General features: G+C 37.4%; 2 long non-coding RNA genes and 2 pseudogenes across 17 annotated transcripts in view; 2 read left to right on the top strand and 2 right to left on the bottom strand.

Annotated features, from left to right (window-relative positions):
• Positions 1-812, bottom strand: part of LOC147504078 (uncharacterized) — a 4,913-nt pseudogene extending 4,101 nt beyond the window's left edge. The window contains exons 1-2 of the transcript XR_015220986.1: positions 673-812; positions 476-557 (exon numbers count right to left, since the gene is read on the bottom strand). The product of XR_015220986.1 is annotated as an uncharacterized LOC147504078 (transcript). The remainder of the gene's footprint in view (positions 1-475; positions 558-672) is intronic.
• Positions 813-7,116: 6,304 nt separating this feature from the next.
• On the top strand, positions 7,117-8,266 carry LOC147504077 (small ribosomal subunit protein uS9m pseudogene; annotated as a pseudogene).
• Positions 8,267-24,917: 16,651 nt separating this feature from the next.
• LOC147504076 (uncharacterized) lies at positions 24,918-34,811 on the bottom strand. Of its 15 annotated transcripts, none has more exons than XR_015192921.1 (10): positions 34,674-34,811; positions 33,706-33,799; positions 32,431-32,515; positions 29,980-30,050; positions 29,457-29,520; positions 28,349-28,471; positions 28,189-28,244; positions 27,405-27,464; positions 26,026-26,500; positions 24,918-25,315 (listed from the first exon to the last, which is right to left on the bottom strand). It is a non-coding gene; the product is annotated as an uncharacterized LOC147504076 (long non-coding RNA). The 15 variants fall into 15 exon arrangements; XR_015192924.1 differs by having other exon boundaries at positions 26,026-26,373; XR_015192917.1 differs by lacking the exon at positions 28,349-28,471 and having other exon boundaries at positions 25,417-26,218; positions 26,309-26,500; positions 28,189-28,295.
• LOC147504075 (uncharacterized) lies at positions 34,791-35,679 on the top strand. The gene is made up of 2 exons (XR_015192928.1): positions 34,791-34,926; positions 34,997-35,679. It is a non-coding gene; the product is annotated as an uncharacterized LOC147504075 (long non-coding RNA).
• The last annotated feature ends 36,410 nt before the right edge of the window (positions 35,680-72,089 follow it).

Here is a 72,089-nt window from a genome sequence, read left to right as displayed (position 1 = left end):
GTAGTTATTTACATGAAACATTCATTAAATTGTAAATTTATTAAGTTGAAGCATCGTAAAAAGTCAGAAATGATTTTAAAACAACGAAAATGAAGATGGTCTACAAGATACAATTAAGGATAGATTTTATTATGCTTGTATATAAATAAGTAACTAACAAAAGTTCAAACTTTCAAATTTGTTAACCCTTTCGATATCAAGCGGGAATATCTAATTTTTTTAAAAAATAAAATTACCAAAAATTTATTCTCACACATTAACTTACTTAAAACACTTAATTCCACACTAGTCACTAGTTCAAATTAATCAAAATTGTTAAAAAATTTGAAACAAAAACAAAAAATAATACGCTAGTGAGACAAATTGTTAAACAAAAAATATTTTAAAAAATATTCAAACTTTTAAAACAAAAACAAAAAATAAGAAATTGAAGAAACAAATAATGACATGAAATTTAAACAGAAAGAAAAAATACCTAGTGAGAGCATCAAGAACGACAACAGCCATTTACATGTCATGTACATTGGTGCTCTTCGTTGGATGTTTGTTACTAAAAACTTGACAGTTAATAATGAGCAAACGGATGCCGTAAGTAGTGACAATACCTTTCAGGAACACAATTAAAAAAATAACTTCTTCAGGAAGATGGATTAATGAGAATTAGTTAAATACCTTTATTTGATTGCGGCTGTTTTGTTATTAAACTGCATCAGCTGCGTTGCACAACGGAGAATGAAGTTTTGCATATTTTTGTTTGTGCGAGAGAAGAGAGAGAGAGAGACGAGAATAAAAAGCTTCAAATGGCTGGTGGCAGTTGAACGGTGGTAACAATGGAAATGGAAAGGAAAGAGATGAAGAGGGCGTTGGTTTTTCTTTAATCTAAATTAAAATCTACGTTTTAAATTACGTTTTCACCTTTTTAATTAAATATCATTAAATTTACTTAGCCGGTTATCAAAAAAATATTTTAAAAAAAATACTTGGACCAGAAACCTGCGTACTCTAGAACCTCTATTTTTAAATAACAGGATATGTAATTTTTTGGTAGGGATGAAATTACATGGTGTAATACTAATAAAGTTACAGCCATAGGCTTAAGTATGTATTGTCACTATAAAATTATAGATTAATGAGTAACAACATGCAATGTGTTCTCATTAGAATTAAACATGGCAAGGTGCAAGATGGCCTCAGCTTCCTTCCGATAGCTCTCTATCCCTTTTAAAAGAGTGTTAAAGTCGATAAAGTATTTGAAAGTAGGCTGTTCTAAAGTCAAAGTCAACATATTTCAAACTATCATAATAGAGTAAAATAGAATGAGAATGTTGACTTTAGCCTTTATTTATTGACTTTAAAATTTCTAAAGGTGTTTTAAATTTTACTTTATTGAAAGATTCTTTTAACACTACTTTTAAAGGGATAGAGCTTGACTCAAAATTTTAAAGATAAGTTTATTTGATGTTCTTCAAAGATGCAAACCATTGTAAGAAAAGGTGTATCCTTGCGTTGCGTAAAGGTGTGGTTTGAAAGATTCACCATGTGCTGAGACTAAGTTCACGAGCCTCCAATAAGTATGTTCCTAGGAACTTGAATTCCAAGATGAGCTGTTTATTCAGTGAAGAATTCTTTATAATATAAGTTAGTGACTTAATATAGATAAATGTCAATATGTCATCACATGTTTGCTACTGTATATAGCAGGATGCATATGTTTCTGACCTGGTTTTATATATAGCAGGATATATATGTTGGGGATTATATCAATACCAATCGATTCCCCCACTACACAGATAACTTGTATGAACACACTTCAACTCCAGATAAATCTCAAATATCAACTACAACCTATACTAACATGCCCAACTCACTAAACAACTATTAACAAATGATAATAATGTAAAGCGATAAAAGCAAAACCACAACACAAAGATTTACCGAGTGGTTGCCAATGATGCCTACTTCCACAAGAGCCATTCTTAATAAAATGGGAAGGAAGATTACAATCTCTCCTTACAAATCTCACCTTACTAGATCACTCTTATCTCTTTTCTGTGGTTGTATCTCTCAAAGGTACTCTCTTTGTTTTAGTCCGATTCCAATCCTTCCGACTTGTTTGGTTAGGTTTTCCAAAACCTTGATTTTGGTTTTATCTCCAAAACCAAATTTCGAAATTAGCAAGGGCCCACGAAAATAGAACTGGCCGGGCGCACTCAAGCTGGCGTCGTAGCTTAAAGACTGGAAAGATGGCTGGCGCTTCTTTTGAGCTGGTCGCCTTCTTTGGAACTCGATTATGAGTCGCCTATCTGGCCCGGTATCGACTTCCGCGATGTCGAGTTTGCCCGTTTACGTCGGCTCGGTTTCTCTCCTCATGTGAGGGATAACTCAATGCCCCACCTCGAAACCTCCATGCAATTGCCAAATCAAGAGAGGGAGTCTTTTGCCATTCCGTGATAGCACAACAAACATCAAACTTACCTTTCGGTAAGACTTTGTCATCATATCCCGACCCGTTCTTGACGGTATGGATCTTCTCGATACACAAATGCTTGTCTTCGAAAGTACTTCTCTAATCCAATGATAACGCACGTGTATGTGCTTGGATCTAGAATGAAAACTCGGATTCTTGCTCAAGTGGATGGCGCCTCGATATCACATAGAACTACAAACCGCTGTTTTACGCTTTAGCCCTATTTCGTCGAAGAACCTCTTCATCCATAGCAACTCTTTTGCAACACTTTCGGTGGCAATATACTTTTAAATGAAGTGGAGAGGGCAACACACTTTTGCAACTTAGATTGCCAAGAAACCGCTCCCCCGCAAAAGTAACCGGATAACCGAGGTGGACTTCATCGAGTCAACATCACCGCCATGTCCGCATCGATTGCCTTCAAGTAAGGGCTTACTTCCACCAAAACACAAACACGATTTGGAAGTGCCTTTGAGATATCTCAATATCCACTTAACACCTTCCCAATGCTCTTTACCCGGATTTGGATTGAATCGCTTACCACCCCAACGGCAAAGCAATATCCGTCTAGTACACACCATGGCATACATCAAAGCGCCCATCATGGGATGCATAAGGAATCTTTTCCATCCGACTCGCTCATGCTCACCCCCAGGACACATCTCTTTGGTCATGCGGAACTCGCCACCAAGCGATTAACCGATCGGCGCATTGATCCATGTTGAATCTCTTCAACACCTTTCACCGATGTAGCTTTCTTGAGAAAGCCACAACTTTCCACTCTTTACATCACGAAAGTGATCCGCATCCCAAGTATCTGTTTTGCTTGACCCAAATCCTTCATCTCAAAGGACTTACTCAAGTCTTTCTTCACTTGGATATCTTGTTGATGTTTGGGCCAACTATCAACATATCATCCACATACAAAGAATAAGACAATGAAAAATCCCCATCCGGAAATCTCTCAACAAACACACAATGATCTAAGCGGACTTCTTGTATCCTTGCTTCGCCATAAAGGAATCAAACTTTATGTACCACCGTCTCGGTGCTTGCTTTCAATCCATACAAGCTCTTTATCGGCTTGCATACTAGGTGCTCCTTGCCTTTGACCTCAAACCCTTCCATGTAGACATCTTCTTCAAGGTCTCCATGAAGAAAAGCATCTTAACATCTAGTCAACCTCTAGGTTCATACTTGCGGCCATACCTAATACCACCCGGATAGAAGTCATCTTCACTCTGAGAGAAAAATCTCATCAAAGTCAATCCCTTTCCTTTGACCGAATCCCTTCACAACAAGGCGAAGCTTTGTGCCTTGGGTGAGGATTGTTCTCCTATGCTTGACTTTGTATATCCACTTATTCTTGAGAACTTTTCTCCCCGTGGGTTTCTCAACTAACTTCATAAGTGTGATTCTTATGCAAAGAATCCATCTCGCCATGCATGGCCTTCAACCATTTTTCTTTGTCTGCAAAGGCCTCTTGATAGTATATAGTTTCTCCACCATCCGATAGTAGCACGCACGCATGTGGTGGATACCGGTTGAAGCTATTCTCCCTTCCTCGGACCTCCTTGCCCCATCTGGCCGGTGCCTCGGAGGATACACTTCGCTTGCTCGGTGGTGGTTCATGCATCTCATCTGCATCTTCTATACCAATAGGTTCTATCCCATCATGAGCAATAGGATTCTCATCATGAGCTTCAAACTCATGGTTCTCTGCATTCTCAATGCCTTACGCGACGTTCCACAAGAGGAACTTCGGTTCGAATCAACAAGATCATTGGTGAAAGGCGTAGCTTCTCACCCTCCTCAAAGTCTGCTATGGTTTGGTCTTCTAAGAACACAACATCTCGACTTCAGATTACCTTCTTGTTGATCGGATCATAGAGTTTGTAACCAAACTTTTCATCTCCATAACCCGGAAAAATGCACCGCTTGGCTTTGTCATCAAGCTTGGATCTCTCATCCTTCGAATATGCACAAATGCCCTCGCACCCAAATACCCTCAAGTATCCATAATCAAAATCTCTGCTGACCATACTCTCTCTCGGATAATCACTATTCGAGGAGGCTTTCTTTGGTGACAGTTGATCACATGCACTGGTATGCAGACGATTGCTTCTACCCAAGAGCTTCTAGGTAGCTTAGAGTGAGATAGCATACATCTTATCCTCTCTACAATGGTACGGTTCATTCTCTCTGCTATTCCATTACATTTGCGGTGTCTTGGGAACGGTCCGCTCATGACGAATCCCATGACTCGGCAAATACTCTTCAAATGGCCCAATGTACTCACCCCCATTATCCGGCGAATACACTTCAACAACTTCCCAAATTCTCTTTCCACCATGTTTGTGGAATTTCTCAAACACGCCAAGTACTTCATCCTTGGTCTTGACTATAGGCCCATATCTTTCTTGGACGATCATCAATGAATGTCAAAAGTCTGAAAACTCCCCGGTGGGACTTCACTCTCATAGGACCACATAAGTCCGTATGCACTAGCTTCGAGGGCGGTGTCCTTTTGTGAGATTCGGAATCTTTGGAAAGACACCTGTGTTGCTTTCCTACCAAACAATGAGTACATGTATTTAAATGTGTACCTTTAATGTCCGGCATGGCCTTTTGCTTAGCAAGAACTTCCATCCCTTTTTATGCCCATGTGACACGATCTCTTGTGCCACGATTCGGATGAAGCTTCTTTTCTTTGATTCGCTTCGCTTTACACAAACTAGCCCGTGTTTTGTAAAGAGAGCAAGTTTTTTCTTTCCTCCGCTCGCTACAATGGAACCTGCGGTGGGTTCCATACCCCGTTACCAAAACGAGTTTACAAAGCCATCATCATCTAATTTCCGGCCGAAATTAGGCTTTAGCCGTATGTCGGGGACATGTCTTACATCCTTGAGTGTCAAGGTGTAGCCGACATTGGTTTCTACATGAACATCTCCAATGCCTATAATCTTGAGACTCCATCATTACCCATCCTTACTTCACCATATTCACCACGGTACCGTAGGTAGTGAAGAATCCCCAATGTCGCGGTGTGGCGTGATAGGATGCTCCTCAGATCTATCACCCACTCAGTATCGACATGAGGTACTAAGACAAAGACGCACCACATCGACAAGAACTAGTGCGGTAGTATCTCCGCTTTGTGTTTCCGTTCCTCCGCACCATGTCTTCATGTACCAGTTATTCTTCTCATCCCTCTTGATTCTTACGACTTTCATATCCGAAGTGGCCTTTGGTGGCACAATAGTAACATTGCCTCTGCCTTAGGAGTTCTAGCTTCACCCCTAGATTTACTACATCATCACCTCTAGAACGAGATGGTTTTCGCCGACCTCTCCCCGTTTCTCTGTGAAAAGGACCTCCGAGTTAGAAGAGCATTCTTGCACTCCTTCTAGTCTCCTCATTCAACAAAGGCGTGGTAGCCATCTCCATGGTAACAATTCCATCCTTGGTCGCTCCATGTAGAGAAACCGCTAATGTCTCGGTAGAGAGCCTAATAGAAACAAAGCCTCAACTTCGTCTCCCAAATTGATCTTCATCAAATGCATCCGATTGATGATATTCTGTACTTCATTAAGATGCTCGGACATTGAAGAACCTTCTTGGTACTTCTCGTGGTTCGCAAACTTCTTAACGACTAGCACTTTGTTTCCACCTCGACTTTCTCTCATAAAGGTCTTCGAAGTTTCTTCCATAGGCTCAAGGTTTAATCTTGGGCCACATGGTGAAAGACAATTCGTCAATCCATCGTCGAATGTATCCAATCGGCTTTACGTCAAGCTTTTTCCACTTTCGGCCTCGGGCCTTTTTTCGGTTTTACTCCCTCATTCTCAATGGGAAGTGCCAAGTCCTTTCAAAATAGCAAGTCTTCCATCTTGGCTTTCCGGATGGTGTAGTTCTTCCTATTCGGACTCATCATCACGAAGTGTTCACGGAATGGTCTATCTCTACAAGTTATTTAACCTCAAATCTTCTCTCGAATTTTAACAAACACCTTCCCGACCAAGATTCGGATAACACCCTAGGCTATTCTAACCAAGGCTCTGATACCACTTGTTGGGGATTATATCAATACCAATCGATTCCCCCACTACACAGATAACTTGTATGAACACACTTCAACTACAGATAAATCTCAAATATCAACTACAACCTATACTAACATGCCCAACTCACTAAACAACTATTAACAACAGATAATAATGTAAAGCAGTAAAAGCAAACCACAACACAAAGATTTACCGTGGTTCGGCCAATGATGCCTACTTCCACAAGAGCCAGTTCTTAATAAAATGGGAAGGAAGATTACAATCTCTCCTTCTGATCTCTCACCTTACTAGATCACTCTTATCTCTTTACAGGGTTGTATCTCTGTAAAGGTACTCTCTCTTTGTTTTAGTCTGGATTCCAATCCTTCTGACTTGTTTGGTTAGGTTTTCCAAAACCTTGATTTTGGGTTTATCTCCAAAAACCAAATTTCAGCAATCGTAGTAGGGCCCACGAAAATAGACTGAAAGCGCTGGCTCACACTCTGGCCGGTCGGCTAAAGACTGAAGCCGAAAGGGTCGCCTCTATGTTCTTGGAACTCGAGCCGAAGTCACTTTCTCTCGGCCTTGGTAAAGCGACTTCTAGCGATGTCGAGTTTGCCCGTTTCTGTCCAGCTCCAGTTTCTCTCCTCATGTGAGGGATAACTCCAACAATATACACATGGATATACGACTAAGAAAGTTATAGCCATAGTCTTCAGCATTTGATGCCAGACAGAGTATAGGATAATGAGTACAATTCGATGTTTTCTCTTTGAAATTAAACATGGTGATGGGTGAGGTGTTAGATGGCATTAGCTTCCCTTAATGATAAGTTTCTTTGATGTTCTTCAAAGATGCAAACCATTGCGGGAAAAGGGCATATCCTTGCTTCCGTGATATGGTTTCTAGGAACTTGAACTCTATTATGAGTTGGTTTTTGGTGAAGAATTTCTTATGCAAGTCGTGACTTCATGGAAATAAGTTTTAACTCATTTTAAATGAAAAGAAGCAAAAGTGCAGAGCTAAAATTGTACTGGTCAATATCTTCTTGATGGATAGATATTGCCTAATTATCCAAAACTAATATGAAGAGTTTTGTTCTCAGATAAAACTTTTTCCTACATATTGTGAGATTTTTGTTCTAAAGTTGAGACATTCATGCACTTAAGCTGTGTCGTAGCTTAACAAGGCAATTTTAATTTTCATTATGGCTTTTCCTATATGAACTGCACCCCTATACTTGGCTTGGAGAGAAAATTTGGAAAATGTAATAGAATTATATTTTTTCTAAGTGCGAGTCATTAATTTAACTGTTCCATTTGAACAACTGGCAGGTCCGAACCGTGCTTTTGGAGACCTGATTGCAGCAGCCGGAATAACAGATGCCATGCTAGACAGTTTGATCGCTCTGAAGGATTTAGAAGGAGTGGAGGGATTGTCCCCTCTAAGTGAAATTGAAGACACTATTTCTGAGAAAAGTCAGAAGAGTTATACAAGAGCTGAAATAGAACGCCGGAAGCAGGAGGAAATTGACAAATCACGAGTGAGGCGAGTCGATGAGAAAGGAAGAGCTTATGGAACTGGAAGAAGGAAGTGCAGTGTAGCTCGTGTTTGGATTGAACCTGATGAGGGAAAATTTCTTGCGAACGATAAGCAATTTGATGTTTACTTTCCGATTACGATCATCGTGCGAGACAAAAACTTTGGGTCTTTGGGATATCAAGTGTACTGTGAAAGGAGGTGGTATCTCAGGTGAGGTTTATTTATTTATTGCTTTTACAAATTGTCATACATATAGAGGTTAAATTCACAAAATTCTGCATATGCGGCTTTTTGGAAGGTTCATGGGGTGTTTTGTTTTGATCGATGGCCAGATATCAAATTGACATAAGGAGAGTTATATCAACACCTATAGAATTAGCCAATAGCTAATAGGGCTGAAATGCCATGATCCTAAACCCCACATACATGCAATGATGCAAAACTCGATACTCACAAGTCCAACAAACCACCATGGTCATCATTGCCAACCTTCAGACCAAAAAGTACAAACAAAAGTGTGTAGAAAATGAAGCATTAAAAACAAGCAAACTGGACCACCAAAGCAACACCAGTACCGCAGTTGCCATCAGACCTCTCCACCAGAAACTGCGAACGATCCACCCAAGCACATGATCCTGATCTATCCCAACCATCAATTGTACCTGTCCCACTCCTCTTCCAACCGTTCTCCAGAGTACTGCAAGTCGGGCTTTTCTATGTTCTAGAAATGTATGGTCTCTAAGATGTAATGTTGTTCCAGAGATTAAAACTGTATTTTCTTTGTTTTTAGTAGGCGTATAGTTTAGTCCACTAATTGGACGAGTAGCCCCTTGCTACATGGACCAAAAACATTGTAATCATTACTATTACTATTATAAATACAAAGTGAATTTTACAGATAAAAAAAAAATTTAGTCCACTACTTGTGGCGTGGATTCTCGCAAGTGTAGGAAATTTGGAATTTCAAATGTTTCGAACTGATTTTTGATTGAGAGTAGCTCAAGATTCATGTTTGTTGGTCTGTGGAACCGTCGAGCGAATGAAGCTCTGGTATCTCACCAGCAAGCTTGAACGACATGTGGGCATCGTGTGGGAAGAGAGCCAAACGACTTGGTGAAGTCGTTTGGGAAAAGCACTGAGCGGTCTACATGCACCGTTTGGAAGTAATGTTGTTGGTTTTACCTCCCAACGACCTGATGGTGTCGTTTGAAGTTAAAGTTCTGAAACTTTCCGGAATTTCGACAGTTTAATGAAATTTCGGCCCAAAGCCTATTTTCTCACCTTTTTCTATGTACACCTATATAAAGAAAATAAATTAGGGTTTTGAGACAACTTTGAAAGATTCATTTCTTGGGTATTGTGGGAGCTCTATTGAGCTAGGGTTTGAGTGAGACCTCTTGTTCTTGATTCTTAATATCTCTTATAAACTCTCCAATCTTTGCTATAACGGAAACTCGGCTCTTGTGTGGATGTAGGTAACATTTACCAAACCACCTAAATCTTTGTGTCTCTTCAAATATTTATTTTCTTATTTATTGTTTGCTTGTTATGAGTAATGATAAATTAGTGGTTTTGCTTGTTTGAGTTTGTTATGATAACTACCAAAGTCTTGAGTGGGTGATTTTCTTGGTGTGAGCTCCAAGTTGAAATCATTTGGGATAGAAAGTAGCTAGATTGAGGTGTGACTTTCTAGTGAAATCTCCCAACAAGTGGTATCAGAGCACGGTTTTGAATCATTGAAACAAGGTGAGTGAGGAAAGACTTCACATTTAGCATTGAGAGCTAGGTATTTGAAGAAACTCCTCTGAGAGGTTCTCCACCGTTGTTTTGGTTCAGTGGAAGTCATGACAACCGAAAAGGAAAGCTACAAGATAAAGAAGTTTGACTGAACAAACTTCGGCTATTGGAAGATGCAAATCGAGGACGTACTCTATCAAAATGATTTGATGGAAACATTGATAAGTGAGAAGCTCGATGAGATTCCACAAGACAAATGGGATTTGCAAGATAGAAAGGCATTGGCCACAATCCGATTGAGTCTCTCGAAGTCGGTAGTCTTCAATATTAAAACCGAGAAGACGGCGAAGTCTCTCATGGAGGCACTTACTAAGATGTATGAACAACCCTCGGCCGCGAACAAAGTCTATTTGATCACCAAGCTATTTAGTATGAGAATGTCGGAGGGGACCTCCTTCAAGGATCACCTAAATGAATTCAACCAAACTAAGGACCAATTGGAGTCGGTTGAGATTACATTTAGTGATGAGGTGCTAGCTTTGGCGATACTTGGACAATTGCCTCCAAGTTGGAAGGCGACTATGGCGGCTATTAGTGGCTCTGCGGGAATTACCAAGTTGAAGTTTGAGCACGTTGTTAGTATGATACTAACCGAGGAAACCGGAGACAAGATTGTCCTTCATCTTCTCAGGGTCGGTATTGAACATTGAAAGTAGGGGAATAAATTCAAACAGGAGTCGTAGTAAGAAAAAGTGGAGGGGGAGATCGAAATCTCAATCCCCTCAATTGCAAAGCGTTTGAACACAATCCTCGAGACATAAGTGAAGTTGTATGTTACAATTGTGGTAAGCATGACCACTATAGTAACAATTGCCCAACACCAAGAAACAACAACAACATTAATAAGAACAAGAAAAAGAATCAAGAAGCTAATATTATTGAGATGGTAGATGATGCTTTGATATGTTCGATGGAGTACAAGAAGGAGTCTTGGGTACTTGATTCCGGCGCATCTTTCTATGCTACCTCACATCGAGAGTTCCTTGAGAACTACACCGAAGGTGACCTTGGAACGGTCCCCTCGGTGATGACCAACCTTGTGATATTGTCGGCAAGGGTGACGTGCATGTCAAGATGAATGGCTCATCATGGTTATTGAGGGACATCAAACACGTTCCGGATTTGAGAAAGAATTTGATTTCTGTGGGGCAATTGGCAAGTGAAGGATTTGTTACAGTCTTCACCGGTGATACTTGGAAAGTCTCGAAGGGTTCAATGGTTGTTGCAAATGGTAAGAAAGATGGTACTCTCCACATGACTACACATGGGTGTGAGTCGATTGTTGTGGTACATGGCAAAGAGGATCTGAATGTTTGGCACCGCAAACTTGGTCACATGAGTGAGAAAGGAATGAAAATCCTTCAGTCTTCTAGTAAACTCCCAAAGTTACAGGCGACTGAAATTGACTTCTGTGAGAACTGTGTATTTGGAAAGCAGAAGCGGGTGAGTTTTCAAAGAATGGGTCAGACTCCGAAAGCTAGAAAGCTTGAGTTGATTCATATAGATGTCTGGGGGCCAGCTAATGTCTCTTCACTTGGTGAAAAGTTATATTTTATGACTTTCATTGATGACCATACTAGGAAGGTGTGGGTTTATTTCTTGAGACACAAGTCAGAAGTATTTGAAGTGTTCAAGACTTGGAAGGCCATGGCTGAGAATGAGACAAGCTTGAAAGTAAAGAAGCTGAGATCCGACAACGGTGGAGAGTATGAGGATTCAGGTTTTAAGAAGTACTGTGCTGACAATGGCATCAAGATGGAAAAGACTTTGTCAGGGACACCTCATCAGAATGGGGTTGCAGAGCGGATGAATAGAACACTGACAAAGAGAGCTAGGTGTATGCGTACACTAGTAGGCTTGCCCAAGCAGTTCTGGACAGAAAGTGTTAGCACAGCAGCTTACCTGATCAATGACCATCAATACTTTTGGACTTTAAGATTCTAGAGGAAGTGTGGAAGCGGGAAAGATGTGAACCTTTCCTATTTGAAGGTGTTTGGTTGTGTGTCCTATGTCCACATTAGTGACCAAGCTAGAAGCAAGCTTGATGCTAAGTCACTAAAGTGCACCTTCATCAGCTATGGCGATAATGATTTTGGGTATCGCTTTTGGGATGATCAAAATCGGAAAATCATTCGTAGTAGAGATGTTGTGTTTAATGAGAAGGTGATGTACAATGACATAGATGAAGCACAAACCAAGAAATCGGGTACAGAGAGCGGCACAGAGTATGTTGAGTTAGAAGACTTCGATGTAAGTCGTGGTATAGTGGGAGCCCCATAGTCAGAGGATGACAGTAGTAGTGACTCAGAGAATAATGAGGATACTACACCACCGAGTCCATCTCCACCTCGTGCCCCAAGGAAGACATCCAGGCCACATGTACCGAGTACGAGATATCCGGCCCTCCACCTATGTGAATTACTTGCTACTTACTGATGGTGACGAGCCTTAATGCTATGATGAAGCATTGGAGGCGAGTGATGCAAGCAAGTGGGAGCTTGCTATGCAAGATGAGATGAAGTCCCTCATCTCTAATGACACGTGGGAGTTAGCCAAACTACCCATAGGCAAGAAGACTCTACAGAACAAATGGGTGTTTAGAGTCAAAGAGGAACATGATGGTTCCCAGAGATACAAAGCAAGGCTAGTAGTCAAGGGTTTTCAGCAGAAAGCAGGCGTTGACTTCATAGAGATATTCTCCCCAGTGGTGAAACTGAATACTATTCGGTCAGTGTTGAGTATTGTTGCAGCGGAAGATTTGTATCTTGAGCAGTTGGATGTTAAAATTGCCTTCCTCCATGGTGACCTAGTTGAGGAAATTTACATGCAACAACCGGAGGGTTTCATCAAGAAGAGTAAAGAGAATATGGTATGTAGGCTCAGAAAGAGTTTGTATAGTTTGAAACAAGCCCCTAGGCAGTGGTACAGGAAGTTTGATAACTTCATGCAAGGAAATGGCTACTATAAGTGCAACGCTGACCATTGTTGCTACTTCAAGAGGTTCGACTCCAGCTACATCATCCTATTACTATATGTTGATGATATGTTAGTAGCGAGTTCTGATATGTTAGAAATTGGGAGATTGAAAGGGAAGTTGGCAAGTGATCAGTTCTTTATGAAGGACTTGGGTGCAGCGAAACAGATTCTAGGGATGAGGATCAGAAGAGATAAAGCGAAAGGTATTCCAAGTTGTCTCGGATGATATGTTAAGAAGGTATTGAAGAGGTTCAACATGGGTACTGTGAAACCAGTTTGCACACCTTTGGCAGTCCACTTCAAGTTGTCCAAAGAACACTCTCCCAAAACTGTTGAGGAAAGAAACTTCATGGCTAAGGTACCATACGCCTCTGCCATTGGAAGTCTTATGTATGCCATGGTTTGCACGCGTCCGAATATAGCCCAAACAGTGGGAGCTGTCAGTCGATTTATGTCTAATCCTGGCAAGCAACATTGGGAAGCTGTGAAGTGGATATTGAGATATCTAAGATGTACCACAGAGAAATATGCCTATGTTATGGAAGGGGTGTTGTGAACCTGCAAGGGTATGTGGATGCCGATTTTGCAGGTGAGGTAGATCGCAGAAAAAGCACTACTGGTTATGTCTTTACAGTAGGTGCTACTACAGTGAGTTGGATTTCTCAGTTATAGAAGATTGTTGCTTTGTCTACCACAAAAGCAGAGTATGTGGCCGTTACAGAGGCAAGCAAGGAGATGATCTGGTTACAGGGATTGATGGAAGAGCTTGGGATGAAGCAAGAGAGGAGTGTGTTACACAGTGACAGTCAGAGTGCTATACATCTTGCTAAGAATTCCACCTTTCATTCTATGACCAAGCATATTGGTCTTCGGTATCATTTTATCCGATCTCTGTTGGAGGATGAGGTTTTGGCACTTGAGAAGATCCAAGGGAGTGATAATTCGGCGGATATGTTGACCAAGACCAGGTTTCATCGAGAAGTTGAAGTTGTGTTCAACCGGTGGGGTCTTCTTGATTGAAGACCATGATGGATGAGCCGAGTGTGTCTTTAGTAAAATTGGAATTGGATGGAGTTGTTACAATTGAGATGTGATGTGCATGTAGAATCTCGAAGGTTCCAAGTGGGAGATTGTTGGTCCAAACCGCCGAAATAATGAAGCTCACGGTATCTCACCAAAGAGCTTGAATGACATGTGGGCATCGTGTGGGAAGAGAGCCAAACGACTTGGTGAAGTCGTTTGGGAAAAGCACCGAAATCAGCGTGCACCGCTTGGAAGTAATGTTGTTGGTTTTACCTCCCAACGACTGATGGTGTCGTTTTGAAGTTAAAGTTCAAACTTTCCGAATTTTGACAGCTTTAATGAAATTTCGCCCAAAGCCCATTTTCACCTTTTTCTCGTTAAAGGAAATAGATTAGGGTTTTGAGACAACTTTGAGAGATTCATTTCTTGGGTATTGTGGGAGCTCTATTGAGCAAGGGTTTGAGTGAGGCCTCTTGTTCTTGATTCTTGATATCTCTTGTAAACTCTCCAATCTTTGCTATAACGGAAACTCGGCTCTTGTGTGGATGTAGGTAACATTTACCGAACCACCTAAATATTTGTGTCTCTTTGCATATTTACTTTCTTATTTATTGTTTGCTTGTTATGGGTGATGATAAATTAGTGACTTTGCTTGTTTGAGTTTGTTGTGATAACTACCAAAGTCTTGGGTGGGTGATTTCCTTGGTGTGAGCTCCAAGTTGAAATCATTTGGGATAGAAAGTAGCTAAATTGAGGTGTGACTTTCTAGTGAAATCTCCCAACAATGTTGTGCATTAGGAAAGTGAGAATTGGAATCATTTAATCATTTAATCATTTAACCACCTTTAGCTAATTGGATTAATGTATTTTTGTTATATTGAGTGGATTACATGCAAGCAAGGTCTAAGAAAATGCACTGAGGCTTAAGCCTCAAGGTGCGCCTTAAGCCTCACAGGTTTTCACACTAATACTTTTTTTCCTCCATTTTTCTTTTCTGTTTTTTGACACTTAACCCCCTCATAACTTCTTTACAAATTAAGCAATCCCTATTAGGCTATGTTTTGAGCATCAAAACACCTTATTCTATTAGAAATCCCAAACTATCGCCATCAAATCCCAATTTTTCTTTATTCTATTTTATTGAGGCTTAAGCCTCAAGTGACTCGGAGGCTTGCCGTAAGCCTCACAGAGGCAATGAGCCTCAAGGCTTTGATGTGTTTCTTAAAACACTGCATGCAAGGTATGAACATGAACATATTAAGAGGCATAACTCCCATGATCCGACCTTTGGATGAGGATTCAACACTACACCATATCTGTTGAAAAAAGACACTTTTGGGTGTCATTTTTAAAAAAAAAAGACACTTTTGGGTTTCGTATGGTGACCCGTTTTTTTGCGCTTTTTTTCTACAACACTTGACAAGTGTCGGTTTTGTTTTTCATTTTTAAAAAAAATGCGAATCGAGGGCAAAAAATGCCCCTACAGTTCAGAAGCATTAATAGCATCAGTAATAAACAGATACTTGTGCCTTTTGAAGTGTGTAGTAATAGACAAAGCCCAGTCCTCATCCATCATCAAATGGCTAATAGTAACAATTTTATAGCCTACTCAAAGATCTCAAACTAATAACAACAGTTAAAGGTTCCCATCAAGAAGTTACTCACTAACAAACCATTGCAGCTTTTTTAGTACTTTTACAACCCACTAACAATACCACAGGCATGCGTGTAATTAAGATCTGCAAGTACATTGCATCGAGAATCTACTAATCTGCATTTCTATTAAAGCTAACCAATCAATCAATGAGCTTCTCACAACAGATTGATTCTAAGACCAATTCAACAACCAAAGTAGTATAACGTCCTAAGTATAAGCAAAGATTCGAGAAACAAAACAAATTAATGTAAAGTAAATTGAATGTTATGTCCATATCGATGTGGCAAAGGAAAAATCGGGGGACTACGTAGGCGGGGAGAATATTGTGAAGGAGTAGATTCCACAAGCAACCACACCGCAAAATACTATGGTGAACACCCATCCAAATAAGAATTTGATGAAGAGCTTCGGTTCACGCTACTGCCAAAAATAAAACCATAGAATGCTTAAGAAAATAATGTATTAGAGGTCTTTAAGAGCAGTCCCGTTCGTGTAATTATATTTGTAAAACTCACCCAAGGATCGAATGCCTATGCCTATCAAGGAACCAACGAAAACATGGCAACTTGACACCGAAGTTTCAACGTAGTCATCATGATCATAGTTGCCACAAGATTACACAATTGTGAGGCCAATCCTCTAGAATTGCTCATATAAGTAAGCTTCCGCCCTAGGCGCGAAGTTAGTTTCCATCCCCATACATAAAATCCTATTGAAGCTGCAAAACTCCGCCAATGCCTCTAATCAACCAAGTGACTTTGATAGGACCCTAAGAATATCTTAAACGTTGGCATAGTTAGTGAATGCAAAACCCAATTACATGCAAGTACAATGAATTTGGATAAGAGTTTTTGCTATTTACGGGCAACATTGTAATGGAAGTTTGAAATGTTGTATATCTAAGTGATCATGAGCCCCGAAAGAATAAATCGACTCACCGCATCTTGTCCGTCTCCTGAAAATTTAGCCCTATGATAAAATATTTCAAAAATGGCTCCATAGGGGCTCGCAATAGCTGCAATCTCAATAGAGGATTGAATAAACCTGTAACTCGATTTAAATGAAGGTTTCAGGAAAAACAAAAAGGATAATAAAGAAGTAATAACCAATTTATCTATATAGGTAAAACCTACGCAAGAAGGCATGACACTAGGAGTTGTGGAAAACCAAAGAAGTTTTCAATCTCGTCAAATATTGATTTGTCCTTACCTTCTCATAAGGTTCCCCATGGCAAAATTCGATAGTATTGAAACTGGAATCACATTTTCACTTACTACTCACCATCTGATACGAAATAGAAAGGAGAAAAAAAAAAATCAAAATCAATGCATTTTGGTACTTTTCACTTATCAAGTTCTCCTCACTTTGAGGAACAAGAATTACAAGACCGAAGAATAAACTAATAAGTTGTTGAAGCTCACCAGAGGAAGTCTCTTTAGATTTAGAAAGAATGAATCAATGTAATATTTTTGATGTCCCAAAACCGACATTCTCTCATGAACCTTGAGTTTAAGGCTAGAATGATTCCCAAAAGCTTTCTCCAACCATTTGGCTCCTAACCTTATGATTCGATCTTCCGAATCTACAAGCACCATAAGCTTAGGCCCGCTTAGACAAATTTCTCCGATAATGGAGCATTTGTTGAAGTGGCGCGATTACATACCCTCTTGAGTAGTCGGTACATATATCCACCGTGGAATTCTACCGTTCCTTCATCACTGACCTACACTATATAGTCTTTGTAGTAACACCTACAACTGCTACTATACTTCCATTGGGAGAGTCCTTGATAGGCAATGCCGGAATAATGATGGCGAATCAGAAATTTGCTTACTTTCACATGCCAAGAAGCCGCACCATCTGGTACCGATATTCCTACAATGTTGATTAGATCATCTGGTGGGATTGGTTTGGGATTTCCTCTAGTCTCACCGGTTATAGGATCAAGTGATTCCATGATACCAAACTGCAGAGTTATGATGTTGTCTTTGCCCCAACCTTGATCGATAATATCAAGAGTTTACAAGTTCGTGAGTAGATGTAGAGCGATATAGTTACTCCCACGGTCTCTATGGAAAGCTTGGACAACACCATTTTTGTATCTAATGGTTATAGCATTGAGAGCCCTTCGACTTGCAAAGAGGGCCCATGTCACATTCCTCATCACTTCATAACACCCAAAATGTGAACATACCACAATTCTCTTCAATAAATGAATGCTAGGAATACATGATTTAGAAAGGTGTTCATGAGACTCTAGCCAAAAACAGAATAAAATAATTAATGAAACGAACAAACAAGCGAGCGAAAGAAAGAAAGAAGTTGGTAAAATGTATCATGGATCAAGATCCACCTCAAGATGTCTTTGCTTGCATCACTTATCATAATGTCGATAACAAATTCAGAAAGCTTGACTGAGCACGTGTTATTTCCACGGTTTTCAATATATTCCACATCCTCAATATGGGATCCCATTTGTAGAAGTTAAATGTAACGAAGGCCATACGCTAAGGTGTTTATTGATTTCGTTGTATAGGATTTGGTGAAGTGCCAACTGCGGTTAGCATCCCAATTAAAATCGCAAAGCATGACCTGCATTAAAATTTAGAGAGGAATAATGGGTTTCTCATCAATAGACTTGTAGAATCACAAATATCACGTGCTCTCGTTATTAAAATTAGAAGCGGAATATTCTCTCTTAACAACAAAACATCCGCATCTCGAACTACTAGTAGGCGGACGAGTGCAATTTATTTAAGACTTATATGAATTGGTAAACCTTTCGAGAACCGTTCATTGAGAGGAATGAAAGAGCTTAACTTGGTTAAAAATACATAACAAGCGGCGGTGCAACCGATGACCACATTGTTTGATAAAATTTCTAAACGTGCATAAAACCAACAAAGAAATCCAACTTACCATTATAGCAAGACGAAAGCAACAAATACAACATGTAAACGAAAGACAATTTGTATTTGCATATGAAAATTCCTCTTCTTTCACCTCCTTGTGGAACATTCTTCGTCGTCCCCTTGGAATTGTATTCTCATTCATAGAGAGAGAAACAACATAATCTATCGAACACCTTCTTCTCTGGACCCCATCTTAGCCACGGGAGATTGGAAACTCAATCAAGAAGATTTCTCGACTATTTCCGCCATACAAGTATTAGTATAGTAGTAGTACACTAGTACTACAAGAGAAGTCTCGCAATAATAGTAGTACTAAAAGAGAATAAAGATATGAAAAGATTGTTTATACTAAATGTTGTGTCACTTTGCCCATCTCCTCTTTTAAGTTTAAGACAAAGTTTTCAATTTTCAAAAGTGAAGATTTAAGGATCCTTCTCATCCACAATACCATATCTTCCCTCCCTTTTTTCAAGATTACTTGTGCATGCATATTTGGACCGTTGGAGTGGAATATCGATTTTTTAAAAGTGACGAATGATATGAACAAAGTCAGGATGCTAAGAGTGGACTGAGGAACTTGTGCAGCAGGTAAGAACCTAGCTTGAAGAGCCCTAATTATATTGGAATCAATATTGATTCCAATATAATTAGGAAAAATCAGCTCATTTCAAGATTCTAGCCTTGTCGAATGTGGTTTTACAAAACTGAAATAATATAGACCATTACAAAAAGTAAACACAACTTTTGGAGATTACACAAAATGAAATGAGCTGTGCACCTGCAGTCTAAGGTAAGAAAAGATTGGAGTCTCAAGCAAGCGGATCAACTTGTCCAGCTGGACCAAGAACTTAACATTAATATCTTCCTCCACCAAGGATCCACGGAACTTGCGTCTTTAATTAAACCCGTCAAGAAAGACAAGTACAATCCGTAAAAGCTTCACAAGGGGTTTAAATGTTTAATTGCCTGCCTACGATGCACATGACAAGTTACCCACCTGAAGTTAATAAGCAAAGACTTATTGTTGCTGTTGGTGAATGGCACATATGTCAAATCCATGGCATATTTTTATTAGAAACAACACAAATTTTATTACTTTCTTAGAAACATCAACTTTAAACCATACCTATTCAAGGTTTGATGTCTTAGCTATTTTCTTCATTACATTCTCTCTTTGTCTTCCTACAAAATATCTTTGTTGGTACTAGTGTGTTATCGACTAGATGGGCGCCTTTGACCCCACAATCTTGACTTTTGTGAACAACTATCATATGCCAAATCAGCGAGACAACACATATGTCAAAAATTGTAATAAATTCTTCATCAATACTCTCTATCAAACCTAGCTTGGAAGAAGAACTGTTTTACCAGGCTACAAGCTTTCTCTCGCCATCATAATCGATCTTCTCTTGTGAGCTTCAACTTAGTATGTGTATTAATTCTTCTAGGTCTTATATAAAAACTTGAAAATTTGATTTCATTGAGTTCCATTCAATCACAAAATTTGATTTGCAATTCTGAAAATGAGACAAATAAATTTAATCCAAACTAAAGGTTATAATTAGGATATATTATGCGATTCTTAGTTCTAAATAATATTTTAACTAACATTACTTGAACAAATACCAATATACCATGGAAATTGATTGAAATTGATTGAAAGAAAACAACCATGGAAAGAAGAACACTTACCAGAATCGTTGTTCATGTTTCCGTTAACCAAAGAAAACAACTGCATGATTGGGAGTTTGGGAGAGAAGATGAAGAATTGAGTAGAGGAAAAATAAGTGAATCAAAACCCTGGGTTTTAAGCCATTTAAATCTCGGAGAAACTTGGAAAATGAAAATGAGGAGGAAGAAACCGTATTTCCTATTTTGACTACTTTTGAGTAAATTCCTAGATGATCCGACCTTATTTGTGTTGGAACCGCCGATAGATGACAAATGTCGTTTGGGTTAAAAAGATTTTGTCGTATTTTAACAGTTCTGGTGTAGTGCAAAAGAATGGCAATCAATGAATTCTGGACAGTATTGTCTTGACAATATGGCACACTTAAGGCACAAAGGCTGCTATACCATCCGCTGCATGGCAAAAAAAGTCACACAGCCTAAGCTAGGTAGGGAGAAAATTCGCTACAAAATTTCCATATCATGTGTTTCGACTAGTACTTCTTTGGTAATAAGGTGTTCTAATAAAACATACCAACCTTCTTGCTAAAGTAAGTTGAAGTTCTGTTTTCTTCATCAGCTAACTATTGTTACACAACAAATGAATATACATACTAAGACTTCACTTGGGTATAAACTATAAAGCAAATGATTGACTAATTATTGTGTATATTAGGTCATGAGGGGATCAGGCTGTGGTCACGTTTTGTTATAAACCTCACTGCACTCTTGGCATGAATGTGCTCAGCTACTGGTTAAAACTTGGGGGTTGGGCCCTAGGTCTCATATTAGATTCCCAACTTCACTGGGAAAAGGGATTTAAGGGGATCAGGGATTATATATCACCAATAAAACCATAGTCTTGGCATGAAGGACAGATTTGACCAGTTTTCTAGTGATCCTAATTGGCGGCAACAAGTGGGTTTAAGCCATCTTGGTAGTTAAGATGGTAGTAGAACCACCTGTTGAGGCATAACCAAAACCCTTAGAACTTATCTCTTAAACTTATATTTGTCCAGCTTTTAGTTAAAATTCCTCATGTGCAAAGCATAGCATAAATGAAATCATTGTTAATTTTGGAGAGTTGTAACCACAAATGTGTATTCCAAATTAACTGCACCTTTACCCACTTACGCAAATTAGCAGTCTTGTGAGCTTCTATACCTTTCCTGTTCTCCATTTTTGTTAAAAATTTGACTTATATTACTGTTGTGATATGAAGTTGAAATCATTTTCCTGTTGGTGTTGTGACTGTGGAATTTTGAGGTCCAATTCCTAATTTATCCATGATGGTTCAGTGGTTCCTCAGCTGTCTGAGATGTGTTGTCGCGAGCTTGATTGGCTTTCATTTTTTTATTTCATCACATGTACTTTCGGTCGGGTTTGACTATTGACTATGGTTTCTGTTGGCAATTAATTAGTATCCATATTGATTAGAAAAAACAACTAAAAAAGGTATCAAACTTTACACGTTTTGACAATATGGGGATCAAACTGTTTGATTTTTGCAATGTAGGAACTTCTGTCAAATTTCTTTAACACCATTTATAATTTGTATTAATTTTCATTTTATAAATTAATACAAATGAAAATTAATTTGTAATGTTAAAAAAAAATTAATATAAATTAATTTGTAATGTTGAAAAAAATTAATATAAATTTTATAATTTGCAATGTTGAAAAAAAAAAAACAAATTAATATAAATTAGAAACGGTGTTAGAGAAATTTAACGGAAGTTCCTACATTGTAAAAATCAAACAGTTTGGTCCTTGACACGCTTCTTTTTGTGTATGTAGATGGTGTATGGTCGTTGAACAAAATAGAAGCGTATCAAAACCTAATTATCCCTTAATAAGTAAATGATGAGTAGGATATCGTTCCACTTTTAAGTGTATGTTATGTGAAGGACAAGACTGGAAAGGGGGTTTAAGGGATTAAAAACTATGATTGTAGAGATTTTAGATTCTAATGCTAAACTAAACTAAATTGCTAAACTATTGAGAATTTATAAGAGAGGGAATTCAAGAGATTAAAATGCACCAATACTTTTAATCTATGACCTTTTGCTTTATGGTTGTTCTTACAAGTAGACTACAATTAGGCAATCGAGCGAGTGTCGATGCCCTCTTGGACGAAACATCGTTAACAATTAACTCTACTTAAGGTTGTTCCTATGTTTATGCTATTAATATATTCTTTCCTTTTATGTAAGCTCGGGAAGCCATTCAATGTATTACCGAGAGCAACATCAAGGAGTACTTCCTAATAGGGCGGCCATTCAATGAATTACCACTTAAGGCAAACAAACACAAAGAATACTTCCCTAAAGCGGCCCACCCGAGCTACCCTTCTAAGGCAACACAAAGAATACTTCCCTAACTCTAAAGAACTATACTGCTAGAAGAAAAGTAAAGAACACTAGCATGATATTAATATTGCAAAACATAAACCCTATTATATACTTCCATCCCCTAGTGTGGGCAATGGAACTAATAGCTAAAAATATAAAGAACTAACCTGATTGAAGAACACCATGAACCAAAAGAATCATTAAACCTTAAGCACTGGCTTCATCTCCTCCCTTGAAGGAGAAGATTAGCTTTCCATATAGAAGGAAGAACACGAAGAACGAGAAGAAGAAGAGTCGAAGAACATAAGACTAGAAAGACTAATTTATTAAGACTCAACTAGTTAAAACCGATCTTTTATTATTAATCTCTCTTTGCCTCAAGTTCTGGAGACAAGAGTATAAGTGAATTGGCAAATTACATGAGGCACTTAGGTCCTCTATTTATAGAGGTTACAATGAGCTCTAGAAGCATTCCAAACTATCATTTGTTTCCTAATACAAATAGACTTCTTTCAGAGTCAAACTTCGTCTCCAAAACTGAGAAGAAATTGGCTACAATTAATTCGATCCATGCGTCCGGGCCGCACTATTCATCGTCTCTCGACGCGATCAATCGTCTGGGCGCTCGATCCATCAGTCCCCGCACGCGTAAGCCTATTTTGTCTCTTATGCTCTATCATTCTATCCTCTTTTGCGGGCTTTGGTCCAAGCAACAAATCCTTTGGCCTTGGGCTTCCAAATAGGCTTTAAAATAGGTCCAAGTCGCATCTTTAATAGCTCCAATTCTTTGGCCTTCTCCATGATTGTCCACGGGCTTCCCATGTGATCCTTAATGCTCCGAATTGCTCCGTTTTACCCCTTTTTCTCTAATATTCCACAAAACTCTCACTTTCACCTGTAGAATCATAAAACATAACTTATAAACACTATTAGTCCATTAAGATGGCTAAACAAGAGGCATAATTGAGGGTTAAATAGCACTTTTTGAGCACTTATCAGTTCCTAAACTGTCGGGAAAAAAAGTTTAGTCCCCATATTATCAAAAGGTGTAAAGTTTGATACCCTTTTTAGTCGTTTTTCGTATTGATTACTAATACCTATTAAATCCACCTTATGTCAGTATGGTAACTCCCTATTAAATTCTGCTTACCATTTTTTTTTCATTTTTTTTTATTATGTATCAAAATTTTTACTTCTAAACTATATTGAAACTCATAAAGTAAATTAATTGATCAAAGTTTCCAGCCCTAATAATTTGTTAGACTAAAAGATTTTTCTTTTGTATCAATGGGCCTTATAGTGTATTAAGATATCGAAATTTTGGGTTGTCTTTTAATTTTCATTTTTTTAATGGGTTTTATGATAAATGTTGGCTTAATTCTTAGCCCATTAGTATCCTTAACACGTGGTCTCACTTTCACCACTTGTATCTCTAATTTCGACATGTGTATTTTCACTTTCATTTTTTTTTAAAAGCAAATGGGTTAACCTATCTCTCGAGTATCTATCTTCAATTGACTTTAGCAAAGAAGTAAATTCAGTCCCTCTTAAAAGGTACTTTTATTTTTCCCAATATCCCTTGAACTCGCTCTCGTTTTTTATAGTTTCCTAATTTTCTATCGTTAGTTCATTGCCAAGTTCATGATAACCTTACTGATGTACATATAATGTGTAAAGTAAGGTTTTTCATTTGGCACGGTAAAGAAATTCAATGCTAAAATTTATAGGTTGTTGGTGAGTAAATTTATAGGCTTTTAATCTCTTGATTGATTTCTAAAGCATTTGCGCTGGGAGTGGCTGCGCGAAGAGTTAAATTTGTCAAAGTATTGACGTATTCTTAGGGGTTTACGGCTGGTTTATTTGCTGGTGTCCTTGAGTGGTTGTTTATTTTTATACTATTCATTAATGATGTGTTTTCATACTTGGACGGGTGCCGTTAAATGAATATATTTTTTTTTTGTTAAAAGACTTGCAACTATTTGTAATTAAATGAATAACATTAGTTCTTTGTAGATGTCTGGAAATTGTTGTGTCAATTCTTTATGCGTGTTCCAAGTGATGTGTTATTGTGTCAAATTGTAGCAGCTCTAAAAACGATATTTTTTCTTCCATTTATAGCTTAGATAGCTCTCTAATAATCTGAATCTATATTCATTGCTAAGACAAATCTTCACCCCTTCTAGATTCCAAGTATTTCTACCATATCCCTGAGCAGTACAACAACTTATACTACATTATGTAATAAATTTCACGATACAAAAGAAGTCTCCTATCCAAAAAACCGTCGATTCATAATTCAAAATAAATGCACATCTTAAGCTTTTTATTTATGGGGTCCTCTCTCATCCAATTCCTATTATATTCCCATAATTAAAGATTTGGAACTCGTGAAACACATATTATTCAACCAAGAGGAAGCATGCCTTCAACACAACGCCATATATATATATATATAAAAACCGTTTCAATGAAAAACGCACGTGATAAAACACTACTTGATATCTTGGTTTGGCTCACTTAGCATAAAGAAGGAAAAAAAAATAGACTAAGAAAAAATTATACAGACTTATAGTTCATGACTTCAAGTATCCACATTTAAGCTCCTCCAACAAAATCAATATCATTACAGCTACCTTTGATACAACATAATGGACTACAATATATACTACACTACTATAATATTTAATTTTACAGTTACCAATTTGAATTCAAATTAGCAACTCAGCCCCCTCATTTAAAAAAAAAAATTATGCACCATATCAGCTGTTTTATTATCTCTATGATCACCATCTCTGTTGATTCTTAATCCTTTAAGCATACTTGGTGTCGTCATAAGCCCACTCGCTCGTGTTGCTTCCTTGTATTCCCTTCAAAACCTCCTGCATCAAAAAAGAATCACGATGCATAAATTGTTGGTGTGTAAACCAACTCATAGTTAAAACAACATAGCTTTTAGTGAAGCTTCAATCCCTTAACTCACCACTATCAGTAGATTGTCAGAGATCCCTTGGTTAAACTTTTGGGCCACCCAAGGAACACACTTTGTAATACAAACCAAACAATCACACAAACAACAAATGGGAGAATTGGCTATTAGTATTTTCATAACATGTTGATGAGGTCCTTTGTAGGAGAGCTCTTTGCCTTCTTAGTTATGCAATGGCCTTCACAATGCAATTTGCACGTACATCCACATGCAGCCATGGCATGCCAAAGTGTTGGTAACTCCTACCACCACTTGAAAATCTATTGATTTATCTTCTAACCATCTTATTAATTTGGCAGAGTTGTGCAATTAAGGCAATTAACTTTCTAGTTGCATATATACTACTTAATAAAGAATATCAAGTGGAGGCTTCACCATGGGTAACCTTTGAAATCCACCAACAGTTTCCAGTGTTATAGGAGTTGTTTCTACTGACATGATATTGAGAAGCGCAGATGCATGAAAAACTATTCATATACTTCTACTACACTTATGTAACTAAAATATTTACTATCAAGTCGTATCAATAAAGGAACAAAAGCTCAAAGTGGTGTCTCTAATATAAAAAAGGAATTTGTTTATTTAAAATTCATACAGGTCTACCTGCTTAGCCATTTTTGTTTTTAGCTTGGGTGACAGGGCAATAGCTTCCTTTGACAATTTCATAGGCGGAGGTATGTACTTTCCTACAAAATATTGCGGAACTTCCAAAAAAAGAGATCAAAAGCTTGTTCAACAGATCTTGACATAAAGTCCAAATGTAATGATTCCGTCCATATTTACCAAGTCTGCCATTCTATGCATAAATACACTACACATTAAACTCCAAAAGAATTCAACAATAATTAGTTAAATTAATAAAAGAGGATCAACAGTATCTAGGTACCAAGATTTTATCAACTACAAAGAAACGAAATCCTCCTCTTCAGCCTCCTCAGAGCAGTTGCGACGCTACATAAGAAAAAACACTTTATTACTTTTAATCAATCAAGGAAAATGACACTTAAGTAAATAAGGTAGAGTGCTTATCGGCATATCAAAATATAATAACTTTCCATATGAGTTCTTACAACTGCATCTGAAAAGAAAAGAAGTCGTTTAGTGACATCGAGTTCCAACTTAACACTTGAATGATTTTTTTTTAATAAAATAAAATAAATAAATAGAGATGAAGGAATCATAAGAATAAAAAGGTAACACTCACTGCTTAGAAGTCTTTTAGGTAGGAACATATTCACAAACTCAACTTGAAGCATGTGTGTGTGTGTGTTTTTTTTTTTTTTTTTTTTTTTAAACAAACATTGTTATTAGGTGGTAGAAAAAACTTACATGGGTTACTAGGGCTCTGGGCTATAACCATTAACATGCTTAATCCAATTACAATTTAAAATTCACGTAGAAGTCATATACTATAATAATCAGATGTGAAAAGTGAAAAGTTAATCTTATTGAAAAACTTGAAAACTCATGTCAACCAAAACTTAAAAGTGCAAGGGAGAACAATGATACCCTAAATTGGTTTTAACCAAGGACTACCCACCCCAGTCCATCACATTGCCGATTATGTAACATTCATTGAATACAACTTTTTATAGGTGTACTAAGTATGCCAATGCGCAGCCGACATGTCCCGCAAGCCAAAATTTCTACAGATTCATATCTAATTATAATGCATTACCCTGAAGCATATAAGGGTTTTCTAGAAATTCGGTACATACAACTTGAAGAACTCTCCAACTTAAAGAAAATAATTTACAACATGAAAAGCATATATATGGCCATGTTGGCCAGTCCTTTAGTTAGGCAATCCATATCATAATTATGAATTATACAATTAATAAAATACGCGGTAACTAATGTGTTATCTTTAAAAAAGGATCCAATCATTAAAACCCAACTAAATATGGATCAAAATAACATCTAAAAAAAATACTACCATGATCAACAACATTCCGGTAACATATCCAAAGAGAAAGTCCTACCTGATCACCTATTCAATCCAGTTATTTGACCAATGGAAGCTCTCTGCATTTTCGGTAGCACTATGAACAACAAAAATCCAAAAAAAAAACAAAAAACAAAATGTATTAAGGAAATAAACAAAGCAACGTATCAAGCAAGGAACATAAACACTGCACACTTTAACAATAGGCAATAGGTATTCAGTAAAAATATGGGAGGTGATATTGAAACCTACATAAAAATGAAAATCACATAAAACCGACATATTGATGAGACATTGAAACAAACACTTGGCAAACCATGAGTAGCATTCTAATGCAACCATGAGTAGGTGCTCATCCATGGAAATGGTATCTTCAAATAATCCAGTTGTTTTCCAATTCAAACAAATCCAATTCGATCTCGTATTAAATAAATTGCCAAACCGTTAAAGAAACTCAAAATTGAACAATAAAATGGGTCTCTCTCGAATCACTCCAATGAATTAGAATAAAGTCATTACGACATATCCATTTCTCCATGTTCAAAATTAATTCAACCATTAAGTTGATAGAGGGTATTTCTTCATTCAATTGACCTAAATAAATCAGCATAATCTGCTAACAACCCTATCTGTGACGTGTCCTTAAGGTAGAGAAATATTTTTTTTTTTTATTTATTATTATTTTGTTAAGTAAAACACTCAAATAGGGTAGACAATGTAGAGCCTTTAACAGTTAACAATGATGATGCAAGTGATACTAAAGCATGATTAGTTCATATAAAAAACTTAAAGATCATAATGACATTAGATATGAATAGTACCTTAATAAATCAAGATTGTTCAAATATCCATTTTCCCAAAGAATTAAGGAACTCCACTAATGGAAATACATTTGAAGTCCATCAAAGACAAATATGTGGAATGTGGCCTGAACCAAAAAGGAAAAGTGAATGAAAGAATACTAATGCCATTTTTATGTACCTTAACCAAACAATGTTTGGATGACCATTTTGCTGAGATGCTATAGTGATCTATATACAATAGCCTTTACAATGTTATGCATGTATTAATTCTCCACAGAGCTTGACATACCACGCGACATTCCTATAAACATTTCGATAATAAATATGTTCACGTCAGTAAGCAATTTACCAACCCATAACCATATCTAGCTTATCAATAAGCTTCAATTAAGAGTTTGGTTCAAACCCCACATGTATTCCTTAGCTATGTCAGGTCCTTCACAACTTAAATAGTTTATTCCAATGATATTTGCGAATATCTGGTATGTATATATAGTATTCTTTATCCCAAGAACTTTACAAATGGATGTTGCTTGAGATTATCCACAAAGTGAATTAAGAGGCAACGCTAAAGTAGTACGAAGTTAAAAATCCTTGTGAAGATGAAGTGTGAGAATCCAATGTTCCATTATATGCTCTCTTTTGGAAGCACAATATCCATCTCCCATTCAATCATGCTAGTGGACGTTATTCATCTCACTTACATGTTGTGCATGATTAAGGAAGGGTAAGCAGTAACTAAACTAACATTAAAATTGTGTTTTTTTTAATTAAACAATTAAATCAATTCAATTGACACATATATCAAAACCATGAGAAACAATAAAGTCATAATAACAAAATTTGCTTGAAAATGGAGCTTATGTCGAAGAGGCTCCTTTTACATTTTTTGATTTGATAAGACTGGTCATGATCATCACCATTTTATCAAATTGTGTAACATACTGTAGAAGCACCCTATATAATGATCCCCCTCTTACAACTACAACACCTTTGGCCAAGTGGGTTAACCAAAACATTGTGAATTTGAGATACAACGGTCATAAGTTAACTTCACTCTCAAGAAGTAAAACCATTAAACCTAAAAAATGACTCAGTTGTGTTTTATCTTTAATTTCCTTGGGTAATTAAGTCAGTAGCATCCAAAATATTGAACCACTTCAAAATATGGGTTTGTTAATATTACTCACTTCCAGATATAGAAGGTGAGACCATTTGTAAGAAGGTTCATAGAAACCATATACCGATATTTCATTTATTATACACGATAAATGTAGAATGCTTACATTTGTAATGGCCTGGTAGGATTGCACATCTGATTTCCATCAGTTTGAACTGCTCCAAAAAATTCTGCAACCATGATAACAAACAATAGGAATTAGCACTTGCAATTTGAGTTACAAATATATTCATCAGATAACAAAATTATTATTTCATGCAGAAGCATCCCATTATAGTGTCACATTATATTGTCAAAAAAAAGGGTGTTAGTAACAATTAGATGCATGTGCATGAACACACTTAATAACTAACATTATATTCATATAATATATCAAAGCCAATAGATGATCATCATCTACATATTAGATAATTAGATTCGAGACACAATGTTTCCATACACACATGGTTCAGAAAAATATTATATGAGCCGAGAATCCTCATATTCGAGCTTTTGTCGATTTATATTTTTTATTTTTTCTTAAAAAAAAAAGAATCTAGAGATTATTCAACATTTTATATACACTTAATTAACACTGCAACTTAAGTGTATATAAAGAGAAACACAGACAATGACAAAATGGAAATTACCCATGCCACCGATTGCATAAGCCGTGTGATCTTTATGGCGATGAAGAAGATAACTGCAATGACTCCAAATCCTATTCAACCAAAAATTCTAGCAGTCAAATATAATTAACAACTTATTCCATAAAAATAAAAAATAAAAAAATTAAATCACTGAAAAATGACTGACAGCGGTCATAATCAACATCGAAAGTTGAACAAAATTTTGTCAACCTTTTCTGTATGTAATACTTGATGTGTGTTTTATAAATGTGCCAAGATGTTTAGATATTTACGATACAATTCAAGCTACAGAAAACTAACTCAGTTATTACCGCTTATAAAAACCTTATATATATAAATCCACATTTTAAGTGATCTTATTCTTGGTGCAATTTACACCAACCAATTTAATAAAGAGATGTGAGGAAACAAATTAAACATGCAAAGTAGTGGAGGGAAAGGGCTCGCTTACTAACAACATCAAGTGAGGCAAGTTCTAATTAGAACTAAGGCAATGTTCTTCTACCGATACAGAGGAGTTACAGAATTGAGTTCCATTCGACTAGTGTCGATATATCTTCCTCTCTTGGCTCATAAAAGAATGGATACAGATTTCCGATTAAACACTCATTTTGGATTCTCGAACTACTGCCCAAAGCTGATTCTTTTCTTACCAGCCTTCCCATTGGATCTCATCGTTCCACCAGAATCACGCACCCTCGGACAAAGTTTCCATTGACTTAGTGAAAGAACATGAAAGACTACCATAAAGATCAAACACCCTCATAATATTGTTATTCAACTCTCTAATCAAACCCACATTTTTGATCCTATAACAACTAATCCTTTTATATTCTCCTAACTAACTTACCTAAACAAACCTCATTAAAAATATTATACTGCCTTGATTATCCATAAAACTAAGAAGCATATTTACCCGCGGTTAATTTTTTTTCATGTTGAAGATCTTATTATATTATAGTTACTCACAAATTTAAATTATAGTAGCCAGCTTGGGCTTTTAGAGCGATTTTTCAAAATATAAGGCTTGAAACAAACATTTATATTAGGGTAGTCTCTTTGATAGGTCAAAGTTATCGTAGAAGTGGAGGAAGTACTAAAGGCTTCAATCAATTGAGACAACCACCCATCTAAACAAAACATAACAAATATTTAGTATGCAACGATAGAACATACATCTTTTTTGTCATTTAAGTACAAGTCAATCTTCATAAGTCATAATCACAAATCATAGGTCTTCTGTCCTTTGCATATTGCCACTTTATTTACCAGTATGTTTTTAGCCGTGAATATGTTTATGGGACCTTTAGATCTTTATCTATATCAGAAATTTATCCCCAAACTGAAAAAAGAATATTGCATCCTACTTAATTACGTGAAATACTGAAATACCAAGCATAAGAATCAGTCACACATAAATACATAAAGTTAAATCAGTTTCGTAAAAATATTTTTAATCTATGCAACTACTTACATATGGAACTCCATTAGCATAAAAAATACCATTAAAACCTCAGAAGAGTTTGTTTTCATAAATTATTAGTACGTTTAATTATGAGAACGGATACAACTTTGTATTCTATTAAGTAATTCTATCCCAAATCTTGTCATACATTTTTCATAGCATCTAAGATACCATTCACTTCACAAATCATCCATCTTACCATGCAATTTCCCTATTTATTTATTTTATGAAAGATATAATCCACTAAAAAATTAACAATTTCTGATACCAACTAATTTTTTTCTCTAATATCACATCCAAGCAACTTATAAATCCTAACCAAACAGTGCAGAATTTTGAAAGCAGTACAAAGATAAATATACAACGTATTAAGAGAAAAATAAAGCAAAGAGAAGAAAAAGAAAATTGAAAGTTTGTAAGAATATACTATCGTAACTATTTTTTCCCCGCCTCAAAAGAAATTGTGATCAGTTGATCTTTTTCAATCATTAGTCCCACATAAGACACTCAAACTTCCAATCAAGTGGACAGTGATTACTCTCATAAACATTGAGGCTGTGTTCTGGGGCCTCGTACGTAATCCATAGCAATCGCTTCGGGGTCATAGCGATTTTTTTCCCCAATGACAACAGCTAATTCCATTAAGTTATCAAGTGCTTCTAAAGGGCTTAAAATTTCAATGGTCCTTCTATTTGGTAGATATGATGGTTTTGGCAGCATAAACAATACTTTTTTTTTTTTTTTTTTTTTTTTGTTTGATAAGCCTGTTTTAAATGAGATCGATAACTCTTTGATCTTTGGCAATTCCTAATCAAACATGAAAATCAAGATGAAAATAGAGAAATGAAATGACCACACATTTTTTGAAAAACTTAATCGAAACACACTTGTTATATAATGATTTGCAAAATCTTCTTCGAATTATAAAGGGTTTAAAGTCTAAAATCAGTGCAAGTACAACAATAAAAACAATTAGGAAAAGTTACCTAATTTGCGGATTCGAGTTTGCAAGAGATTGCATCAAAACTGAAAGAGGATTCAAAAATTTGACTTGATCTAGATTCGACGTCGCTGTAATCCAATAAGAAAAATAATTTAAGACCAACTTGAAAAGGTTATCAGCAAATCTCAATGGCTTGCAAAAATAAACTTGTTGTCGTCACAGTCAAGAAAGGGCTAATCATCTTAACGAAAGCAATGGAGTATTAATGAAGATCAATTAAATCAAGTCAATATTCAATGAGCGAAAAAGAACACAAAGAGTATTTGACATCAACAATAAACACACATGCTTAGTTTCACGACAAATAGGTGAAGTAGCATGAATTTCAAGCTAGGTTACAACAAGTAAAATCAGGTCTACATAGAAATTCCCTGCTCAATTCAAACGAAAAATCAATAATAATAACTTTTCTTTAATAATCAACAATTCCACATGTAATATAACCATATACCATAGTAATAAAAAATTAGGCTACTCAAAAGTATACCATATCGTGGTCCTTATGTATACATCATGACAATCTCGCAATAATCAAAAGTAAGAGATAGTACGTAAAATTTAACCTGCTAATTGGTACAAATTAATGCAATAAAGCTCTTCTTCATTTCAGAAGGAAGGGCATATAATTATCACCTTAAACATATAGTTTAAATGCTAATGGATTATTTAAACCAATAAAATATGTAGAGTAATAAAATATAAAGTTGGCAAGTAGAAGTTTAGTGGGAAAAAAACTTACAGCGTTTCACACACACACAAACACAATTCTTTGGGATTCTTTTTGGGTTTTAATTGAAAAATCATGAGAAACCCTGCTTATATTCATTTAGTTTTTTTTCCCTATTTTTATGGGACTATTTGTGAAGTTTTAATTTGGCCTCCTTTTTTTTGCGAGTAGAAAATGCCCTATGAATGGGTGCTTCAGGGACTTCTCATCATAAAATCTATTTTGGTTAACAAATTTGCTATAACTTTGCATTCACTTTCTCATTTTGTGGGCATTTTAGCTAAATCACTATGATCTCGTGAGAAAGTTAAGAGGGACCATACCCAAGTTTTGGTTAGAATATAATAACACATGATCACTCAAGTGAATAACTAAGAGAAAAAGAATAGCATATAAATCCTAAAGAACACGACCACAACAATGACAATCAACTCCAGTGCAAATTTGAACTCAACACCGATCATATAAAGCAAAACACTTTTAATCTAGAGCAATTCAATCATATATAGCAACAATAAAGAAGGGAGCTACCTCCATCGTAAAATGACTTCCTGTTCCTCTTTCAAAGATATTAGATCTTCACAAACTCGGTCCACATCCACCATTCACTTGTTTGTAATTCCATCTACACATTGTTTTAAGAAATGTTGGCAATAGAAGAAAGTTGCCATTATTTTCAGGCTCAAACACTTTTGATTGCTTGACCAATCTAATTCTATAAAAAATTGATTTATGGCGAGTAAAAGAAAGTTAGGGCTTTAAAAATTGCCTTAAGCAATGCTAGAGCTACTTGAATTTGTGTACCATACCATAACCATAGTGCCTTAACTTCTAATTACGTTCTTGCCTTGACTTTCTAATTACAATAGTGTTATTACGTGGATGTATTCGCTTTTGGTTGAGTAGTGCATTGTCCTATTTCAGAGTGTCATAGGAGTATGTATTAAATTGTATGCAAATTTTCTCTTTGCGTACTTATATTCCAATTAATTAATTCAAATTAAAAGAGAATAACTAATTCTAGCTGACCTGATTCATAAACAATATTTGGTGGAAATACCCTCTCTTGTAACAAAACAAAATTTACCACATAGTCAATGTAATGAACATGATACTATGCATTGTTGGAATTGGAGATTTTAATTGAACGTCTAAATATTAGTGCCAGATTCACAAAACAAACTTTTTCTCAATCATATAGCTTAGTAGGCATGTAAGACAATAAACTTGAAAAATAGGAGATACATACACACGCTAGTCTCAAACGTACTTTCAAACCACATTAACTAAATAACTAACCCATATTAATATTCCAACAAAATGGAAAAAGATGAGACGGACCTGATTCGCAGTGATTGCGATAAATGAGAAGATCAATATGTGATGAACATTTTCAATTAATGATCATTATTGCTTTCAAATTGTTTCAATTGAAGAGCATTTACCAATCCAAATAGTTTCTGAAACAGAAAGTCTTTAAATGGAAGAAAATTGCTTACTTGTTGTTGAATACCTATTGATCAATGATCAAAGAGAGCAAGACTCAAGCCATAAGTTTTGGGTGGACCACGTACATACAGATAAGATAAGATAGAGAGCAGCAGTAATGTTGTTGAGAAATGCCTTAAATTTGCTGGAGAAGATCGTCGTCCTCGAATTGTTCAAGAACTCGTAAGTGATTCTCGCTTGGATCAGATATTGCAGGATCCCTATGGCAATTACGTTATTCAAGCTACACTGAATAATTCAAAGGTAATGCTTTCCCTACCATTTTTATTCACCTCTTATTCTCATTGGGGTGGTTATCTCGTCTGTTTTTCAGGGGGCTGCTCATGCTGCGTTGTTAGAGGCTATCCGACCATGTTCCGGCCCTCCGTACCAGTCCATATGGGAAGAAGATCCTCTCAAGCAATGGCCTGAAGAAATAGCTTAAGCTATTTTTGAATGAGTTCCATAGAATAACCACTTCTCAGATGGTTTTTTGAATTCTCAAAAATTTCTTAAGACAGTAGAACTAAAGCTCTCTGTAAGTCTTTCAGTGAACCCAGAGGACTATGTAGAGTGTGTGAATAAATTGAAGCATTTGTTTCAGCTTTGGAGGCTTGGATTCTCAAGTTGCGAAGGCTGACTTATATTGTACAACCCATCATAACAGATCAGACGTTTGGTTACAGTTTTTCCTCTTTGAGATCAGTTGAGAAGGGTCGGTAGAAGGCAATTTTGTTAAGGGGCTGCATCTGCATGTTGTTAGATTGGAGTTTCTTTAGCTTATAAAAATGTAATCTGCAGGGGTTATTAGGGGGTTGTTTGTTTTTTTTGAATTCAGCATTCAGAACCTCTTAAACTTAAGTTTTAAGTATTCTGAGGCTCAAAACTTGTTTGTTTTTTTTAAGTAGTTTAAGCATTAAGTGGTACTTTTAGCATTCAACATTCAGCACCAAAATTTCTTCTGAATGCTGAATTCTAATACTTGAAACAAAAAAGTCCCTTCTTGCCCTTTCTTAAGAACCCATCTACTTTCTTACCTTGACTTTTATGGTTTCAAAATAGGTTCTTCAAAATTTGATGTTGGCGTCACAGGTTTTTTCATTTTTTTTGGGTGAATGATATCCACTTTGTTAAAAATAGAATTACATAATATATATTCTGAAAATAAACAAAATATGAAAATAAACCGTTAAAATATATTTTTGAAAAGCATATTTTAAATAAATTTATTTATCATTTATTTTTTCGATAATCCATCTCTTCTCCTCAAATATAATATATATTTTGTTTAACAAGAAATCAAGTTAGTGTTTAAAATAGATAGTATGAGTAAAATTGTCCTAATGATTTATATTCAAATTTCTTCAGAGCCGTGTTATTCTAACGTAAAACAAACATGTTTTTTTAGAATTCAAAGAATCGGCATTTAGCATTCGTGAGGATGAGCCATTCAAAGATTCAAAGATTCAACATTCATAGGCTCAGAAAAACAAACGACCCCTAGGTCAGGTTTGAGCTTTCCAGGAAGATGATTATGGTTATAGAAAATTTCCGATTAATAAGAGATTACGATAACACAAATTAGTTTTTGGCAAAATTTTCGCTTTTAACCTTGTCAGGGAGGTGATTATAATTGAGAAATAAACAAAGGAGAATTAAACAAATGTAGGGAGGTGTTTCTAATTATTAGTACCTCATCTTTTTTAGGAATCACTAATATTGCTTGGGTTGGAAAATATAGCGATATGGTGAGGAGAGAGAATATGCGCAAGTTTTTATATATACTAGCCAAATACATGTGCTCTACACGTTGGTGAGAAATGAAATCTATTGGAGAGCATATAATCTAGTTTGACATTAGTACATCTTTACAATTATGACTTATGAATGATTAAACCACTTCTCTCATACAATTGGGTGTGGTTAATAAGAGCGTACATAGCTCAATCGAACCCCTTGAAGACCCAAATAGAAGTTCCTAGCTTGTTGCCCCCCCTCTTTTAACCACAATTTATTTGAGCAACTACATGTACATTTGTGTCAAGGTATCACAAACAACCATGCTCCTCCCTGAGGTGACAAAGTAATAATTACAACAAATATCAGCCTCATCAAAATAATTGAAGGATGAGACAACTTTATTCACTTACAATTAGCTTCAACAAAAGTCATACAACAACAGGGAACTTAATTAAAAGACCACAAACATGTTCTAAAAAAAGGTAATTCATAAAGTGACATAGATAACTAATGCCTCCAAAATTCAAATGTTTTGCTCACCCCTGATTATCGTTAGTGGTTTAACTGGTTTGATCAACTGAAATTTCATCAAAAAGCTCATGGCATTACATGCAAACCTTGGAAGACAATGTTCAACTTCAAGGAAAAAGAAGAGGAATGAGGATTTGGAGCAAGCCGAAGAAGGTAATGGTTGGTATTTGTAGTAGCCCATTATAGATCGAATAATGGACTAGGTCAAAGATAAAAGGGGAATGTAGTATAACAGGGAAGGTTGGGGAGTATGGGATCATGTCTGCAAAACCCTAGACCACAGACGTGGCACTGATACAGCTATAAGATGCGCTGATGGATGGAAGGAGAGATGGACGATCCGGATTGGGCGACCCAGTAAAGGGAAGGAGACCAAGTCAGCGGGACGAAGAATGGTATGCAGCTTAATAAAATAACTCGGAGAGCAGGGAAACCTAGCCGTGGAACCCTGGACCGCGGACGTGGCCTATATACGACGTAAAAGGTAGTCATCAGATGAGAGGGCAGATGGACGATCGAGATCCAAAGGGGAAGGGGTATAAGAAGAAGAAGATAGAGATAGAAAAGGGGAGGCCGCACAGTAAGAAGAGGGAGGAGAAAAGAAAGAGAAAAGAAGAGAGAGAGATTTAGGGTTAGTTTGAGGTTGAAATTCTTGAGTTCCTAATTATATTTTGTGCTTAGATTTTAGGTTCATACATTTGGCACTGTCTGTGGAAAGAGATAAAAGCAAGTTAGAAATGGCACCTAAGAAATAGGTAGGTAGACCGAAGAGGGTGGCGGTGTAGGAACCAATGCCAGAGGCGGTGATTGATGAAGTGGGAGACAGAAGATAGGAGCAGGAAGCAGAAGAGACACGGCTTATGAGAGAAGAGATCGGGAGGTTAAGAGAGGAGAATGAAGAGTTGAGAAGAGAGATGGAAAGGAAAGAGGAAGAAGAAGGCGAAGAAGCAAGTGAGGGTGCGGAAGAGGAAGAGGACGGGCCGAATCTAGCTGAAAATCTAGTGATGGGCTTGACAGTCGAACAGGTGCAAGAGATGATAAATAATGATAGGGAAGCGAACCGGCAGCAGACGAAGGGTCGTGGGGGAGCCGTCAGTCAGGTGGTAGCCGAACTAAACCACAACCCACTAGCAGACAATATCTGGGCTTCTGAGGTCCCAAAGCATTTCAACCAGCCCAGATTCGAGAGGTACGACTATAAAGGAGACCTAGCGGAATGACATCCTTCATTTTCGGTAGCAGATGCCACTATGGCAAGAGTCTCGATATGACGGGCTGCGGTGTATGATGTTCCCGGCTAGTCTAAAAGGAGGGGCATCGGACTAGTATTACAGGTTACTAGCGGGGAGCATAAGAAATTTTCAAGAATTAGAATAAGCGTTTATAGATCACTTCATACACCAGAAAAAGCGTGTTGTGGATATCGCAGCACTATTAAATGTCAGAGATCAGCAGAGTCAGTGAGGGAGTACCTGTGTTGATTCAAGGCCGAGACCTTGAAGGTTGAAAATTTGGATGAGAGAACCGCAGTGAACGCATTTGAAAGAGGGCTGCGGCCAGGAACAGGAGTACACCAGTCGGTGGTGAAGAACGAGATTGCAACCTTGCATGAACTATATCCACGAGTGGAAAAATATATCATATATGAGGACAATATGAGAAGGAATCTAAGAGGTCAGGGAAAGCAGTGCTATCATTGGAGAAAGACAGGGAACACTGAAAGGCAGGCGCAACCGAAAAGGAAGGCGGGGGGTATCGCAGATACTCACCAAGGACAGAGAGAAGCCGGGAGGGGATTCGGAGAGAAAACAGAGAAAGGAAGCCATACTGTGAGATAGAAGTGACGCCGCTGAATAGACCCTTGGGCAAAATATTACCGTTGATCAAGAACCTGCAGGGATATGAAGGGCCGCGAAACACCCCAGGAGAATTACCTAATAAACCTTTCTGCGCCTATCACCAGATACGCAATCATGAGACCGATGACTGTTATGCACTAAAGTGGATGGTTCAACGTTTGGTGGAAAAAGGGAGGATGAGAGAGTTTGTAAGGGGAGCACAGAATGAGGAACGGGTGCCATGTTAGGATCATATACTAGGAACTATTAATGTGATTTTCAGTGGAGAGGTATTAAGTCATAATGCTAATACAGACAGTGTGAGGAGGACTGCAAGCATCCAGCAAATCAATGATGGGTCAGAAAGGCCGCGACCTAGGGTAGTGTCAGCGGAAGAGAGAGACAGGATTGTTTTTAGCAGTACGGATCTATGGGTAGTGGATTCCCCCCATGAAGATGCGTTGGTCATCACAGTAGCAATGTGCAATTATATGGTGAAGAGGGTGTTGATCGATTGTGGTAGTGCAGTGGATTTGCTGTTTAAAGGAGCTTTGGAAGAAATGGGGATTGATCCTAGACAATTGAAACCGCTGCGAATCAATTTATATGGGTTCAATGGGAGTATGACGGAGCCCATGGGAGAACTTTTGTTGCCGGTAACCACGAGACCAGTGACGGTTATCGCACGGTTTATGGTGGTAGATTCCTCTTCTCAGTACAACGCGATTTTAGGGAGATGGTGGATTTACGAGATGAAGGCTGTTCCATCTACGTACTACCAAGTGATATGGTTTCCCACCCCGACAGGCATGTGTGAAGTTCACAGAGATCAGGTGACATCCAAGAACAGCCATTGGGGTATAGTGAAACGGTTAATCTGCGGACCAGAAGAGGAGAACTCAAACCCCAGAAAGAGGCAAGTATAACAATTACAGTGTAACACTGGGGAAAGAGAAGAGGAGTCAGTGGTGGGGCTGAAGACGCTTGATGAGATTGAAGTAGTAAATATAGGAGAGGGGGAGGAGGAGAAGTTCACGTCAGTAGGGTCCAGTTTGTCGGAGGAATGGAAAAGTAAGTTAATATAATTTTTGTTAGAAAACAGAGATGTGTTTGCATGGACAATTGAGGATGTTACAGGATTAGACCCAGAGTTCGCGTGTCATCGGTTACACATGAAGGAAGATGCCAAGCCAGTGAGGCAAAGGATACGGAGCATTAGAGAAAAATATGTAGAGGGCATTCGCGAAGAGGTGGCGTGGTTAAAAGGGGCTGGAATAATATGAGAGACAGAATTCACCGATTGGCTATCCAATGTGGTCGCGGTACCAAAAAAGAATGGCAAAGTTTGTATGTGCATCGATTTTACAGATGTGAATGTAGAGTGTCCGAAGGATAGCTATCCCATGCCGCGGGTAGACAAGTTGGTGGATAGGACGGTAGGCTACAAAATATTCTCATTCATGGATGCATCTATGGGGTATAACCAGGTCGCGATGTATGGACCGGATTCGGAGAAGGCAACATTTGTGGTAGAAGGTGGCACGTACTGCTATACAAGGATGCCATTTGGGCTGAAGAATGCCGGAGCCACTTTTCAACGGTTGGGAGAGAAAATGTTCGAGAGTAAGATTCGGAAGGGGATTGAAATATACATAGATGACATGGTGGAAAAAAGCATGACTGAGGAGGAGCATTTATAAGGCTTAAGGGAGACATTCGGGATACTATGGAAGTATAATTTGAAGTTGAATCCAGAGAAATGCACATTCGGAGTGACCACGGGAAAATTCTTGGGCTACATCATTACTCATCGGGGAATAGAGGCTAACCCTGAACAGATAAGAGCCTTGATAGAGATGCCTTCACCGCAGAATGTCAAGGAAGTGCAGCGGCTTGCAGGTAGGGTAGCGGCTTTGAATAGGTTCATTTCCAAATCGTCTGATAAATGTAGACCGTTGTATCGGTTATTGAGAAGCATCCCTGATTTCTCGTGGACCGCAGAATGCGAGGAGGCATTTCAAGAGTTGAAGGGTTACTCGGGCAAGGCACCTTTGTTGTCTCGGCCAGAACAGGGGGAAAAGTTGTACTTGTATTTAGGGGCTACTGAGTATGCAGTTAGTTCAGTTCTTGTCCGTCTAGTCGACAGAGTGGAGAAGCCAGTGTATTTTCAAATCAAAGCATTGCTGGATGCGGAGACGTAATATAGTAGAATTGAGAGGTATGCCATTGCGTTAATCTTCTCAGCCCTAAAGCTGAAGCCCTACTTTGAGTCACACTCGGTGGTGGTGGTGACAAACTTGCCTCTCAAACAAGCATTAAGGACTGAGAAATCAGGGAGAATGTTGAAGTGGGCAGTGATGCTTAGTGCATACGAGATACAATACCAGATAAGGACAACGGAGAAGGCGCAGGCGGTAGCAGAGTTTCTGGCTGAGTTCCCCGCAGAGGATCCCACTTGGGGAGAAGAGATGGTCATAGAACCGGAGAAGGATGGGGAGCCCGACTTACTAGATCCTTGGGATAAGAAGAATGGGTGGAGAGTATTCGTAGATGGATCTGCCACTGACGCATGCAACGGCCTAGGAGTTGTGTTGGTTACGCCTGATAATAACAGAATAGAACATACCATGAAATTAGGGTTCGCGGCATCCAGTAACGAAGCAGAGCATGAGGCAGTGATAATAGGATTGAGAATGGCCGAGGATTTGGGAGTAAAGGAATTGATTGTGTATTCTGACTCGAATCTAGTGGTGTGTCAGGCTAATGGAGGGTTCACTGCTTGGTGTCCACGAATGGCTAAGTATGTGAAGGTGGTGCGCGAAAGGTCCAGCAAGTTTGCAAATATTCGATTTGTACACTTAGGTCGTGGAGAGAATAGGCACGCGGATGCCCTGACATTCGTGGCTGCAGCCATACCTGGGTCAGAGGAAAGAACGATACGGGTAGGAAGATTGGATAAGCTAAGCACGGAGGAGGTGATAGAGGTGTGTTAGATTGCAGAAGAAGAAGGAAGGCAGATGGATCCCATAAAATAGTTCTTAGAAAGAAAGGAGGTGATCGATAAGAAAGAAAGAAGAAGATTGGAACAGACTACTCAGCGATATGTTTTGTTGGAAGGTGAACTATACCGAAAGAAATTTAATGGGCCATTGTTGAAATGTCTAGGACCGCGGTTAGCCTTGGAGGTGCTCGCAGAATTACACGAAGGGGACTATGGGAGTCATTATGCTAGGAGAACTATGGTACACCGGTTATTGATGTAGGGATATTTCTGTCCCTACATGAAAAGAAATGCAGTAGAATTCGCTAAAAAGTGTGACAAGTGTTAGAGATTTTCACAGCTGATATCCTCTCCCGCGGAACCTTTACATAATGTCTCAAGTTCGTGGCCTTTCGCCATGTGGGCGATAGATATCGTAGGACCGCTGCCCATAGCGAGTGACAAAAGGAGATATATGTTGGCAACCACGGACTATTTCACCAAATGGATAGAAGCCGTACCTTTGCAACAAGTGAAGGAGACGTAGGTGATTAAATTTCTATAGGAGAACATTATATGCCGGTTTGCGCTACCACATACCATCATTGCGGACAATGGGACACAGTTCACAGGAGCGAGGGTGACTAAATTTCTTCAGTCATATATACAAGGTGAAACAAGGGTTCTCTGCTTCCTACAACCCCGAGGGCAACGAACAGGCGGAGTCTTCCAACAAAACAATAATGAACAACTTGAAAAGAAAGTTAGAAGACAAGAAGGGTGCGTGGGCGGACGAGTTGAACCATGTTCTTTGGGCTTATCGAACCACACCTTAGACAACCACCAAGGAGACCCCATTCGCCTTAGCATATGGCGTCGAGGCCATGATTCCTTAAGAGATGGTGGTAGCTACAATGAGAACCAGGGCCATGGAAGATGGATTGAATTGGCGCATCTTGGCAGAGGATTTGAATTTGGCAGAAGAGAAAAGAGACTCAACTTGCATCCGATTAGAAGAGTACCACAGGCGACTGCAGAGATAATACAACAAGTGGGTCAAGCTGCGTCAGTTCAAGATAGGAGAATTGGTGCTCCACCGGGTTACTCCAAGCACAAAGAGAGAAAGGGATGGGAAGCTGGGACCAAATTGGGAAGGGCCGTACACCGTGGTGGAGGTGGGAGGATCTGGAACTTATAAGTTAGGTACAATGGGGGATAAACTGATAGAGAAGCCTTGGAATGTAAGAATGTTGAAAAGATTTTACAATTAAATGTAACGAGGTTACAAAGCAATGTAAAGAAAGTCCAGAGCAGAGGACTAGAGATGTTTGTAAATATATAAAACCACAGCACTTTTGTGAAAGGAAATTTGATTACTATGTATGGTGTCTTAATGAGAATGGGAATCACGAACAAGAGGTACAAGAAACACATGGGGCAAGGAGAGTGACCTCGTCTGGCTTCAACGCCCATCAGAGGGAGAAGTAGCGGAGGGGACGAGCCCTTCACATTAGAGCTGGGGGGAGCTTGGAGTAAGATGAGATGTTCCAGTAGGCTTCATGGTCTGATCGAGCCCACGGAGTGGGGTGAGCCCTCCACGGATTAGAGAGGCAAGAGACAAACAGGGCAAGGAGAGTGGCCCTATCAGGCTTCCATGCCCATCAAAGGGAGAAGCAGCGGAGGGGATGAGCCCTTCGCTGACACTAGAGCTGGAGGGAGCCTGGAACAAGATGAGTTGTTCTAGTAGGTTTCATGGCCTGACCGAGCCCGTAGAGCGGGGTGAGCCCTCCGCAGATCAGGGATGCAAGAGACACCTGGGGCAAGGAGAGTGACCCCATTGGGCTTCTATGTCCATCAGAGGGAGAAGCAGCGGAAGGGATGAGCCCTTCGCTGGCACAAGAGCGGGAGGGAGCCTGGAACACGATGAGTTGTTCTAGCAGGCTTCATGGCCTGATAGAGCTCGTGGAGTAGGGTGAGCCCTCCGCGGATTAGGGATGTAAGAGACACATGGGGCAAAGAGAGTGAACCCATCAGGCATCCACGCTTATCCGAGGGAGAGTCAACGGAGGGTATGAGCCCTTCGCTGACGCTAGAGCTGGAGTGAGCCTGGAGCGAGAGGAGTCATTCCAGCAGGCTTCATGGCTTGATTGAGCTCGCAGAGTGTCTACGCCTATTAGAGGGAGAAGCTGTCCTTCGCTGACACTAGAGCTGGAGGGGGCCTGGAACAAGATGAGTTGTTCTAAGAGGTCATGGTGTGATCGAGCCTGCGAAGCGGGATGAGCCTTCCATGGATCAGAGATGTAAGAGATACATGGGGCAAAGAAATTGGCCTACGTCTGACTATACCGCCTGACTGGGCACGTCGCACAACTCAGTAGAGTCCGCAGAGTGCCCTAATGAGAGAAGGAAAGATTCGAGGGTGAAAATTTTAGGAATGTGCCAAGGAGAGGGCAAATGACTGACAAAAGATGTGGAGAATTACATGTGGGTATACTTTGCAAGTCAAACAAGTATATAAAGCTCGAAGATAAAAGACAACATGCATGGTATGAGTAATCAAACATTAAAATCACTAAACATGGGGCGAATCAAATCGCGAGTTAGTAACAAGGTTTTAATACAAAAGAGATCTAGGGCATTCCCTAGGTGGTCTCCTCAACAATCATCTCATCGGTAGTTCCTTCAGCAGTGGCAGCAGGGGTCTCCTCAGTGGCTGCCGCAGGGGAGGTGTCTTCACCCATCACAAGGTTCTCGGGAGTGACATCAGGGGCCGAGACTCCTTCCCTGGCGATCTCTGGGGATTCGATCACCAGGGTGGCATGTCTTTCGAGGAGAAGGCGGCCTTCCTGTGTGATCCACTTAAGCTCTTCCTAGATCTTCTTGGCCACCCTCTTATCAGCCAGGGCCTTGAAGCGGTCGCGAACAACCGTCATGTCCGATTGGTGCTGCTCCAGCAGCTTGGCAGTATCATCCTTATGGGTTTGATTGAGGGTGTCCACGGTCTATTGGTGTTGAAGGGTGAGGGCGTCCAAGTTGAGTTGGTGTTGGTGGAGGAGCGTTTCCCTCTGACGGCTCAGGCACTCGTTGACCGTATCCATGTATCGTTCATGAGATGACTCTGTGGACTTGAGTTCATCCTGGGCCTTGACTTTGGCCAGATTGGCAGCTGCCATATTTGATTGAAGTCTGGCATAGGCAACTCTTAAGCCAGTTGGGCCATTAAGTTTTTGCTCCAAGGTTGTCACCTTAGTCTTGGCACTAAACAGTCGCCGGATCGTAAAGGAGATGTCCAGGCTCACCTAGGATCAAAGAGGAAGATGGATTAAAAAAAAAAATGGAGAGAGGGAAAGTTGTACCCTTTCCTAGTTGGTGTACAACGAAGTGCGGTGCTGGTTGAATGAACCTCCGTCTGCATATGCTATGTCCTTGGGCAGGTGAGCATTGTAAAACAAGGAGGAGGCTACATCGGCATTGTCTAGAGCGGAGTCTGCCGTATTTACCTTACGGTTGCGCAGCTTGAATATGGGACAGAGGTCCTCTGCAGTTACAAGTGTGGATGCTGGGGCGGTAGACTGAGCTGGTATGGAGGCCTGTTGAGGGGGTGAAGAGTTAGGGGCTTGTTCCTCAGGTATGGAGGCCTGTTGAGTGGTTGGGGCAGGATCTTCGGATGTTGAGGTTCACGGCCTCTTGGAGGGTGGATGGTCAATAGGTGCCCACAGTTCTGTGGGAGGAACCTCCCTCACATCATCGTTTGAATCACTGTCAAATAACTTCTGCTTGTGGACATCCATGTCTTCAGGAGGGGAGAGGGGAGAGGCGTACTGATCGTCCCAATGGGAGATAGAGCGGTAGGAGGGGGGAGGATCTTGAGAGTCAAGGGAGGCGGGTGAATGTGAGGAGGTTCGGGGAGGATGGCGATGAGAAGTAGGGGTGCAAGACCTCTTCTTTGGAGGAGGAGACGCTCGGGGTTTTTTCTCCTTGGGAGGGGGAGGACGGAAAAAGGGACCTGATAAGCCGTGGAAAGTGTTGAGATTGGGGATGGGCAATAAGGGAGTAGCGGTGGTGGGATGTATACCTAGGAGATCAGCCTGGGCAGAACCAAGGTCTCTGAGCTTTGCAAAGATTGGACAAGAGATGCTAGCATAGATCCCGGATTTAGAGTCTGGTTGCCAACCTGCAAATAAGAACAATCGAGGTTTAGTGGACAAAATGGAAAACACCTCGAGAAATGTGGAAAGAACTGCGATACTTACCACAAATTCGGAAGGCGAGGTGATTAAGAGTTAGGGAGGAGGGAATGTTCGGGGACAGAAAGTTTCCTGATATATATAGCAGATAGTGGTGTCATACTTTGTTTGAAGATGTAATTCGGAGGAGAAAAGATTGTTTTTTGGGGCGTACACAGAAATATTGGTACCTTATGCTGACGTTTTTGGTGCTGATTTTGAGGTAGTAGTGAGAGTAGATATCGCGGCTTGTGATTTTGGGTTCCCCTGTCCTATTATAAGAGTTCGTGGCATACATTATTCACCATAAATTTCCTATGCCTTGGCAAGGGGGAATGTTAAAATGGTTACAAACTTTGACATCCAGGAGAGTGAGGGGAAGCCGTAGACCGGCAACAATTTGGCCTACAGTAATAACAAGGGAACCCGGACGGCGGGGAACTAAGTGTGGGTAGTGTGTGACAGAGGGCACGTGCTCCAGCATTACATTGGCTGGGACTCCGTAGGCGGCTCTAATTGCATCTAAATTAGGTCTATGAGACTGAGGCGGGGTGGAGGTGGCAATAAAGGGGCGAGATGACTAGAAGTGGAGGGTACCGCAGTGGAGGCAAGAGGAGGGGGAGATGCTACTCCTGCGGACCGGGAAGAGGAAGAGTCGCCGAATTTGCGGTCCGACATTGGAAAGGGAGAGGAACAGATTCTATAGGTTGAACTACTTCAAAACAAAAAGAGAAAAAGAAAAGAAAAACAGTTCAAACTAAAGGAGAGAGGGCCTAGAAAACATACCAATCAAGGTGGAGAGAGAGATGGTGAACTCGTAGAAGGTGTCCGAAAGCAAAGAGAGGTACCGGAGAGACCACTATGATGAAGTGCAAGCTAACTAGCGAAGGATCGGAGGAGAGGATAATGGAGGGCTGGAGCAAGGTGAAGGAAGAAGAAGAGACAGCGAAAAAGAAAACAAAGTGAGGGAAGAAGAAGAAGGAGTGGGGTTTAAATAGGCTGAGAGTAAAGGGGTAATTTCAGGGCAGTGATGAAATCGAGGCGTCAGCAGGGGCTCTAGCCGAAGGGTGACACGTAAGAACACAGGAAACAAGGGGCCGCCAAAAAACACGCGTGATGAGTACCTTTCACATCACACGCATACCAACGAGGACGAATATTAGGTGAAAAGGAGACTAAGCGGTGGAGGTTCTCGACCCCGGGCCAATTATATGGCTGCAAAATCGAGAAGGGGCATTTGTAGTAGCCCATTGTAGAATAATGGACTGGGTCAAAGACAAAAGGGGAATGTAGTATAACAGGGAAGGCTGGGGAGTATGGGATCATGTCTGTGAAACCCTAGACCACGAACGTGGCTACTGGTACGACTATAAGATGCGCCGATGGATGGAAGGAGAGATGGACCGCAGACGTGGCCTATGTACGGCGTAAAAGGTATTCATCAGATGAGAGGGCAGATGGACGATCGAGATCCAAAGGGGAAGGGGTATAAGAAGAAGATAGAGATAGAAAAGGGGAGGCTGCACAGTAAGAAGAGGGAGGAGAAAAGAAAGAGAAAAAAAGAGAGAGAGATCTAGGGTTAGTTTGAGGTTGTAATTCTTGAGTTCCTAATTATATTTTGTGCTTAGATTTTAGGTTCATACAGTATTCTTACATTTATATGTAAGTAGGTCAAACAGGTTCAAATGCAAGATGATTAAAACTCCATCGATATGTCCATGAATCTCTTTAACCTGCCAAAAACAAATCTCTTCCACTATGTTCATTATAAGTTTGAATTGAAACCCCTACTTAACGTTGGCAAATATAGTCATGAGAAAAAGAGAAAATGTAATAACAAAAGCTTCTACAAAATAAGCTTGGCTGCAACAGTGCAACTACATAACTATATAGGACCTGCAAGACAAAAGATCTTGAGATTTGGAAGCTTGTCAATATGTATTCAACTATTCATGTACGTAAGTCTATAGTGCAATTTTTAATAGTTCATACTAATTAGATACCTAAACAATAATAAGTATTTAATGGATACATATAACTATATAAGACTACACATAACGAAAGAATGAGTTAATGGCAATTTTATATAAATATGCGCAAAAGATACATCAGGTACTCAAACACTAAAGTTAAACTCAATTGGCAAAAAGGGCGAGCAATCGCTTTATGGCTACAACTCCCCTCCACCATATATTTCAGGAGTGCACAGTGCGGAGTGTTGTTAGTCACAGCTAGATTTCACAAATCTTAGCGGAAGTGCAAATAAGAATGAGTTGTACGTAGCTTCAACTATTTCAAAAATAAAAAGAAAAAGAAATAAAAAAAATATGTACATGATTGCATTCTTTTATCTACAGCGCGTGCAAATACATTGTACATCAGCTTATGTTTAACGATGCAATCCCGAGTTCCACTATTAACTGCTCCTTAAAGGTTGCTCTTCTCAAATCCGGAAGGCCTATTTTTCCGTTAACCTATTTAGCCTCCCATTAAGAAATGGATCCCCAGAAAAAGAAAAAAGAAAAAGAAAAATCAAAATAAAAAAATAAAAAAAGATATGCACTCCCAAAGAGGTGATGAAAACTCAACATCGAGATGGATGATACTTTTTTCCAAAAATCCTTAACCCAACCCATCAAGCAGTAAAGAAGCAGCAAAGGCAAGTTTCTTTTGAATTTATATGGTGTTTAGGTGGCATATATATGGAAGCAAGGTTTTACCAATCAATTACCCATGTCGAAGCTACGGCAACGTAGACGTGGTTCCTCAGGGAGCGCCACACGTGGCCAGACCACTATGTAGACAATGAAAAATATAGTTTAGGAATGGAAAAATGTACAATTAATTTGATATGAGAAAACATGTTCAACAATTGATATATCGCAAAGGAACAAACCTAGGCCTACGAAGAAAGTGTAGTGAAGATCATTCATACAACCAATAATCCTAAAGTTCTAAAAATATAAAATGCACAAACAAATCAAAGAAACAAAATTGAAAATAATATGCTAATAGACCAAAAAGTACTATAGAACACTGAAAGATAAATTGGCATGCTTTCTGCAATTGGCATCCCGATTCATATGTTCCTTTTAAAAGCAAGAACATATTGGTAAAACTGATATATAATACCATTGCTATAGTAATTTTCTTCATAGTGGATTAAATAAGATACGGGTAGAAAATAATGAAATGTGATCTTACCAGGATAGGCTGGTGCTTACTGGACAACATGGGGCAAATCAAAGTTAATACCCTTTATCAAAAGATACTTGGCAGTTAGCATGCTGCCAATCCCAATTCCACCACCAATATCAATTACCTCTTTCATGTTTTCAAAACCTTTATATTTACCGATGAAGATTTCATTCATCATTAGGGATGTAGCGTGAAACATTGTAGAGTTGAAAACTTGATTGAACCTTGGGTTTACACTTGAGTATTGGAAAAGGGGAATCCCATGGGCCTTGGTAAATGGAGAACCTCCATTAAAGAATAACATCTTTCAAGTTGTACCTGAAATATATTGGATGTTGGAACCAAGAAATCATTAACAACACTATGGACAGTTCTCTATATAAAATCCCAATATAATATGGGGTTAAAAGCTTCTTAGCAATGATATTGACAACATTCGCACTTGCTCTCCTCACAAGAGGACTGTAAAGAAACATTACTCTAAATGATTATCAACCTCCAAAATTTTCAAGTCCAAATACACTCAGTATTAAGTGCTCATTCCAATAACAACACAGAAGAAATAAAATTAATGTCATAGAGAAAAGTTTAATGAGGACCTAGTCAAATAGAATATCAACTACCCACACCCACAAGGCCATAAAGACCTAGTCCGTCCACCACGTAAGAAGTCCATTTACAATAGGAAGATAAAACCTTTGACAGACTTGAAAATACTTTCAATCACAATATTCCTTAACAACATATGTTTCTCAACTTTGTAAAATACATATAGAGGCAGACCCACACAAATACATTGATGGTGTCGACATGGTGCAAAAATTAGATCACGAAGATGCTTTCTTAATTTGTAGAGAAAAGGTATTAACTCACTTTATCAAACACTTGCCAAAAGTATTTCCTTATCCATAAATAGTATATGCCATTACATATTTACAGATGTACCACTTAGACAACATCGTCTCTCATTACGCCTTCACAATATATCACTCGGGATAAGGACCTTGAGCAGAGGACATACCTCAATCTCACTTCTTGACATTATAACCTTAAAGGTAGTTACCAATTCACCATTTAGTCCAACCAGAAAAAATTATTGAAGCCAAATAGGAAAAAAAAGGAAACAATTTCAGCTAGAGCTAGAAATATAAGCCCATGAAGCCAAATAAAAAAAGCTCTTAGAATAACATTAATTTCTTCAAACACTCCACACATAGAGCCTTTTCCTTGATATTATGGTAAAAGTATTAACGATAAAAAATATTTATATTTAGGCCAGTGTCACGCGCACCCCTCCCCTTCTACCCTCCTTTAATAATACGATGCTGGTTTATCCCACAAAATAAATTAGAGGAGTAGTAGGGTTTTACCTTAACTGTCTCATATGACACGATTTTATTTGTTGTAAGGTCAAACCTGTTTCCATCAAAAAGCTTGTTCATATTTTTACTTGTGTAGCGATCAATATCAAGGATAAGACTGCTTACAATGACACCGTGAGTTCCACGGTAATAGCTACTAGTGATTGTCTAGAAACATTCTTGCCCTGCAGTGCCCCACTACACAGAAAGAGCACACGATTTAGGGCATGAGAAGTTGAGCCAAAAAGGTAAAATTCTCAGCTACCAGGGAAAATTGATCTGAATTTGTATGAAGTAGTTGATGAGATCAATCAGATAGATCATAACAACGTTTTCAGTACATCAAGATACATGCTAAGGATTAAAAAGAAATAGTAATTTTCATGCACAACATACGTTTTTCAATTTTATAGGTCCATTATAATTCGGCTCAATAGGGACATGACTTCAATATGCCACAATTGTCTGATGTCCACTGTGTTGTAACCACATTAGAAAGATTCCGAACAGTTCAAATCCCAAAGTGGAGGCTTAAAATGTGTAGGAAAGAAACATTCCTTAGCTAGGCAGCTTAATTAATTACCCTCAGTCCCCTTGCTGAAATTTGTAAGAGGAATTAACAACAGTACGTTCTACCTTCAAATAACAAAAAGAAACCAACCAATCCTTTTACAATTAAGTAAAAATGAGGAAAGGCAGAAGCATTAAAAAAAATGTAATACTGAGCAAGTACCTTTCAATTTGTATAGCTTTTGCTCTGTAATCTATCAACCTCTAGGTTGAACCCTTCAAGGTCTCAAACTTGATAAATTGTATAACTAACTTAGCACCCAAATCTATTCACACGAAAGTTATAAGGCAGGACTATGGACATTATAGATTGATCTCAACTTGGCAAACGAAGTACCTAAAAATCGAAAGTCATCTTCAAGCAATTACCCAAATTGTAAGCTAATCAAATGATTTTAATAATCAGCAACTAAAAAAATAAAAATAACTAACTTGTTCTGAAACTTGATTAATTAATACAATAGGAAGAATAAATAGATATAGAGGAAAGCTTTAGATGACCTACAAATTAAAACTTTCAAATGAGGTAAAAAAAAACACCCTCGTCAGCTAAAGAAACATTCCAATAATCAAGGTGTTAGACCTTTTTTATGTTAGAACCTTGATGGATATGCTAATCATTTAAGAAATCTTCCTTATGGAATTTTCTCTTGTTGTGTACATTTAGATTAACTTAGCTAAATGTTTGAAAGTCTTAACCAAATCTTTTAGAACACCGCTGAAAGACCACAAACCCGTTTGTTATACTCATTGAAATAAAAATTAAGAGGACATATCATTAATCATAGCAAAGTAGTACTTATATTAATACTTATATTGATGTTAAAAAAAGCAATAAGCTACAAACAATCAAAACATTTACATAAAGCAAAGCAACGATAGGAGTGACACTTCATTTTGTCTATTTGCATGCATCTTACCAAGGCATCCTGAAGTAACTTGTTCAACTTGTATACATGTAACAAAATGGAATTAAGTACAGAGAACCAGCAATTAAATCCAAAGGCAAAAAAACTAATGTACAACAAATCAACAATCTACTCTATTATGCAATCTATGTAATGAAACAATGAAAAATTGAATATAATGACCAAAACAATAACAAAAAAGCTTATGCTAGTTTTGTGTCGACTACACACTACCATCCACACGCAATCAAAAACCCTTTCCATATGACACTTAGAAATTCTATTCTAAGATCTCTCGTTGTTTGTTTTCATGTCATTTGTTTTTTCTGTCAAGTTCCTCTTCTTACTTATGCAGAAATAAAATGATGGCCAACTCAAGTTACAATGACTAAAGGAAAATAATTATAAGAATCCAAGTTGATACACAGTTTTGAGAAGAAAAAACCTAAGCTTATAGCGTAGTTAGAAGGACATGAACATGACAAAATTACGCAAATCAAATTGAAATATATATACTACATAAATTTGACAATCATCAAGTTTCAACAATGTACATCAATTCAAATACAATTTATAAGCCAAGAACCAGCATATTAAAGGACCAATCAACTTACTCGTACATTGCAAGCAACACCGCCCCATATATACTATGCGATAGTGCCACCCATGTCCACTCCTTAGCGCTACTATCCACCAAAAGAAACTTAAGTAAGATACATTCTTATTCCAAATAAATCCCAAAAAACATGAATGGATGTATTTGCTGTAAAAAACTATATCTTTAGGTACCATTTCCATGAATTGATATTCTCCACGCTTTCTCAATGATTTTTTAGTCCTTTTCTTTTCTTTTATTTTTTTTCCATAACCAATGGGCATGTCCATGCCGATCTGGTGAAGAAAGAAAGCAACAATAACTAAGGTGCAGCTTATCAAAAAAATAAACTAAGGTGTAAAGAGAGTACTGCGAACCTGAAGTTTGCCCAAAAAATGTGGAAGTTACTCAATATGGTTGTAGCAGTATACCTTTGAAGAACTATAAACACCCAAAATCATGCAATTAGAACCATACCTGATGATTAAAGGAAAATTGGGGATAGACAATCAGAAAAACAATCTTTGTGATAGTAAAACTGCCTTTGGTAATTAAAACGTTGTTGTTTATGAACTCACAACATATCTTAAATTAAAAAATCATAATTAACAAACTTACGCTTACAGAGTCAACAAAAAACTCATTAGAAATTATAAACCTCTTTCTAAACTCTCGTTCTCCAATTATGTATGGTAGGATTGTTATCTATTGCATCAATTGGCTTAAAGAAGATGATGCAAACCTGGTTGCTAGTTACTAGTGAGGAATCTTGCTGGAAATTGAAAGAGGAGTTGCAAAGAAGAGTACTGTCAGGGCGAAGCCTAGTTGTCTCCATATCCTCCATGATCTTAACTGCATGCCGCCATATATTTCCTAACTTGCAAAGACCAATGATAAGTGAGTTGCACATAACAACATTCAACTCTAGATCCTTCCCACACATCTCATGAAGAATATCGTTTGCAGTTTCCAACTCCCGCCATGCTTACAAAGACCATCAGGCAGTGCAGTGTATGTGACAACATTAGAGGGCAATGCTATATGAATCATATAGTTGTGAAGATCAAAAGCCTAATTTAGCTCACCCACTTTGCAGTAACCATGGATAAGTGTGGTATATGTAACTCAATTTTAAGCAAAGATGACTTACGAGCAGCATTTGAAATGGATTATATGCCTCATTAGGATGGGTTGGTGATGGGTAATAAGTTTTAAGGGTACTGCTATCATGCCATGGTCCATATAATTGACCATCATGTCCAATAGTTTGATGCTAGCATTGGCATCAAATTGGGTAAATCTAAAGAGACATGATTATTGGACTATGCATTATTAAAACATACATACATACATATTAAACATAGACATGTACGTATAATATAATAGATGCAATGGTACACACTTATCTTTTTATTTCTAAGATATTTATGATACATCTAACCCAATCGAAAGAAAGTTATGGGAGAATATATTCTAAAACATAAGAGAAACTCCACACTCCAGACTAACAATCAACAATCAACAGAACTTGCAAATGGGGTACGCCTAAGCTCCCCTCACATCATTGACCGAAATAATGGTCTACTCCATAGACTGAGCTTTGCCTTTAAAGTGTCTCCTGTTCCTCGCCAGCCAGATGCCCCATATAACAACAAATGGAATGACCTCAAACTGTTAAAGGATGACTGTTTGCACGACTTATTATCCTCATAAACTTATTTACCTACACCAACTCTGATATTCATGTCGATAATTGAATCGGTGAAATAGGATTGGCTTATTTGACTCGACACAGTCAGGCGTGACAATAGAACTTTTATGTTTCACTTGCAAGCTTAGGTATCCATTTAAATTTTATACTTAAACAGTTGACTCAGATAAACAATGAAAGAAATGCATGTACTGAACACTACTACAGAGTGTCCAACACACTGACCCTGATAAACCTAATACACAAATTCTATTGCAGTTTATTTCCAAGCAACAGAAAGTAATAGAACTTGGCCAGCGGGTTACCTGGCAAGACCCTGGTCGAGGTTCCAAGAAATTTGAACTTCGAGCACATACATTGAAAGGGAAAAGTTGAAATAGGAATTCAGAAAAAAACTTTTTATTTTTTTTTAAAACACAGGGTACATAGAGTGTCTAACATGCATTCCTAAAAGATGGAGTTTTGCCACATCATGCATCATACATATGAGCCCGTTGACCACAACTCCCGTAAATAGATTATGTCGTGTAACTCCACAGCTTCTAAGAAGAGTGGTGAAAGTAACAACATTTTGGTTCCAATCCAAGTTTCAAAACAGCAAAACCAAAATCCCCGCTACCCACATAACAATAGCAATTGAATACAATGTTAAGTGTAACAGTAATAGGTTCAATTCCTACAGAACTGACAATTTGGACAAATCCAATATGGTAAATTGGTAGAGTTGTGTTAGAAAATGACCCAATTCCTCATCAAGCACATGGGTCCCTGTTTTGCAGCTGTTCTCTCACTATTTTCTCTAATTGAATAGTGTTATCAAAATAAATAAACATAAAGAAGAAAATAATGGTGAAAGTAATGACCTCTAATTGATTCCACACCTGAGTGCTGATTGACTGGTAAGTGAGTTGGGTGCATTCTTGAGCGCAAACAGTCGCTGATTTTATTAGGCTTTGGATAATTTGATGGAAAATGTTATGTGACACTCACAATCAACTACTATTATATCTCGCACCCACTTGCTTTAAGCCTTTAACCATTCCCGTTTACAAATAATCGGCAGTGGAGGCAGTGGAGTAGAGAGGGGATCTTTGTTTGTTTTTTTTTGGCTTTTAGCTTTTTTAAGAGAGAGCGAATGAGGAATGAGGGGAGATTTCTTTTTTGATAACTGAATGAGGAGAGATTTGAGAGAGATAAAACTCATAAAAGAGAAAAGAGAAAGATGAATGGGATATGTTTTTTTTTTGTTTGTTTTTGGCTTTTAGCTTTTAAGAGAGAGAGAGAAATGGGCGCATAAGAAGAAGAGAAGAAGATGAAGAGAGAGACGGCTGGTTTCCTTTCATTTAAATTTGGTATAAATTGTAATAATTTGGCAGTTAATATGAAGGCTAAGTCGCAAACAATTAAATAGTGGCGTGTAGTTGATTTCTGACTTGAATTTACACATATGTCCTTAAAGTACTATGTAATCTTAAGAGTATAAATGGTAGTAAATTTTGAAATGACAAAGTAGTCATTCTTAAATGCATTGAATAATTTGTTTGAATATTTTATCAAAGGGTATTTAGTGGTAGAAAAAAGGCTAGTCCAATTTAAATGTCCATGTTAATTATGGTGTACTCTACTAATTAAGATATATAGATAGATAGATAGAATAGATATATTTTATATGAAACTTATTACTGATCGGTAGTTAGTCGGGCTTTTATCTATTTGTCTTTATTAGTTATGTTGGCCTGTAAAATAAAGCCCAATTAGATAGGTTCTAGTTTCTTAGGATTGAGGAGGTGGTATGTTATATATAGGATATGTAGCCTCCTTTGTCGGTAGGTTCTTATTTTTATTAAGAGAATGTTTATTAAGAAGAATATTATTATTATTGAGTGATTCTGAAGAGATCATGAATTTGAGTGTCAAATTGGGTTGAAACCCTAGTTGATGATTTGTTTGTTTATTATTCCGTTGTGTAATTCTTATCAATATGTCATAGATACAAGAATTAAAACATGGCGTCAAAATTCTATATTCATTAGGTTGCACTTTATATTAAATAATTGCACTAGTTTTAGTGTGTTATGGTCTATATTGTTGGAAGTTGTGATCAATACAATTTAATTATGTGCATTGACAGGTTCTAATCTTTGATGAGCGTCATAATTAATCTTGATTATTAAGCTAGAATTTGGACCATTTTCATAGGGTCATTTAGAAGAAGGTCGATCTTAGCTGGTAAATAGGATTTGGATTGAGTTTAATAAGCTCCATAAATAGAAGCATGCACCTTAAACATGTTGACATGCAAATCATCAAAGACCATTAATACTGAGTAGTCCAATGATTCGGTGACATACAAACTCACGCCCATTTTTCCAATGATTCGGTGTAACAAAAAAAACTTACGCCCAGTTTTTAGGAACTGTTCGTGTAACAAGCTTAATAACCAATAACCCAAGAAAAGAAAAAGATAAAAATAAACCCTTTTGTCAAAAATCAAAACCCCACCCCGACCTTTACCAAAAAAAAAGAAGAAAAAAAAACCTACCTTGATAAACAATAAAGCCTTCCTGCCTTCCCCTTCAATCTCGATTCTTGCAACGATCTCATTCTCCTCCTCCTCTTCTTCTTATAGGGTTAGGGTTTGACATTTTGAGCGTTTTCAATATCACATTTTTAATTGATAGACCGTTTAATTTTATTATGTTGTCAAGGATTGGTTCAAAGGATTCGCAGATTCAAAGTATTGGAGGTTGATTTTTTATCTCAATTTTATTTCATCACCTTTGATGTTAATGAGATATCAGTTCTTTTTGTCTTGCGAAATCAAATTTTAACTGTTAGTTAAATTCCTCAAAGTTGTTATTGATAGAAACACTATTTTTATTCTTAAAATAATGCACCATCGGCTATAAACAGTGTTTGTTAAGTTCTATTTAAAATTGTATTAAATATGTTGGCATGTTGCTAACCAATTCCTCTGTATAACAAAGTTCTATTTAATATTGTGTATATGTTTACTACAATGTCATTGCTATTGCAAATATTTTCATCAGTATACCCGATTGTGCAAAATCAGAATATTATAAGATGACACGATTGAACAACCCGAGTGTGACTATTCCACCGAATGGTTCTAAAGATTTCCGCCTCTTCTTATTTTGCACAATTGTTTCTTCGTATTTAGATGAGGTAGAAATCAGATTGGCAGTGTTAGTTCCTTAAGATAGGACTCTGAAAGCGGCTTCAAATTGGTTAGTTCTTTAAGATAGGAGACTCTGAATGTGTCGTTATTTTGACCAGTTCAGAGACATCCCCGAGGCTGTCGTCATTACCGATAGGATCACTAAAAGATCCAAAGGCTATGGTTTTGTCAATATTCCTTCTTTTTTATTTTAAACAATTGATTGACTTATTATTCTTCATTTTGCTAAAAACAATTTATTTATTTAGGTGACTTTTCATGATCTTGAAGCTTCCAAGAGAGCCTGTCTTGACCCAAGTCCTGTTATTGACGGGAGATGGGCGAATTGCAATTTGGCTTCACTTGGACGACCTCGCCCTCCACCGCCTTATTGTAGTTTTATTTCCTCCTTATTATTTCGTGATTACTAAATGGAAGGCTAAAAAATGTCATTTATGTGTAAATGTATACGATAGCTGTTTGAGAGTCATCTTAGAACTAATTCTCTTTTTCTATCATTTAATTGCTACCCTTACAATAGGTGTAAAATGTATAGGTACAATAGCTTTTTTTGCATTCCGTGTGGCAAGTATAATTTTATGTTTCTGCTATTTCCCCTAGGGCATTTGAGGGCAATGACCCCTTACTTTGCAAGTGGGCAAAGCTCGAGGCCTTACATTGGAAGCCCCAGTTATCACCAGCCAATCACTTACAACTACAAACAAGGGTTTGCATACCTTCAATATGGGTGAGTAGCAAAGTAGCAAAGTACCAGGATCTCACACTATTCACGATTTATCAATTAAGTAGCAAAGTTCGAATTATTAATTCAATTTACTTTGATGTCAAACCTTGAATAAACAAAGAATGTCTATATTGCACATATAAACGCATTACACTATATTGTTATTGATAACATCTATATAAAAGCATTACACTATATTGTATAGTAAGAAAGGTCAAAACAATAATGGGAAAGGTTAGGGTGGGAAAAAAGATATACGGAAATAAACAATAAGTTACAGGAAAATCTTTTCCTCCAAAAACTCAGGACCAGCACATAACCAATACAATAATAACGTTGAAGTTGTAAAAACACTTCTTTGACATTGTGGTGTCTAATTATGATTGTGGCCAAAATAAAACAAACTTATAACCTTGAAGTTTTACTATGTTGAACTATTGGTCAGACGTGATTACTAACATTGTCTTCTTATAACCGCAACTTCACCCCGATGCTACAATACCACCCCTCTCCTTATGACTTACGAGTGTTCATCTTCAAGTCTCTCTTCTGAATAACAGGTCTTCTCAGTCACATACTCACATGTGCGTTCTCTCAATCCTCCTCTTCTTATGCCAAAGATTATTTATATATTTATTTATTTTAAAATATCTTTTAGTTTGTATTTGTATTGAACTGATTAATCAGATTTCCATTGTAGTCTCACTCAATAAAAATAAAACTGGACCAGTGATTTGGATTATCTATTAAGTAAAGATATATTAGGGTTTATAAGATTCTAAACCCCATGAGTCCCCCAAATCCTTCTTTCTCCACCTTTGAATTCACATCCTTCTTAACTCTGCAGTGTTTTGCCAATTTCAATCATTCTACTATCGTTCATCATTTTCTTTTGAGCTTTCATTCTGGATTGCACCTATATTATTTACCATCTCAACTCATCTACACCAAAGGACAATAACAACAACCATTCGAGCCAAAATCACTAACATTCAAAAGGACACCTACCAAATCAAATATACCTAATTCTCAAAATTAATTATTTCATTATCGGTTAGAACTTCAAAATCGAGGGAGACGAGAGAGAACCATTGGAGTCAATTTTTTCTTCTTCGACGGTGGTGTTAAAGCTTTGATCGAGTTCTTCTTCATTGGGGGAGAGCCGGAGAGCTTCAATTCTTTATGATTTTTTTTTGTGGAGTTGAATTCTTTTTTATCATGGAGTTGATTCGAGGGAGAAAAAGGAGATTTTCTAGATGAAAACAAGACTAATGCTTGGCTTGGCACTGGTGAAACTACCAGCAAATCACGGTCAGAATAGATGCATGGTCGCCTCGAATAGGGATGTCCCTAAAGTAAGTTTAGAGGTATCAGGCAAGTCTACAAGTTTTACAATCCCAGTTGGCCATTGTAGGGAAAATTATCAGTATTCATTGCCGTTGGAGTATAATTGTCAAAACTCAATAATAATAATAATAATGAGCTTCTATTTAATTGTTTGCTAAAGTTTCTTTTGTTTTTTTTTAATGTCTTATGTAGGTGTCAGGACCTCTTAGCCGAGGATGCTGTCGACCAGAGAGGAGGGAGACATGGTGGGTGTAAATATCACAGAGAGAAGCAAGATTTACCAGTTGGTATATATTGTTTTAATCCATTGTATTTAGTTGATACGAACTGTTCTTTATCAGGATATATATTGTGAATGTGACAATACCTTGAGAAGATCACTACAACAAGAGGAGTTGATTTATATTGAATCACCAAGAAGTGAATCAGAAGTTCACACCATGAATCCTCGATGTAGTTTGGGAACTATCGCATAAGGCCCATTCCTTTAAAGGTGATTTTTCTATGCAAATAGTGTATATATATAGATTGTGGGCATGCAGCATAATTTTATAACTAATCCTAACAATTTGGAATTTAAGGTTGGAATTGATCTGGGACTGGAATTTTGAGCTGTGAAGATTTTGTGGACTGTGTTCTTTATAGGCCACCACATTATTGCTCAGGTATACATTTATTTGTCCTGATAGTTGTATAACCTAAGTTACATTGACATGGATAGGTGTGTCCGAATCCGACACGGATACGAAGTGTCTGACATGGCAAAATATTAAAAATGGAGGTATATCACATACAATATGTGTCCGACACAGACACGTGGATACATATAAAGGTAAGGTAACATTTGAAATTTGTACTTAAGACTGATGCACATAATTTTGTTCTTCTTCTTTGCATTAAGGTATTAGTATAAGATTGGACTTAAAAATGAAGTCATAGATAACACCTTAGTCAACATCATAACCACACAACTCCAAACAGAGGATACAACACTTTTCTTTAAAACTCATTTGACTTTAATCATTTTGATTGAGTACAGATCTATAGATGCTGTTAGGGCCAATATATTTTCTATAACTTAGGTAAGTATAGGGACATGGACTTGGTTTGGAAAATTCACAAAATTGAATGCGTTAGTATGGATTCTTAGCTAGAAATATTAATGAAGGCACCTATAAAAGTTTTAATAAGTTCATGCCAACTTATTACATCTCTCTTTGCTGTTGACTTACTAAACGAAGGTAGTTTTTGTCTTCTATCCGTTTGAATGAGAATATTTTAGTTTTCCATACAAGTTCTATTCTAGATGATTCAAGCAGCCATGTCTATTGTTACTCATTGGCTCTTTGTGCAGGTGGGGGCCTGTTGATGAAGATTCTGATGTCGCAGAAACACCACCAGCTGCTTAATTAGCACTGTGCCAGTGTTCCTCATAAAGCTCAAATGGGATTTTTACTATCCACGTCACCAGGGGGATTACAAAAAAAGTGGAGAGAAAAATGGCATTTTACGTAGACCTCATAAAGTTAAACACTTAAACCTAAACCCAAAAGAAAATCGCATAAAAAAAAACCTTTCTTCCCTATCCAAAACCTCGTCACTTCTATAAATCTGATACAGATTTTCATCACGATCATCAACCTAATAAGTTGCAAACCTTGATACTCGAGTTCAGGTACGAAAAATTTCCTTACAAAACATTGAATTGTGTTTATCTTTTTCACTATGTTTGAGGAATTATTAAGTTTTGTGGTAGAATTATATTTATTTAAATAGGGATAATAATAATTTTAATGGGTTCAATCTCATATTCAAAAACAAATAAGTTGAACACATGGAATGAAAATTCTAGACATGCAATCCAGGTCTCTCGAAATCTGAACGGGGGTTAATGGGATTGCAACTATACGAGATAGTCTTTTCAATGCTACCTTAACACCCAAGGTAAGTTCCTATCCTTCAATTGTTCTTCAGATTATACCATGAAGCACCACAGTAAGGTATCAGGTAGAAAGCAGACAAAATGTTTTTCCTGGCCTATGGCCATTATAACTTTTTGAATGCCTTTCACGTGAAATTAAGAAGGGTTTGTATAGATTTGGAAAAATTCATCTTAGTGAAAATGAAGTCATAGATTCCTTTCACATGGTTATAGGCTTTAATGAAATCATTTTTTAATAAAGGTGAATCTTTGAGCTTTATTCATTTCCACTAATGTCTATAGCCAAGGCTCAATATACATAATTAAGTTTAAACATCATTGAATGGAGGCATACTTTTATTCAAACTGGATAATAGAACCCTAGGTGGATGGTGGCAATTGGCAAAGACTTTGTAATGAATTAATATGAGTTTAAGAGATCTTTTATAAATTCTTAATCTGCATTGTTGAAGCTTGGTTTTGACCTTCAGAGTGCTTGGATTTCCGCTCAAGGTATTTGATTTTACATTATTCTCTACTCCAACTATCTACTATACTCTTTTTTAATAATAGCATTGGAATAAAATTTGGTTATTAAGCAAAATTTAGAGAGCAGAGCAGGAGTCGACAATTAACGAACCTAGGGTGGTCAGTAATTCAGTATATATATCCTTATGGACAAGGAAAGTAAAGGGGGAGTGGTCGCTCCAGATTATTTTTGGTTTATTAGGTTTAATGGCTATCGCATTTACTTGGTTCGTATAATCTTACAATTGAAGTACAAGGGAGCAACTACCGGTTATTCACAAGTAAAGGGTCCATGGATGTCTTTCCAGTAAGAAATGCCTTTTATTTAAGGTGACAATGGATGAGCACCTTTTTATTAAGCTCATATTAACAAGCTAGCCGTAATCATGTAGTAATCAATGTTATAATGGTAGATATATGCTGTAGAGATAGTTGAATTAATTGATAAGGAAGATGGCATGTGTTTACAAATAGTTCTAAGACACAAACTTTAGGATGAAGCATCTTGATTGATAGTGACTATTGTTCACACTGGAGGAGATGGTAGGAGATAGTAGGTCTATGTATTTTAACTAAGCGAAGGTAATCATTTTCATTGTTTTTTTTTGTCTACCTTCAGATGTTATATACATTCTCTCTGACATTATTTACAATGAAGAACATGTTAGATGTTGTCATGATTTCAAAATACGTTGGTTCTCTACTTTGTTGTTTATATTACAATAGATTATAGGGTTAACTAGTATTACCCCCTACTAGATGAGCCAATTAGGATTTCCCCCAACTAGATGGAGAAATTAGGGTCTCCCCCCTGAGTACACACAAAAAAAAAACACGGTCAACCTAAGTTGACTTATTTTTTGTGTTAATTCAGGGGGGAGACCCTAATTTCCCCATCTAGTTGGGGTAAATCCTAATTGGCTCATCTAGTAGGGGGGTAATACTAAAAGATCCTAGATTATATGTTGTGTTTTTAAATGTTTTCATTCTAAGATACATCCTTGGTGTCCTCCAGAACTTATAAAGGCGCTTCTTTGGTAGGTTACCATGCTTTTTTCAAGTAAACTACTTGCTTTAGATATTGAAAAGGTTTATTTTGGGTTTTGATGTTCAATTTTTTTTTTGTCATTTCCAACATGATTTTTTCAAGTGCATGCATGAATTATGGTAAGTTACAATTTCTTTGACATGTTATTCTATAATTCTTAGGAAATTGTTTATTTGTGTATTTGAATATATACACTTATATACTTAGAATCGATATAAGGTGTATGCCATCCACGCAAGGATCTTTTTTGGTTGAACGGTTATCAATTTAGAATTGCACTTTGTGTGGTATTAGAAACTGGATTGTGGAATATACTGAACTTAGAGAACTATGGGATTGAGCAATGGTTGCAAGACCGACAACAACTATAACATGAGCAAGATGGCCATGCATATACAGTGGCAGCACTTCGGTTTCTACTTAAAACAAGAGTAGGATAGACAAGTACAGTGGCAGCACACTTGAGTATGCTTAGAGTAAGAGCAGGATAGCCATGTACAGTAGAAGCACACTCGACAAGAACTAGAACAATTATGGATCGCCGTGAACGCCCTCCTTTCGGCAAAACACAAAGGTATTTTCCTCTTGGTTGAAGCTATGTTCGATTTAGACTAACTTTAAAACTATGTTGGAGTTAGACCGACTTGGTTGAAGCTTTAATAGTTCACCTAATGTAGCTAGCTGTAAAAAACCTCTTAGCATAGCTCACTTTATATCGAGTCTAAACACAATACTATGCTTACTAAACCATTATATTTCTAAGAAATAGTCAGACACCTATTCCTATTAATTATGTGAATTAGAATTGGTTCTCATTCATGTATATTAAGCTTTGTTTAATAATTTATTAGCCAAGAAACTTTTTGAAGAGAGCTATTTTTTTACACATATATTTTGAACATACGGTGTTTAAACATTAGACATTATTTCCGTGAAGTTTGTATTAATCAATTTAATGTGATTGTTGCAAGCCAACAACAATAATTCTTTTTCTATTGTATGAGCTTAAAAGGACTACATTTACATGTGTAAGGCATACAAAATGTTAGTGAATGGTTTGCATGATGCGAGTTACATTTCCATATCCATCATGGTTGAATACCATCACTATCCAGTATTAGTTGATGCATGCAGTTACTATGGTTACTATTAAACTAGCAACCAAGCAAACGGTTGAAATCCCTTTGATTGACGTAAGTAGTATTATAGCACCTTTTCTCCTTTATCACTCTCTTGGCTCATATCTTTTTGTGAGTATAATATATAGGTTATGGACATATCTTAATTCAATAGTTCGTTTTAAAGTTATGAATTTGTGTAAATCTATTGATTTTTTATATTTAAATATATTATGTATATGGGAATGCAAGTCTGACAAGAAATTTGCCACTAGGTGGTGGGAGCAGTAGAGGATGAAGCCAGAGAAGGGGCGAGGATGTGATGCATCCACTGAAGGTTAGCTGGGAGGAGCTTTACAATTGGACATCCAAGAAGCTATCATTCTCATGAAATGTCATATGCTCCGAGTGCAAAGGGGTCCACGGCACCACGCTTATGGTTTTATGTTGTTATGGATATACAAAAGAGGGTTGCTATTCATCTTACCCATTTTCTTTTGTAAATATTGAAGTAAATCAAAGTCAGGTGCTTCAATGACATGTGGTGGTTGTTAAGGATCTGGTATGAAGGTTTCAATTAGACACCTTGGCCCATCTATGATTCAACAGATGCAACTAGCATCCTTGCAATGAGTGCAAAGGCACTAGAGAGTCCATCAATGACTGCTCTCCATGCAAAGGTTGAAAAGGGTTGTAACGTAGAAAAAGGTGGTGGAAGTACACGTTGAAAATGGAACGTAAAATGGGCAGAAGATAACCTTAGTGAAGTTGATGAAGCGGCAGTTTATTTTTTGAATTTCCTATGAATATATTCTTCATTTATTTTTGATTGGTTGATTGATTTTTAAGTTTGTTTGATATAGGTGTATAGAAGGAAAGAAATGTGTGCATATGTAATTAGTAATCTGCTCTTAATAATCATTTTTTATCTAATTTATCTTCTTAATTTTGATGTTGCATTTTAGTTATGTAATTATCATATTATCTATCTCTTATTTTTGAAAGTTTTATGAGTCCTTAAGTCTGTTTTAAACATTAAAACTTGGAGTATCTTGACTTACATCGATTACTTAAGTTACACAAGATCGGAGGTTAAGTGGGAGTTGAATCCAGGAGAACAAAAGCTCATTTAGAATTTTGTTGAAGATCACGCCTATACTAGCTATTAGTTCATTCAATATTCCTATATTGAATGTAGAATCGACATAGTAGTCCCTTTTCAAGCTCTATAAGGTTGTCCACATCAGTAGGGGGATTACGAAAAAAGAGGAGAGAAAAATGGAATTTTACGTAGACCTCAAAAAGTTAAACACTTAAACCCAAAACCCAAAAGAAAAAACAATTCATCGCATAAAAAAACCTTTCTTCCCCGTCCAAAACCTTCATCACTTCTATAAAAAAAAAGGGGTTTGAATGATCGGTTATTCCCAAAAACGTCAAAACAAACCCGTGCAAAAACCTAAAAAACCCGTCATCAAACCCCAAATATTCATCAAAGCTTGAAGAAGAGATCCTATGTTTCATATGTTGTTGGGGGTTGTTGAGGCTACATGTTTGAAGTTTCTTAATGATTTGCAATTGGAAAATGCCATAGTTATTTCAATTCATAGGCATCGTTGAAGAAGAAGACGACCATATATGATTCTTTTCAGTGGTCCAGGCTGGTGTCATTCTTCGACCATAATGATATTGAGTGTGATGTACTAGCAAAATTGATAACAATAAGATTAAGTGTATAATCTTTGATGAGCATATGAAGATAAATGTCGGTTCTATTTGCTCGATTTACAGGGACACTTCCCACCATTATTCCTCTGATATGTTATATAACTATAGAAAGTAGTTTATTCTCTTAGATTGTTGATGCATCTAGCCTAAGTACTAATATAAAGTATACTACATCTTTTACAAGTAGTAGCTTAAAATCGAATCAAGGTTTCTTCATTCTCTTTGAACTGTTATTACGAACTACAAGTAAAGAGACAGTCCTTAGGGAACTGTTATATATATAGGTCATATTTTACTAATTTGTAATGTTTAAAGAAAGGAAATTAAGCTGTGTCAAGTATGCACTCATGTCATTTAACTTTTTAGTCTCTTCCTAATCTTCAAATTTCTTCAAGGTGAAATAATGGAAATTTGGAATAATGGTAGGATCGTAACTCTTTTAGTAATCGAAGAAGTAAATTTGTGCTTTGAGTTCTATTACCATTTCTCTTCACCAGCGTTTACGCTTTGACACTTCAGTTTTAAATCTCATACTGAGGAATATATATTCTATGCATAAACTTAGACTGCAATAGAAGTTATTTGCTTAGGCTTAAATACATAATATTTCAAATCTATGTTAGGTATCTCCTTCAACAATATGGAATCGTCTTTTGATAGTAGGAAGAAGTGAGGTTTGATGGAATTCCACAACTATTCTTTCTCTTTTGTTGATGTTTTCTTATGGTAATATATATTTTATTTGGTGGACGTTTGTTTTGTGTGTGTTATATGCTTTTCATTTTGAAACTTCTACATGTAGAATGCACTAAGGTCTCAGGACACATAGATGCTAACAGTTTTACTCTAATGTGGACACGTAAACAAAAGTTCAGAAGAAAAAAAGAAATTTCACGCCCTTTTTTTCCTAATTTCAATTGTTCTCTAGTAATAATAACCCAAAAAAATAAAAAAACAAACCTTTCTTCAAAACAAACCCGAAACCTCAAAACTCTCCATTCTTCTCTCAAAACATCTAGCATCTCTCTTTCACTCGAGCTCCATTCTTCTTCTTCGACATCTTTTTCGCGAATTCTATGTGCTTTTTTCAACCAAGATAACAGGTAATTAATAATTAACATATTATTATGTATTGACTGAATAGGGTATCGTATTGATTGAATTGTTGTTTTTATTTGGAAAAATTGATTAGTGGGGTTTTATTATGAAACTGGAAGGCGTTGTTGTCAAAGAGATAACTCAAATTTCATCATTCAATTTTTAATTATTAATTTGCATGCTATTGTAACAACGTGGGGCCATGTTATAATTTTTTCCTATTCAATGGTCATCTTTGGGTTTAGGTCCATGGTTCACAACTCTATCTGTTTTAAGCTCTTAACTATTTTCTCCTCAGTTGATAACTAATAGACTTGAGCAAGGTTGAGGAACAGATTACATGTGATTTGCAAACGATGCTCGGGCATTTATTCTTCCTGCAGTTGTAAATGTAAGTTTATAGTTTTATGCCAAATTATAAAGTATATGTGATTTATTGGGTTGTACTTAAGCAAAATGCACACACAACTAATGTTTTTTAATGCACACTTATTTAGTGTTGGAGTTCAATATTTTCTTGGGCAATAGAGTGTTGTTAGATATCTTTTATTATTTTTGAGTTGTATTCCATTTGTGCATTGTATCGTATATGATTTAGCTTTAGTGCGGGATATGCAGAAGGAGGTTCTAGGGTGTTGATAATCGATATCAATCTCATGTGTGTTGGTTTTATTGCTAGTTGTGAATTTGGACATAATATATATGTTTTGAAAAGTTTATGCCTCAGTAATGGACTATTGGACTAGGTCCCAATCCTTGAGAATGTCTGTTAGAAAAGGTGGGAAACTGGGGTCAGAAACTAGTTTGTCTGAGTTTTTCTATATGGATATGAGGTTGCGATTTGTCTTCACTTAGAGCAACACTACTTCGTTGTTTTAATTTTTAAGATACCCAAATTTAAATTTTGCCTGAATTAGTCAATCCGAAGAAAGGCTTCTTGGTTGCAAATTAAACATGGTGACGGATAAGAACTACTTGGGGTATAATTTAATTTTTCTTTGTTTTAGTAGTATAGTTTGTTTTGTAGTATAGTGTCAGTCCAGTTTTTTCATTAAAGGGATAATCCCAACAGTCATTTTTCTCAGTATCATGGAAGTATTTAGCAAGGGAGGGGATAGGCACAGATGCATCCGTACTTTTCCATATAAACAACATTTGTGGGCACAATTTTTTGCACGCATATCCTCTTTTCCCATAGCCATATATTCATCAGCACTTCCTTTTAAATTTTAATAAACATTGTTATTATCATCATAGCAAAAGTATTTCTTCTTTTTGGGCACCTAAATCGGTATAAAGGATGTAATTTATGTCATATCTCCTTTAAATGTGTAACTCTTCTTTTAAATCGAAGGTGCATGTGGGAAGGAGATTGTTGCCTACTACCTTGGGAATCACCCTAATAAGGGGATATCAAACCATTGATCCATACCTTTGTTTGCCAGCTGCCTATGAAGGATCATATTCTTTTTCAAGGTATTTCTCAAGTGACCAACATTACCCTTTTTGTTTAATTTGTTAGAGTTTGAATCTATGGCTCATAACTTCCTAAATTGTGAGTGCACTCGACCAGGTAGAAGCCATTGGAAGCTTTGAAACGATGTTCGCACACAACACACTATTTGATGAACCATGTACATTTTAAAATCATTGCATTTAAAATGGTGTGCGCTTATCACATCTTTTTGCGTATGAACGGGAATGTCTTGCTATTCAAGTAGCTTCAATATTATCTTCGCCTCATTGGGCATTCTCACAAAATTTCAATCAAACTTCTATTATTAAACAACAACAAAAAGTCAATAAAATTTTATCAGCAGTCTTAAATAATATAAAACAAGTTATTTCATTATGATTTTTTTTTTCACATACATCCTACTTTTATCTATCCCTTGATATACTTTCGATGTTGTTGTATTATGAAGAATTCGGTAAAGTGAGGTATTGGTGCCTTCAAGTTTTGAAGTAGGATGCTTGCAGATATTAGACTCATGTATATTGAGTAGTTGAGAATGCTCCCAGGAAGCCACGTCAGGGCTTTTCCAATAATTCGGCAGGAAAAAAGGAAATCTACGCCCTCTTTTCCCAATTTCAATTGTTCGTCGTTCTTACCCTATTAAAACCAATCAAAAAACAAAAACATAAAACAAAACAAAAGTCTTGACTTTCCCCCCCAAAAACTTCATCTCATCTATCTCATCTTTGTTCAATGTTACTTCTTGACATTTCACAAAACTAAGTTACTTATTTGTTGATCAACATATTTCAAATCTCTCTCTCTCAAAATCATTCTGAAGAAGAAGAATAGAAGAAGAATATAATGATCTGAAAAATGCCAGAAAAAGAAGAAAGGTATGATTTTGCTTCTATTGACAGAGATTTGGGTACCATTGTTGTTGGTCAATTTATGTGCTGATTGATTAATTTGAGTACCATTGTTGTTGCTCAAAATTCCATCACTTTGTTTCTTCAGAGCATACAATAAGCGATTTTTTTATAACCCATTTGCTTGAACTTGCTTGAACAATCTTTGAATTTTGGTTATTACTGTCATTCTGAATTTCTAATACATGATTGAGTAATTTATTTTTTTTTGTGAAGATAATGAATTTTTAGGTTAACTTGGTGTTGGATTCACTAGCCTTTAAATTCCATACTCTAGGAAGTTAAGTGATGAACCAGGCATTTACTAAATTTTAAAGTATTCATCTCTTCTGGTCAGGTTTGGTTATTAGAAGAGGGCTAGCAGGTTGGGCACTATTGGACCCAAGGAGAGCAGATTTAATAGTGGCATTGGGGGAAACTACTGGAAGACCATTTTTCCAGAGAGTTCTTGAGAGGATGAAGAAGAGCCCAGAGGGCCAGGTGTGTTTTCCAACCACACATATAATTTTTTTTTGATAGAGTTAATTTGAGGAGTATGATCAAGAAGGATTAAGAATGATTCTGACAAAAAGCACGGAGCAAATCAACTATTAATGTAGCATAATACACTTATAATAGGCCGGAGCAAGTCAACTATTAATGTAGTAAGCCGGCCATAGGCCGGCATATTGGCTAGTTTTATGTAACATTACTGTTTCTAGTTTTCTAGTCGTATATATCGGATATGGTTATATAGTTCAGTGCCCTAGTTTCAAGTTTTTTGACCGTTGGCTACTTATAAGTGGGAAAAACAAATGGGAAAAAACAAGTGGTCCACCACTTACAAGTGCTTATAAGTGGTCTAGCACTTATAAGTAGGGAAAACAAACACCCCCTAAGATTTTTCGAAAGTAGTGAATATGATATAGGACTCATCTCGTGCTTATGTCCATTTCCCTGGCTTGTGGTTTGCCAGTTTCCGAGGTAGTTTCTTTTGTAGGTCGAGTTTTAGAAGTGGGATTTCCAAGTCATTTGGACTCTTCTTTTGGAAAACTTAATCTTGTCTAGTCTTTCAACTGGCGTTTTAGTCTGCACATACTGATTAAAAGGGGAAAAATTATCTATTTTTTCATAAATGCCTTCTCTTTAATTAAGTTGCTTTTGCACAGGACAAGTTGGAGCGATGCGTTAGGAATCGATGAAGCGTTGTAGAATTGGGAACCCGGCTACGCCGGATCTCAAAGCAGGTAATCTTGCTTTTACAATTTGTATATTTAAAAGAACTTCATCAAATGAAACTATCTCAAATTAGTATAGCAGACAAAAATGTGCCGCTTCCATTACATAATTAGATAAAAAAAAATTCATCAAAACATCAATAAGAAGTTGGTTTCCTATCGTGAGTAGCAGCAGTGCATCAATTTGCGTCATGTGTAGGGCTATCAATGGATCGGTTTGGGTTGGATTCTGGCAAATCCGAACCCAAACCGATAAGAAAAGTGGGAACCCAAAACCGAATTGAACTGATAAGAAAATTGGGAACCCAAAACCGAATTGAACCGATAAGATATATTACAAAATGAAATCGAACCGACCCCAAACCGAAAACTATAAAATCAATTAATTCCAAAATTAAATTGATTAATTTCAGCCACACAATTGATAAACATATACAAAGTTAATCATAAATATTACTAAAGTGCCATCTTATCGGTTCGGTGGAGAGCAAGTTTGGTTCGGTTTCGGGTCGGTGGAGGGCAAACCAAATTACCTACCAACACCCAAACCATTTTTTTTTTATCATTTTGGTTCAGGTCGGTTATCGAGTAATCGAAACCCATTGACAGCCCTATCCATGTGGGCTTAATATTGATAAACCCAGTGCCTCCCATTGGTTCTTAAACTTTGCCACCTGTGTTACCCTTAATTTGATTAAACATTCCACAGAAATATTGAAATTTTATTATTGAGAAGTTGCACCTTCGTTTGCATAAATAAATAGTTATGGTATTTGAGAACATTATGTTATGGTCTCAGATTCTCAGTAATTGTTTTGGCTATGTTGTCAAAGGAGGTGCTCAGGTGGTCCAAGCCTCAAAGGCCAAGGCGGCATTTTAATGAGAATACATGCAGGTAGTTTTCAAAGGCTTTCCTAAGGCAGCGCCAAGGCGTTAGTTTAGTAAATGTCTTGTGCTTTGCCTCACCTCACCTCGCCCCTGACAAATAATATTCTGGCAACATGCAAGCCATGTTTGAAGTTCTCATTATACGTTTTGTTTTATAGGAGCCTCTGTATTGTTATGTCTTATCTGCATGATTTTAATCCTTCCTCACTTAATATTGATGGGGACAAACTTCAAGGTCGTGGAACAACTGATTGTTTGGGGCATGTTGCTCTTGTAACTGAGCTCATGAGGCGGCTAGGAGAAACAAAACCGACATTGAAATCAATTGTTGTTGCTGTCTTTATTGCTAATTGTAAAATATACATTAACATGCTATTCGAATTATGAACATACCTTAGTCGTCCAGCGGAAGAAACCCAAATATAAAGAATGATAACCTTGAGAGTTGTTACTAGCCTTATCTCTTGAGTAGGATTATTACCAGAATGAATCCTTTGTAACCACACCTTAAACCCCACCCCTTGGTGAATGGAGAAAGAAGAGAGTTTTTAATGTGAGATTGATTTTC

The sequence above is a fragment of the Coptis chinensis genome, chromosome 4 (genome assembly GCF_015680905.1).
Source record: "Coptis chinensis isolate HL-2020 chromosome 4, ASM1568090v1, whole genome shotgun sequence".
Lineage (NCBI taxonomy): Eukaryota > Viridiplantae > Streptophyta > Magnoliopsida > Ranunculales > Ranunculaceae > Coptis > Coptis chinensis.
This window is presented reverse-complemented; position numbering and strand designations above follow the sequence as displayed.